A 71,773-nucleotide genomic window follows, 5' to 3' on the forward strand; every position below is an offset into this window, starting at 1 on the left:
TTTGTTTGTTGAATGGTTAAAAAATATTAAATGTTGGCACTGCTTTTAAGAGTCATTTGTGGTGAACGAATGTTATACGTTGTAACATTAGATATGTTATTATATTATGCGCTCAGAAGTTTGTTACATTTTCGACTGGGGTTTCCACATTATTGCTATGGGTTGAAAGGTCCCATGGCATGCTACTTTATGGATGCTTTAATATAGATATTAGTGTGCCCCTAACACAGTATTTGAAGACGTTCCCGAAATTCAGCCGTGGTGCGGAATTACAGCCAGTATGAGCCAGTCGCACATTGAGCTTTCCCCAAACGCGCCGTTTCGGTGTCTGTAGCTTTAATGCAAATGAGGAGGATAGAGGCGGGTCAAGGAGGAGGGTGGGGGTGTGGCCCTGAGCAGCTCGTGGCCACGGTACCATGCGCTCTGTTTACAGTGGCCGTGTTCTTTAAATATTCTAGAACACTCCAGGTGCTCCGGCGGGAGTCCTGGAGCTCTATATCTAAATAATATCATATTATACATAGATATCTATATCATATAATATATACTATCACGGCCAAAAACTGTGTACGCCTCCAAACGATATTATGAATCTCAAACGACTGCGTCGGGTTCTCCAACGTCTCTGGTTCTTTCACGTCCACATCAATCTGAAGTAGATTGAACCACGACATGGAGGAGAAAGGGATTGTTGCCTGCGATTGTTGACCACGGTTGTCTCCCGCCGGAGCCTCGCTGCAGAGCGACCACCGCCTCCTGCAGCAGGCAGCGCCGAGGCGGTGGTCCCTCGGCAGCGGGAAGCGGGGCTCAAGCGGGAGACAATCACGGGAAACAATCCGTTTCTGCTCCATGTCGTGGTTCATGCACTTCAGGGAGTCAAAGCCAAAGTTCATTTCCCCCAATTCCTTCTCAACCATGGCTGAGATAACCCCTACTACGATTCTCGTTGTGGATATACCAGAGACGAGTGTTCGTGTGTTGTGCCATAACACAACAGCAGAACGGTTATACAAATAACAAAGAAGTGAACACCACTAACGTTACAGTTAAGCACGATATCTAAATAACTTCATATAATACATAGATACCTATATCATATAATACATATTATCACAGACAAAAGCTATGTGCGCCTCCAGACAATATTATGAATCACAAACGACTGCGTTGGGTTCTCCGACGTCACTGGTTCTTCCACATCAATCGGAAGTAGACTGAACCGCACGCTGCTGGCTGCCTGCTGCTCGTTGCCCGCTGACCGCTGCCCGGAGGGAGACAATTGCGGGCATCAATCCCTTTCTCCTCCATGTCGCAGTTCATGTACTTCAGGGAGTTAAAGCCAAAGTTCCTTTCCCCCAATTCCTTCTCAACCATGGCTGAGATAACCCCAACTACAGTCTTGTTGTGGAAATACCAGAGACGTCAAAGAACCGACGTGTTATGCGCAATAACACCAACAGCAGAACAGTTATCCAAATTACAAAGGAGTGTACAACACTTGCGTTACTGTGTGTGTAATCACACACACACACTGCTGTGTTCTTTTTGAAAAAGTTTGCCGAGTCAGGATCGCTTGTAACTCACTTTATTTGGTAAAGGTTCGCTATGATATCTATGAAGCAAAAGGAGAGGAATTGTATTATGCACGCGTGGAGATACGCTTAGTAGGGCATCTGATTGATGCCTTACCTGGAGCGTCCTGGCCCCCTGGGCTATGTGTTGTGACTTTAATAATGGGCAGGCGTGGACTCAGTGATGTGCTTTGATTGGCTAAGCATGGTGCTGAACTCCCGCCTCCTGGATACCCGTATGTTTACTCTATGCTGATTCCTTGCGGCTATGTTTTGGCATTGCAACTCGGTTTGTGGCTTGGTGCTGACCTCTTGTGGCTATGTGCGGGAATTACACTTGTTTTTGTGGCCATGAGCGTCTGGGTTTCTCGAACACCTGGGCCGCTCATATCTCTAGAATTGATACATGATGGATGGCTTCCTGTATGAGCCGGACGCCTCCCTCGGCTCAGGATCCCTCCCTAGGATGAGAAAGAAGCCTCTCTAGTCGCCAAGGATGTGGCCTGTTGGTATGAATGTTTGAATTATGTAAAAATTCCCTCCTACAAGCAATATAAAAGTATAGAATGTATAAAAGTATAAAATATAAAGCGAAATATAAAAAACCTCATGGTTACATCACCATCACCATGCAACATCAACACCACCAACCAACCCACACAAATCAGGCAGGTCGGTGGGTCACATGGAATACACAGTGGGCTGCAAGCCTCACTCAACAACAAAGCAGTAGACATATAATCACCATGTCATACAATCAACACTAAATCAGTAGTCACACAATCATCACTAAATTAATAATCAAAAATACATCATGCAATCATTAGTAAATCAGTAATCAAAAATATGTCATGCAATCATCAACCATAGATCCAAAAAGGCACACATAAAGGTTTAACCATAAAAACACACCAAATACCTCTACGTATGTGTGACACAAAGTCCTACACTTTCAGCATACATTGAAAGTCAACACCACAAAAATAAGTGACGTAAGAATACATTTTAAATCCAAAAATACCCTCCAGATATCCATAGATATTGAACGAGTCAGGTGATCTTCATGTATCGGTACGCTGTATGTATGTGGGGGGCTTTGGACAATGGGGTAGTCGTTGCTCCTGTTCGCTGTCATCAGGCCCTGTATACCACGAGGCCGGCTCACATGGAGAGGCCTCCATGTGAGCCTCTCCACTTACGTTGCTTCGAGGAGGTCTGGTGGTCTCCGTATAACATAAATAAATATATAGAAATATGTATGTATGTAAATAGTTATATACATATCTATTTATTTATATATATTTATTTAATTATTATATACGGAGACCACCAGACCTCCTTGAAGCAACAAAATAAATGAATATATGTCTATGTATAAATATGTATGTGTATATATATGTATGTATATATATATATATATATAAATACACATACATATTTCTAGATATTTATTTATTTTGTCATATATAGATGTTTATTTATTTATTTATTATATACGGAGACCACCAGACCTCCTCGAAGCAACGAAAATGGTTGATTAAATTCAAGAAGGGTGCATGGGCGAGAACAGGGATATAGTGCCATACCGTCAATATGAATTTCATTCATATATAGGCTATGGTCATTTCACGGATCCCTGTGAGACCAGGTTGACTCGGTCGTTGAGACGGGGATCTGTGTGTGCGTGTGTGCCACGGAATATAACTTGCATTGGAGCAAATTCCGTTGGCATATCACAGACAATTTAAGCGATTCCGTGAGGCCACCACGGATTTTGAGTTAAGCGCCCGTGGCCGACTCGTCGTTGATAAGGGGTTGTTGCGCCAGATGCAAAATAGGGCCCATAGAGTTAGACTATTATATGTATAAGGTTATAGGCCGAATTTGGTTAAAATGCAGCCTCTGCTGGCCCACAACTAGATCGTCTCGTTGTCTCGTTATACGCTTTATAAGTTGATTATATTTAAATTATTATAACCATGTAGCCTTTATTTTCTTGGTGCTATCATTACATCCTTTCTCGTTACATCTATATAAATTATTGTTATAACGAGATCTGTATCTGACCATTGAACATCCTCTTGGAAATGAATGAAATTCATATTGATAGTATTGTAGCGTCACAGGGTTTGGGAGGAAGGGGCGGGCCTTCTGGGAGGGGGGTCCCGGGGGTTTCCGGTTGTTGAGTGTTCGGGTTGAGCTGCGCCTGTCTGACTTTTTGAGGAATATAATAAAGCTCCTATGGACTTTCTTCGCTCACTACCTCGCCTGTGGTCATTACATTGGTGTCAGAAGTGAACAAACGACGGGAGTGGGTGGAGAGTTGTGCGTCCAAGCGGAGGGCTGCTTTGGATTTACGTCGCGGTCGGGCTACAGCGTTAGTTTCAGTGTGTCGGTCAGTTCGCGTCGGTCATGTCTTTTCCGAAAGTGAAAGAGGAGGAGGTGGAGCAGGAGACTGGTGCGTTCGGATGGACAGAGGACGCATATGGGGAGTTTCGCAGAGCTTCCCGAGAGGCCAGAGAGGGGTTGAGAGAAGCTGCAAGGAAGCTGGCGGCCGACGCAGGGTTGTCTTCTCTTCCCGCGCGCCCGGAGCGGGAGCACGCGGCTCGGGAGGTAAACAGACATGGCGGCGCCCATGTTCCAGTTGCCGCCCCCCATGTCCCAGTTGCCGCCGTTTCGGTTAAGACGCCTAAGTACTCCGGTAGGTCTGACTGGGAGGCGTTTCATGCTCAATTTGAACTGCTGGCTGACGCTGGGGGATGGACAGTAGAGGCTAAAGCATTGCAGCTGGCTTTGTGCCTCACAGACGACGCGTTGTCGTGCCTGCTGCTGCTTTCACCGGGGGAGAGACGGGATTACGGAGCCTTAGTGGGGGCCTTGCAGAGGCGGTTTGGACAATGTGTGAAGCCGGAGCTCCTTCGTAATGAGCTTGGTAACCGCTGCAGGAAGCCGGGGGAGTCGCTGAGGGTGTTGGCTAATGACATTGAGAGCCTGACACGTAGGGCATATGCACACATGCCCCCCAGCGTGCAGAGCGAGTTGGCACGGGACCAGTTCATCAGAGCCCTCCTTCCTCTGGAACTGCGGGTTCAAGTGCAATTACAGCACCCAATTTCTCTTCAGTCGGCTTTGGAGATGGCCGTGGAGAGGGAAATCGTGTGGGGCGCGGTCACTGAGGGGGGCCCGAGAGGGAGTTATCCGGCAGGGGGAGCAGCCCGGGGCCCGGTGGCGGAGGAAAAGCCGGCGTGGGCGACAGAAATTACGGAACTGATAAGGGCCGTATCACTGCAGCCGTCACGCATTCGACAGCGTCCCGACCAAAGAGCCTGTTGGGGCTGTGGCCAACCCGGACATTTGGTCAGAGATTGCCCCACACGCGCGGGTCCGGGAAACGCCACAGGGCCCGCACAGGGGGGGATGTGCGGACCGTAAACAGTTCTTCCCCCGCTCCCCCCGCCCCAGCTGTTCCAGAAACGGAGGGGCCACGTCAGCAAAGGCGGGGGAGCCAAGACCCACTTCCCCCAGAAGCAGACGTCATCGAAGCTTCAAGGACGGCGATGGTGGTGGGTCGACTCGGTGACGGGGATTCATGCTATGTTCCTGTGGCCGTGGAGGGGGTGCCGTGTTCGGCCCTGGTGGATACCGGTTCATCAGTGACGGTGCTCAGACCAGACGTGTGCCCGGAGTGGATTCGGTTGGAGCCCACTGACGTGCAGCTGCGCACGGCCACAGGGGGGCTGGCCCCGATGAAAGGTACGGGGTTACTTACATTGACTGTGGGGGGAAAGGACGTACGTCACCCAGTGTGGGTAGCAGCGGTGCAGGACCCATGTATTCTGGGCTGTGACTTTTCGAAGGCCACAAGTTGCCAACTCGATCTGGACGGGGGCACGGTGAGCTTCCGAGGGGGGCCTGTGATCGCTTTGTTGCCCACTGGCTTAGGTTCGGGGCCGCCCGTGGGTTCCATCTCGGCGGCAGTGTGTGCAGTAGAGCCCGAAGTCAGCGATCCCCTACCCGTGGTGTCCGTAACCTTTCCCAGGACTTATGTGCCCCAAGCAGCCCAGGCCCAGTCACGACGACTGAAGGGGGGGGCGTCGCCGCCGACCGTGAGGGAGATATGGCTAAAGAACCGGGAGGGGCTGGACGACCAGCAGCAGAAGCGGTTGTGGCAGTTGCTGCTGGAGTTCCAGGACAGTTTTGCTATGGGGGAGGATGACGTGGGCCGGACTCCCTTGGTGCTACACGAGATCGACACTGGGGAGGCCAGGCCTATCAAGTGTCGGCCGCGTCGTCTCCCTTTGGCACGTCAGGAGGCGTGTGACCAAGCGGTGGAGGACATGCTGCAGGCAGGCGTAATTGAGCCTTGTGACAGTCCTTGGGCGTCCGCTGTCGTCATGGTCCCCAAAAAGAACGGCACCTGGCGGCTCTGCCCGGACTACAGGCCGGTGAATGGGGTGACCAAAAAAGATTCGTACCCGCTGCCGCGCATCGACGAGTCCCTGGACTTAGTCTCGGGATCGTCCTGGTTCTCTGCCTTGGACCTTCGCAGTGGGTACTACCAGGTGCCCCTCTCCCCAGAAGCAAGACCCAAGACAGCGTTCTGCACAGGCCGGGGTTTGTGGCAGTTCCAAGTCCTTAGTTTTGGACTGTGTAACGCTCCAGCCACCTTCGCCCGCCTGATGGACCGGGTTTTGTCAGGCATCCCCCGCCAACAGTGCCTGGTATACCTGGACGATATCTTGGTGCATGGCAGTGCCTTTGACTCCGCCCTCGAGTCCCTGCGCCGGGTGCTGGAACGGATCCGTGCAGCGGGCCTGAAGCTGCATCCAGATAAGTGTCACTTCATGCGCAGAGAGGTACAGTTCTTGGGGCACACAGTGGGGGGGGAGGGCATCCGCACAATGGAAGCGAGGCGGTTGCAGACTGGCCCACCCCGGCTAATCAGAGGCAGCTCAAGAGCTTCCTGGGCCTGGCTTCCTATTACCGGAAGTTTGTGCGGGGTTTTTCATGCTTGGCTGCTCCTCTTTACAGGCTGCTACAAAAGGACAGTGTTTTCCTGTGGACTGAGCAGTGCCAGGGGGCGTTCACCAGCCTTCAGCGTGCCCTGAGCGAGTCCCCCGTGCTGGCCCCAGCTGACCCCTCACTGCCGTTCATGCTGGACACCGATGCTAGTGGCGTCGGGGTGGGAGGGGTGCTCTCCCAAGTGGGGCCCGATGGAGAGAGAGTGGTGGCGTACTTTAGCCGGGCCTTTAACAAGGCGGAGCGGCGTTACTGCGTTACCCGCAGAAAGCTCTTGGCCGTAGTGCTCTCCATCCGTCACTTCAGGTACTACCTCTGCGGCCTGCCTTTTACAGTGAGGACTGACCACTCTGCTCTCCAGTGGCTCATGACCTTCAAAGAGCCGGAAGGGCAGGTGGCCAGGTGGTTGGAGGAACTCCAGGCCTACGTCTTCCGAGTGGAACACCGGGCTGGAGCCCGACACACCAACGCCGACGCACTCTCTCGGCGGCCCTGCGCTGCCGAGGGGTGTCGCTGCTGCGAGAGGAAGGAGGCCCGCGAGAGAGAGCTGCGGGCAGAGGAGGAGGGATGCGCCGCGGTGCAGCAGTTGAAGGTCATCTGCCGAGGGTTGGAGACCATAGATGGAGGCGATTGGAGAAAGCAGCAGGAGCAGGATACCGACCTTCAGCCGGTGTTGCAGTGGGTGGAGGTGCAGCGAAAACCACCGTGGGAGGAGGTGGCCGCCCTCTCCAGAGATGTCAAGGGACTGTGGACCAAGTTCGGGGCTCTGCGCCTCTGCCGGGGCGTGCCGGGGCGTGCTGCAGCAGGCCTGGAAGGAGCCGGCCAAGGGGCGAAGAAAGGTGGCAGGTTGTGGTTCCCAAGGGCCTACAGGGGGCTGTGCTCGAGGCCATGCATGGAGCCGCAGGGTCGGGGCACTTTGGGGTTGCTTAGACACTCCGACGCCTACGCCAGGGTTTTTACTGGGGCCGGTCCCGGAGGGATGTCGAGGACTTTTGCCGTCGGTGTGACCCCTGCACCGCACGGAAGGGCCCCACCGGGCGCTCACATGCTCCCCTTCAGCAGTTTCTGGTGGGCGCGCCTATGGAGAGGGTGGCGGTGGATGTGGTGGGGCCGCTGCCCCGCTCGGACCGTGGCAACCGCTTCGTTCTCACTGCCATCGACTACTTCTCCAAGTGGCCCGAAGCCTATGCCATCCCCGATCAAGAAGCTGAGACCGTGGCCGACGCCCTGTTGGAAGGCATGTTCAGCCGTTTTGGGGTGCCAGAGACATTGCATAGCGACCAGGGGAGAAATTTTGAGTCCCGGGTGTTCTCCGCTATGTGTGAGCGCCTGGGCATCCATAAGACCCGCACCACTCCCCAGAGGCCGCAGAGTGATGGACTGGTGGAGTGCTTCCACCGCACCATGGGCCAACAGCTGGCCATCCTCACCTCCCAGCACCAGAGGGACTGGGATAACCACCTTCCTCTGGTTCTCATGGCTTGCCGCACCGCCGTGCAGGAGTCTACGTCATGCACGCCTTCCCTTCTCATGCTGGGAAGGGAGCTTCGTACCCCGGCGGAGTTGGCATTCGGTCGTCCGCCGGATGCCCCAGACTGTTCCCCTGGCCCTGAGTATGCCAGGAGACTCCAAGATCGCCTGGAGTCGGCCCACCTATTTGCCCAGGAGCAACAGCAGAGGGCAGGGGTGAGGCAGAAAAGGAATTACGACATAAAAAGCAAAGGCCGGCATTTCCAGGCGGGAGAGCTAGTTTGGGTGTTCAATCCCCAAAGGAAGAAGGGGAGATGCTCTAAACTGGACAGTCCTTGGGTGGGCCCCTGTCGAGTTCTGGAGAGGCTGGGTGAAGTGGTGTACCGGTTGCACCTACCACCTAAAGGAAGAAGGGTGGCTCTACACAGAGACAGACTGGCCCCGTACCAAGGGGGTGCCTCCCCACTGGCCCAGGGGGGTCCCGTTGCCCCTCGCTGCCGCCCTGCCGCCTCAAAGCCCACCCCCCCGGCGACACCGGCGGGGCCTCGGTCGGACGCCTTTACCCCAGCTGGCGGGGATAACCGGCCCTCCCCTGTATCCGATACCCTTTGCCCCCCCCCCCCCCCCCCCCCGCCCCCTCCCAGGTGCTGAAAACCCCGTTCCCTTTGTACCCGAGGCCCAGGGAGAGGGTTCTGGACGGCCCAGGGGGCCACCAGGGCACTTAAAAGACTTTGTTTGCTATCTGTAGGATGAGTTTAGTAATTTTGTTCAGCGTTGTGCCTGTTGTTCTGTGGGGGGGGGGGGGGGGTGAAGCACGTCATGTTAAAGGGATGTTACGTTTATTCTGGGGGCTGTTTTGTCTGTGATTCCTCGGGGCGAGGAACTTTGTGAAGGGGGGGTAATGTAGCGTCACAGGGTTTGGGAGGAAGGGGCGGGCCTTCTGGGAGGGGGGTCCCGGGGGTTTCCGGTTGTTGAGTGTTCGGGTTGAGCTGCGCCTGTCTGACTTTTTGAGGAATATAATAAAGCTCCTATGGACTTTCTTCGCTCACTACCTCGCCTGTGGTCATTACAGTATGGCACTATATCCCTATTCTCGCCGGCCCTTCTTGAATTTAATAGACCACTTCCGTTGCTTCGAGGAGGTCTGGTCAGGGCCGGCGCTAGCCATTTGGGTGCCCTAAGCACAAATGCATTGTGGTGCCCCCCAAAAATGGACATAAATTCAGTACGTTTCTCGTTATTTCCAAAATAACTTCAACATGTAATGTTTGCAAATAAATAAGAGAAATTAAAATCTTGATAAAAGACTACACTAATTGTGCATTAACAATAGCACCAAACATTTAAATAAATAAAATAATACAGTGCCTACAGTGGGACACGTCTGCATTTCCTGGCTGCAAAATCAGCAATCAGGTCATCATATGACAGTTTCTGAGCCACGTCTCGATTGATGCTGATGACGGCCAGTCCACTTAAACGCTCGTGCCCCATCGATGAACGCAGGTATTTTTAATGAGCTTGAGTTTTGAAAGGCTTCGCTCAGCAGAGGCAACTGTGACGGGGAGAGTCAGTGCAATTCGCAAAGCAATCCACAGATTGGGATACACCTCTTGGAGCTGATTGTCATGAAGAAATGTCAGCATTTCCAATGCAGATGTCTTTGGTGGTAGCTGAGGAAGGTGTCCTCCTTGGACATTCCATTAACTTTGCTGAAATCAAGCAGCACTCCATATTTTTCTTTGACTTGATTCATGGTCTCAAACCTCTCCTGCAGTGACATTAAAGAAGAGTCCACAACACTATTGAAAAATGTGACCTCAAGCTTTTTAAGGGCATCATTGAAGGACTCTTCAACAGCTTCATATGCAAACTGCCTTTTTGTGCTCCTGAGTCTTTTCTGCTTAAGCTCTGGTTCTATATTCAGGGCCTCACAGAGTTCCTTAGCAGTTGACACAGCCTCGTCAAACCCAGACTGTCTGTATTTGGTGAGGTTACTTTTGGCACTGTCAATGAGCCTAACAGCAATATCAAGCTGCATGGAACTTGATTGAAGTAGCTTGTTCACCTGGTTTGTGATGGTAAGAAGTTCACACCACACAACAGAGCAAATCAAAAATCGAAATGAGGCTACTTCCTCAGCAAGAGCTTGAGCCTCCACTTTTTCCACTGGATCCTTTACAGCCTCCCTAGCCTCCAGGAGAGAATCTCTCACTACCTTTGTTTGATTCCGGACAGCTGTTACACTCTTAAGCCTGCTCTCCCATCTAACATCACTCCAAGATTTCAGTGTCAGTTGGACATGCTTTGTCAAAATGGCCCATCGCTGGGTGGCCCCTGAAAAGAAGTTGAATAACTTTTGCAAATAGCCAAAGTAGCCAGTGGCATCTTGGGAGGACTTGGCAGCATCAGCTATGACGAGATTCATGGTGTGAGCTCCACAAGGAACAAACAATGCTCTTGTGTTTAATTGTAGAAGTCTAGCCTGAACACCTTGCTTCTTCCCCTTCATGTTGGCTCCATTGTCATAGGCCTGTCCTCGACAATTTTCGAATGGAACGCCAAGCTCCTTCAACTTCTCTAGGATAACATTTGACAGGCTAAGGCCAGTAGTTTCCTCCACATCAATATATCCCAGGAAGTATTCTTTAATGTCTGGTTGTAGCTGGAGATGGACAATGCGCACTATGACTGACATCTGTTCCTTGTGACTCAAATCTGGGGTACAGTCAAGAATGATAGAAAAATATTTTGCTGACTGGATATGTCTCAATATAGTGCTTAATGTTTCTGAAGAGATTATCTGAATGAGTTCGTTCTGTGTCTCATGACTGTGTGTGCGGGAAATTTTAGCCAGGTGAATCTCCATTACAGGGTCATATGTTGCAATAAGCTCCACTTCCTTCAGAAAGTTGCCATTGTCTGGCTCATGAAGACGGTCAGAAGAGCCTCTAAAAGACAAATTTCTTGAAGCCAGTGAGAGAGTGATTGAGAGCAGGCGTTTCAGAACATCTCGCCACTTTTTCCTTTCTGCCTCCAGTAATGTCAACTCCTGTTGGTCTATTGCCATGCCCTTTTTAAGCCGTGTGTCCAGTTCTCTCCACTTAACCATGCACTGTGTATGGTTTGGGCTACACTCATGACCTCTCAAACTGGTGTTGATGTTCAACCAATCACTGTGGCCCTCTGCAGTCAGCTTTATGTCCTTCACACTAAAAAGTTTACATGCAAAGCAGATCATAGCATTGTTCTGTGGAGAGTACACTACCCAGCTTCTGTTAACCTTCTCTCGATTTGGTAAGGTTTTGAACTGGAGGCTGGAATGAAATGTTCTTCCATCGGGTCCCTTTGGAAAACTAAAATCAGGGCTGACTTTGAAAGGCCCTCTGTGCACAATTTCAACCCGATCAGCATCTAAAATGTGTGCTGGCCATAGAGCAGGATCAGTTGGAGGGGGCACATACGTCTCTACAATGTCACTTGCTGATGGCCTCTCAGTGACAGGACTCACTCTGCCGGTGGTTGTGGGCTGGGTTGTATCTGTACCTGAACTAGTAGTTGATGGTTGTTGGTCAGGGCTGGGTGCTATTGCAGAGTCTGCAGAGATTGGTGGTTGATGATGTGTGCTTGAACTGCTGGTAGATGGTTGATCATCTAAATCTTCCTCCTGGTCTTGAGGAACTCCTTGCACATATCTAAGCATTGACCCTGCATTCAGAAATACAAGAAGAAATAGTCAGGGATTGTACACAGAAATACAGTTTTGCACCTTGATTTAAAAACAATATTAAATATTAATTACAGGTTTATGTAAGCCTATGTGTAAAAAAATAAATTTAAAAAAGGCACCGTTACGAGGCACCAAAATGTGCGTTCTTATTCGATCTCGTTACAACCGTTTACGTCGGAACCCGTTCCCTACTGGAACCGAGTTTTGGTGCTCAACCCTAGTTACCAAGAGCCGTTCTCCATTCATCAACTCATTACTTTAAAGTATCATCTGTAGCATTACTTTTTCCACTACAGTACACAATTGTACTGTAGAACTCGTCGGTTCACAGTACACATGCTAGCATAACGTAGGCCACATAACAAACGCCAAATAAACGTCCTGAAATGCAGTAGGCCTATATAAGTAAACTTGGCTAGTACTTGGCTGACGACTTCTGATGGCTAAAAGAATATAGGAGCTAACGTTAGTTTGTTGACGTTAACGGTAACGTTAACCCTGGCATGAGCATAGACATTCATACAAGGACTAAATGTCACAGAATAAGCCATTTTTATTTAAAACATTGTCTTAGCTGCCATCGACGCGTGTGCATCATCTCGATGTCTCTTCTTCTTTCTCTTATCCGCCCCAGACTCTTGCTGCCTTTTCGAGGCCATGTCCAAACACAGGTGTCTGCCGAACTTGAGGATGATGTGGAACATACCACTGGGATGTGGGGGAGGGGGGCACCAAGGGGAGAGAGAGAGGGCCACACAGGAGACACATCTTTTTATCGAGCAAATGTTACTTTTGTATTGCTTATCTATTAACACGTTTTACACATGTTAATTTGAAATATATGGTGTTATTATGATTATTATTATGATGATTTGTTTTTTTTATATAACTTTTTTTTTTTTTTTGGTGCCCCCCCAGGCACTTGGTGCCCTACGCGCAGTGCGTGTTCTGCGTGTGCGGAGTGCCGGCACTGGGTCTGGTGGTCTCCATATATAATAAATAAATATATATAAATATGTATGTATGTAAATAGGTATATACATATCTATTTATTTATATATATTTATTTAATTATTATATACGGAGACCACCAGAGCTCCTAGGAGCAACAAAATAAATAAATATATAGGCCTATGTATATATATACATATATAATAAATCAAATAAATAAATATATAGGCCTATGTATAAATATGTATGTGCATATATATTTGTATATATAATCTATATAAATCTACATAATCTACAATCTATATAAATACACATAGATATTTATAGATATTTATTTATTTTGTTATATATAGTGTGGCAACCCGGTCCCGACACAGCGGCCATGGAAGCCTAGGGGACAGGTGGTGCAGGGGGTCTACCATCCTTCTCCCCCAGAGGGCGCCGGGGACCGCATCGTTGCGGCCCCACTCAAGGAAAAGGGGACACACCTGCGAGGCAGAGGGACCAGACGCAGGTGAGACAGATAAAGGGCAGTAGAGACGGGCTAATGGGGGAACGTGTGGGTCCAGTATAGGATCGCGGACCGGATCGAGATTCGCTTCCCGGACGGACCACTGCACGAGAGACCAGGACCCGAGGAGGCCGACGGGCCACACAGACGGATCGCCGCCTCCCACGATCGGGACAAGATCAAGGGAGAGTGATCGAGAGAGGACCGGAACGTCCACAGAGGCTCAGGGAGCCCAGACTTTGATTTCTAGTTCTGCCGGGACGGGAGATTCCCCCTTTGTATAATTTAACTTGAATAAATGCGCCGTTGCCGTTACCGTCAATATGAATTTCATTCATATATATATATAGGCTATGGTAATTTCACAGATCCCTGTGAGACCAGGTTGACTCGGTTGTTGAGACGGGTATCTGTGTGTGTGTGTGCTACGGAATATGAGTGTCATTAACTTGCATTGGAGCAAATTCCGTTAGCATATCACAGACAATTTAAGTGATTCCATGACGCCACCACTGATTTTGAGTTAAGCGCCCGTGGTCGACTCGTTCATTGAAACGGGATCTGTGTGTGTGCCACGGAATATGAGTGTCATCAACTTGCATTGGAGCAAAATCCGTGGCCATATCACGGAAATCGGCGTGTTTCCGTGAGGATTCCACAGATTTTGAGTTAAGCGTCTGTGGTCATTTCACGGATTCCTGTGAGACCAGGTTGGTCAGAGCCATACACCATTCCTTGGCGCAATCACATAGGTAACTAACTCAAATGATGCATGGACTTTAAAATTGCCAATTCAAGGGATACTGGTGAATTTCAAAATCGATACTAGGGTAGATACAAAAATTATTTTAGCTTAATGGAAAACAAGCCAAAGCTCAAGAAAGCTGACACTCCACTTGATAGCCCAGGGGGCAGACTGAACTGTCTAGGCTATTTCATAGCCAACACAATGCGAAAGAAGAAGCAGTTCAGGTTCAAGGTGCATGTGATAAGAGGGGATGGCAGTCACCTTCTAGGGAGAAATGTTGCGGTGGCGATGGGCCTAGTCAAACACATTGCTGAATTGAAAGAGCAAAATACCCCTTATCTGTCTTCTGATGTAGGACTTCTGAAGGTAAAGCCAGTAAAGATAACATTGAAAGAAGATGCAGTGCCTTACAGTGTTTCAACAGCAAGACGTGTGTCTGTGCCTATGCTCTCTAAAGTTAAGGAAGAACTAGATCACATGGTAGCCAGTGGTGTCATCACTGAAATTAAAGAACCAACAGAGTGATGCGCACCTATAGTAGCCGTGACAAAGAAAAACAAAGAACAGATCCGGATATGCGTGGATTTAAAGAACTTGAACAGAGCAGTGAAGAGGGAGAAATATATACTGCCCACAATTGAGCACATTTTGCCTAAGCTGGCTCATGCTAAAGTCTTCTCGCTGCTGGACGCTGCTAGTGGTTTCTGGCAGATACCACTGGATCCCAAGAGTGCCAAGTTAACTACATTTATCACCCCATTTGGAAGGTTTTTCTTTAATAGACTTCCTTTCGGAGTTACCAGCGCACCCGAGATCTATCAGTGAGAAATTACTGAGCTTTTAAAGGACCTAGAGGGTATGGCTACATACATAGACAACATCCTAATCTATGCAGAGACCACCGAGCTTCATGAGGAGAGGCTCCAGAACACCCTCGACACGTTGAAAAGAGCCAGATTAAAGCTGAACGACGACAAGTGCCTGCTACGTAAGCGACGGTGCGTTGAAGATGGAATCCGACCGGACGAAACCAAAGTCCAAGCCAACAACCAGCTGCAACCACCTAACAACGTGCCCAAGCTCAGGAGAATCCTGGCCATGATTCACTACCTTGGCAGGTACCTCCGAAACCTGTCAGAAGTCACCAAGCCACTGACAGACTTTTTAAAGAAGGAGGTAATGTGGGGTTGGGGTGCTGCAAAACAGGAGTCATTTGAGAGGGTGAAACAGTTAGTAACTGAGGCTCCTGTTTTAGCATTCTTTGATTTAAGTTAAAGTTAAAGTAAATTAAATTAAATTAAAGTTCTCTAGGAACTTGTATGGCCTGTACACATTTACTTTGCAGAGTGACCCCAAACCACTCATTCCACTCATTAACAATAAAGATCTAGACTCAGTGGCAATGAGATGCTGCTGCGCATGAATTGTGATACCCCAGAACATGAGAACTGAAATACTGGAACACATACCCGACGGCCACCAAGGGATTGTTAAGTGCCAAGGGCGAGCGAAGTGTAGTGTGTGGTGGCCTGGCATAAGCAAACATGTACAAGAGACTGTCAGTACTTGCAGCATATGCCAAGAGATCAAGGCTACTCAGAGGAGGGAACCTCTGATCTGTACACCACTCCCAGGCCGCCCATGGGAGAAAGTGGCAGCAGACATTTGCAAGTGGAAAAAGGATAACTTTCTAGTAGTGGTTGATTATTTTTCAAGGTATATTGAAATTGCCCACCTAACTAACATGTCAGCCACTACAACCATAGCCAGCCTGAAGAACATCTTTGCCAGGTGGAGCTGTCCAAAGGAACTCATAACTGATAATGGGCCCCAATTCTCAGGGACTGTTTTTGCCCAGTTTGCCAAAATGTTTGATTTCAGGCACAAAACTACAAGCCCTCACTATGCACAGGCTAATGGGGAGGCTTTGCAGACAAAGAGCTGTACAGACAGCCAAACAGATCCTCAGGCAAGCTGACCCTGCTTTAGCTTTGTTATCCTACAGAGCAACGCCACTGCAGGCAAAAGGAGCTAGCGCTGCACAGCTGATGCTGGGCAGACAGATCCGTTCCATGGATCAACATCCATTGCCTACCTTGGAGGAGAACCAGCAACCTGCATGGCCAGACCTACAGAAAGTGTGGCAGACTGACAGCCACGCCAACCTGCACTACAGTCAAACCTACAATGCCAGGTACAAGGCCAGACCATTACCTGAACTTCAGCCCGGAACCCGTGTTTCAGTAAAGCTGGACAATGAGAGGGGATGGACTAAATTTGCTACAGTGGTGAAGAAGTGCCACACTCCACGGTTGTACATTGTACAGACCGAGCAGGGAGAGCTGCGGAGAAACAGACACCACCTGAAATCCATCTGTTGGGGCCCACAGGCTCCTCAACAAGAACAGGTTCCATTGGGTCATAACACAAACACAAACAAGGACAGCGACACATTGGTGACTAACCCAAGACCTGACATACTTACCCAAGGCGATCAAGGTCCAGTCACACCCAGTCCCACGGTGCTTGTGTTTCCAGAGATTCTGAGAAGCAGTGAATATGTTTGGATTAACTTTCAAAATCGGTGTTCATGTTGAATTTACCTGTTGAAGTACTAGAGTACTAGAGGGTGAAAGAAAAAAAAAAAAGATAAAGAATAATAATGTTCTTTTGAAATGAATGCAGAATGCGTTATGGAATAAGTAATGTTAAAATGTAATGTTACAGTGGTGTAGGAATAAATAATGTTTAAAATGTAATGTTACAGTGGTGTAATAATATTGACCAACTTGACCTTCAACTGTTCAAGAATCATTAATGTTCTGCATGTCTTAACAGACTCAAAGAAAGGGAAATGTGTTGTAATGGCACTAGTTTATGTGCAGTGCGGAACGCGCATGGATACATTGAAGTTTAATGTATGAGGGGTTAGTTTAGAAAGTGACAGCGAGCAGAAGGTGCTCTCGCTTGATGCTCTCACATGTTAAGCAATAACGAGTTAATAAACCAGTCTTTGGAATTCTCATCTGATTCACGCTCTGTAATTCTACACAGTCAACACTACAACAGATCTAAAAAAGGCTCTGCTTACCTTATTCCCGGCTGTTGACTGGGAACACAAGGTTCGCCAGGTTGAGTCGTCCGGATCGCGGTCCTCCTGGCTTGCTCGCCAATTAATGAAAAACTATTTAGATCCTTTGTGGTATGGTCGTCTCGGACTAGGTATGACTCGGAGAACGGTAAACATTCAACACATGGTTTATTCTAACAGAGACACAAGGTAAAAAAGCTTGCGTTCTGGAGGTGGTTCATGAAGCATCTCTCGAACACAGGTAAACAAGTAAGGGATAATTACCGAGAGGCAGGGCAATAAACAGTTTGATATGCCCGGCTCGTGGACGGCTTACCACGGTAACCTTCCATGAGCCGGTCATATCAAACTGTTTATTGCACTGCTTTGAGGTCATTATCCCGTTTATTCTACTTCTTGCTTGCCAACATAAAAAAACAATTCAAATACTTTAATGATTATGCTTTTTCTTATTCGAATTGGATGCTTGTTAAATGTATACTCTGTTTGAGTTCATCTCCCTCAAAAAGTAGTCTCCTTTAATTACGATCGATCAAACATGTTTTTGAGACATCGAAAGGCATTATCCCGCTTATACCATCGTCACTCGCCAAAGAAAAGAAATAAGACCATTAATTCATATTTTCATGCGTTTTCCAATCTAAATATATTGTTTTTCACAAGCCATAATTTAGTTTCCCTGGTAACGCCTGAGGTTTTGTGTAATACCTGGAACAATAATTACCCTCCCGTAAGGTTCTTATGCAATGGAAACGTTGTTCACTCCTCCAGTAAATAGGATGGACCTTAGATACGACTTGGCAACAGGAGGTATACTAGTCCGCTCAGCTATGAGCCAGAGAGCTAACATTATGGATTGTACATATTTATAATTTGAAATTCGTCCCAGCCTTTATACCACAGATACTCTATGGTCTATAGCATATAACCGCGTTGTTCATTTTTCACAATTTACCAGCTCTCGTTTTGAAGACTAATCACCGTGCCATTCGTTTCAATGGGAATCGCGACGGTCTATACTTTCAACATAAAGTGTACATATTTATAATTTGAAATTTGGCCATGTTCTCTGTCGGGCACTGCTTGAACTTCAAAGCTGCGGTCTTTAGCCGTTCCCTGGAGGAAAATTAGAATTGATCCACACTTGTCATTATACTCTCATAGCATTTGCGATCTGTCTTATAACATCATAACAATATGATTAGCTAGTGAGTGGGCGGAATGGTAAATAAGCCACGCCTACATGTTCGAATTTACCCAGGTAAACCTTTGGTCGGTCTTGGCCTAAAGTGTAATTCCGGAGAAAATTGAACCCAGGGTCTTTGTTTTGGCATGAAAACCCATCAAATAAGCCCTCCAGATACCTTTTTCATTGAAAATCGAAATAGAGTTTGCCCGGCGCAATGTTTGGCGTCCATGTTATTGGGTTTTGGAATAGAGTTTAGCTTCCAAATCAGCATTTTTGAACCACTAATATTGCTAAAAATGGCACCAAACCTCTGCAGTAGCATGAATAGGGTCCCTACACATAAAACGAAGCACCAACAATTTAGTTTGCAAACCCGGAATTTATTTAAAAAGACAGTTTAACAAACATTACCGGTACGTCCGTGTTTACAGGAAGTCCACGCAAGTTGGTTACCGAATGCGATGGAGTTCAGTTCAAGGAGGAAAGTTTAGGAATTATAATTTATAATTTATATAATTTATATTTATAAATAATATCTATAGCAAGTGTTACCACGTAAATCTAAAGACTTGCATGTGTAAGTTACAGTTACAAAATATTTGTTTGCTACAATCAAGCATGGCACGTTGTTGCCAGAAGACGAACTGCACACGCGATTGATGTATAGAGTGAAGGACAGCTCAAGCACCGGAGAAGACGACCCCTCTACAGCTTAAAGTCAAGACAGAGAGATGTTTCGTGTTTGTGTTTAGCCCGGCTGCGGGAAAAAATGGAAAGTTGCAAAAATATATATATAAAGATAAAAAGAGTTATAAAAAGTAATCCGAACGTTTAACAATTGTGGTCATATATTTCTGTGAAGTCCAATGCATTGGCTAAAGCCAGGAGTTCTTATTGCCATTCTAGGGCAGCATTGCCCCCCAATACTACTAAAGCATTTGGTTAACCAAATGGTAACATATCGATTGAAGCTCCTCAAGTTGTCAAAGAAAGGGGAGTCGTACACAAATGTATGACAACAATTGTTAAACGTTTGGATGACTCTTTATTCTACACGGTTAACACAGAAAACGATTGACGTGGTCCGAAAATTCCCACCACAACTCCTTATACACAATAAATCCAGGTTAGCCCACCTGGACAACTCACAAGATCATCTTTCATTTTCTCAAATGAAGTTAGGGCTTCTAGGACTTGTGAACAATCATATATAATACAACAAATAAGCAAACAACTTTACCTCAAGTCTATCCGTAGCCACTTGCCTCCTGCACTCGTGGAATAGCGTTCTTGTTCAATGTCACTTTCTTTGGGTTCTTTGGGTCAGCAGCTCTTTTAGGAATGATGAAGTCGTCCCGAAACGTGCACTGCAGACACGGTAATCCTTCTGCATCAGCATCCCGATTGACGTCTCAATGTCCATATTCAAAACAATAAGCCGCAGGTCTACCAGAGATCAGTCATCTTACCGCGATGGCAGTCTATCGAAAGTCTCTGGGGTGTAACTTTCCATTTTTTTCCCGCAGCCGGGCAAAACACAAACACGAAACATCTCTCTGTCTTGACTTCAAACTGTAGATGCGCTTCTTCTCTGGTGCTTGAGCTGTCCTTCACTCTATGCGTCAATCACGTGTGCAGTGTGTCTTCTGTCAACAATGTGCCATGCTTGATTGTAGCGAACAAATATTTTGTAACTGTAACTTACATATGCAAGTCCTTTAATTTACGTGTCAACACTTGCTATATATTATTTATAAATATCAATTATATAAATTATAAATTCCAAAACTTTCCTCCTTGAACTGAACTCCGGCGCATTCGGTAATCAACTTGTGTGGACTTCCTGTAAACACGGACATACCGGTAATGCTTGCTAAACTTTTTAAATAAACTCCGGGTTTGCAAACTGAGTTGTTGGTGCTTCGTTTTATGTGTAGGGACCCTATTCATGATACTGCAGAGGTTTGGTGCTATTTTTAGCAATATTAGTGGTTCAAAAATGCCGATTTGGAAGCGAAACTCTATGCCCCAAGCCAATAACATGGACGCCAAACATTGCGCCGGGCAAATTCTAATCCTCTATTTTCAATTAAAAAAGGTATCTGGAGGGCTTATTTGATAAAGCGTTGCGAGATACCACACAAACGCTGTTTAGAGTACTATCGCACATAGATTTGTGTGACCGCTAGCTTGACCGCGGATGAACGAATGACTGCTGACTTGGTCGCCGTGAGGCCCAGGCCCACGTTCATTCCCAACCCGGGTTCAATTGTGCACAAATAGTAGGGGTGGAAGATATGCCATTACATTTTGAGCATAAAACACTGCATTTTTTACATTCTGGTGAATTTTTATGCACTCATTTGTGCCTTTTCTGCATCAATTTATGGTGGAAAACATAAATGCCAATTGGTCCGTACCCATCTTGTAGCCAATTTCAAAACCAATCATTGTGTTCATACACTCACACAGAAACTGAGATCTTCTTCATTTTAGAATATATAGAATAAATATAATATTAAATATAGTTGCAAGCAACCATGACGGTGTCCTCCCGCATGACAAGTAAGGTGGCCTAATGAATACATATGAATACAATAGCTGTGTCCTTGTACTACGTGGGAAATATGATTTTGGGTTCTTGTCTTGTTAGTGGTTTATTTTTTGTTGTTTTTTTGTTTTTATGTTGTTGTGGTTAACGGTCATGTGTATGTGTCTATTCACTGAGAACAATTTTCCCAAGGGGACAATAAATTAATTAAATAAATCTATCCATGGTCAACAGGCCGACAGAATACCACTACACTACATGGACATTTAGATTGTATAGGGCAGATTAGACTAGTGTCAGACAAAAATGTATAATACCAACGAAAACAATAAGGTTCCTACGTTTTTCGTAGGACCCCTTATAAGTGCTATTAGTTGGCATCAATGGGCACATGCTCTCGCAGAATGACAACACAGAAAACAGTGGAATATTTCAATACCTTCTCACCTACGGGCTGTTCAGAGGCTTCTGCCATACATGGTTGACTATTACTCGTCCTAAAGTGTTCACTCACTATTACCTTCACAGCTTTTGTGTGTTTGAATTTCAAGTCCAGGTAACAAAGGTGACATATTCGTGATGTGAATCAAACTAAGTAGGTAAGTCGATATGGTATTTAGAATTCATGTTGAAAACATTAAATATTTATTGATCACTCTTATCGATACAAATATATTCATCTCATTATCAGGAAGCAAATATCAAGTAACATTTCAACCTTCATTTGATTACAAATATTGTACAATTTTGCAGGATTTGTGTGTCAGACGAAAGGCAAAGATAGAAAGTGGTTTGATTGATATGGTTTATTGGACATGTAAATATACAAGGGAATACTTCAGTGGAACACAATTTAATTTCTTTGAATTGTTACCAACAATATTGAGGATAACATCAACTCCAGTAAATCTATACAAATCTATTTCCATGGCATTTTCAAATAGCAGGCAAAGCGAAATCTCAGTTCAATGCCAAATGTTATCGTTTACTGTGCCTGTATAAAACTGAATTTGTTACTAAAACACATTGATGTTTTGGATCTCAACACTCGTTTTAAGAAAAATGGTGGCTTCTGTTGTGTGAAATGGTATCACCCCAGTATGGAGTCATCTCATATCTGACAGATTGAACTTGTCAGATATAGCATTGAGCAATTCACTTTCATACTGCTCAATCTAATAAAGAAAACAAAAACTGACCCAAAGCAACTGCGGTACTGGAACTAACCTACCCACCAGAGAAAGCAACTGATGTGTTGGAAGATGCACAAGTACCAGCACACAAACACATGCACCTTCCCATAAAACTGAATATGGCTGCAGTTTATGATTAGGTCATTCTCCAGGAGAATCCATTTGGTCTATCCAAAGTCCCAATTGAAGGAATCAGTCTGCACTCCGGGGTCAGGCTGTGGTGGGGGCTGGGAGAGGAGGGTGAGGGCATATAGTAGGGTGTAGTCTCAACATTGCCAACTCTTTTAACGTCTTCCAAAGCACTTCGTTGTTCAGTCGTCGGTGCCCTCCAGCACACTCTGGCTCAGGGCCAGGTCCCAGTAGTGTTCTGTGCTGTGCTTTTTGAAGTGTTCTCTGGCCATGTTCTCTGTCGGGCACTGCTTGAACTTCATGTCTCCAAAGCTGCGCTCTTTAGCCGTTCCCTGGAGGAAAAGGAGAATTGATCCGCACTTGTCATTATACTCTCATAGCATTTGCGATCTGTCTTATAAAATCATAACAATATGATTAGCTACTGAGTGACATAATGGTCTTTGACAAGATGAAGGTTAAAATACATTATAGTCTGTACAAGCCAGCCTATTAAGAGCAAAAGTGCATTGTGGAAAATGCCTCCTTTTTTGGTATGAAGCTAATGGCAATGTCATTATAAGGGGTCTTTGAAGGCCATCGAGAGATGCACAGCAGTGAAGAATGATGTTGATACTAACCTCCCATATTAAATAGCACTTGTTGTTCCTCTTGGTTTCATCGTCAAAGTCGGGGTCTGATGAGGACAACAGCATAGTCAAGCTTGGTAAAAGGCTTTATCATCGACAATGGATTTGGAGGAATTCAAAAATACCTTCTCTTTTGGTGTTGCGCTCCTGCCATTTAATTCTGTTCATCATCAGCCTCTTGAACTTCTTCTGGGATTTTGGGCCTTTTATGAAAATCAAGATACAATGACAGAGCATATGAAGAATCCCTGTGGACCAGCTGTATTATAACCTCTATGAGTACAAGCAGGCATGTTATCCATCCTAGACCGCTCACCTCCCTCCACCACCACCGTGTTGACGTCTCTGTGCAGCACCACGGTGCCCGTCAGGTACAGCTGGTTGGCATTGGCCTCCACTTTGAACTTCTTGGAGGGATTGTGCAGGTTACGGATTCTATTGGGCCAAACGCATCGTTACAAGCTTTGGATAATAGTTAGGTTTTCTGACCAAACATTCAGAGGCCGCACAGACAAATGAGCATAATTTAGATTTTGTATTTTTCTCTTATTCTAATAAAGCAAACAGCAAAATTACAATTTCATTTAAGATTGCTGCAGGGATATCAGCGGCTTTCCACTCCTCACTTAGGCTGTGTTCAAATCAGTAAAAAAAAAAAAATGATATAACAAAAACTCCTACACTTAACCCGATGACTTATTGAAATGTTGCTCTGCATTGAATTATCACACTTCCATAAAGCAGCCCTCTTCGTTACCAAGAGTTAAAACCATCCGCCTCAGTCTGATTCTGTGAGCATGCCCAGTGGCGTCTTAACAGCATCTAATCTTGTGGATTAATACATTTGTAGGTATTATTGAATGGCCAAACCGTATGGCTATGCACCTGGACCAGAGCTTACATGGACCGCTCGCCGCTGATGATCAACACACCTGTAAACTGCGATATGAACCCCATGCGTGAGGTCTTCCTTTATCTTCTTGATCTTCTTCTCTTTCCTCTGTTCCGCTGTCAGTTTGCGAGCAGCATTGGCGTCTTCGTGAGCCCTGAAGGGTTTAAAAAGGCCTTTAGCTCTCAAAGCACACATAGCGTGAACTTCGCTTCATATTTGTAGCGCAACCCAAAAAAGTAATAAAGTCATCGTCTTAAGTCTGTAAAACTATAGGTTGGGCCGGTCACGATAATTATGTCATCGAATCATCGTGGGCTATATGGAGAGCACCTCGATCCTTTTTGCTGACCTTGATACTTGTTTGTTTACATAAAATACCTTTTACATTGGACTAGTTTGTTAACATAAATTACCTTTTATATTGAACACGATTGATGGTTACACTTTTTTTCCAATGTTTCCATTTTGTAAAAAAGCTACACATATTAATCTTCTATGGTGGATTTCGGACAGCTTCAACTTCTGATTAGATCATTTTATCCCTTTTGTCACAGTCCCCATGGTCTGTGTCCATGTAGAATATGGCGAAGCTAACAGCCTCACAGTTTCGCAACACAGTTCTCTTATTGCATCCATTGCAGTAAATTGCATTCATAAACATAATTATGGCGTTTGTTTGGATTTTAATAGCAGTTGGCTCTAAAAGCCATGTTTCCTCCCACTGACTATAGGTTGCTTTTGATAACATGGCATTGTGCAGTTTGTATGCAGTTTGGTCATGGATCAAACTTTGGGAAATTGATCGCCTACGTCAAGTTATTGAACAGGTAAACAACCGTAACAAGTCTCTAAAACATGGATTTATTAAGGAATGCACACTCCCTCATAATATTTTAGAATAATTGAATTCAAGCAAGTACCATGATCCTCTAAAAAAATGTAAAAAAATGACTGATCATCTTTGATATGAATGGGATAATACACAAATGCAAATAATGGTGGCCTAAAAGGGACATATAGGGGAACTCACTTCTGCCTCTTGGCCATCTGTGCTCGTACGTGGGCCTCCACCTTGGTGGGGTCCTGCACCGCCTCCGTTCCCAGCACCCTCATCAGGTTGGAGATTCTCACTGAGGAGGGAGGAGACTGAAGCTGTTCGACTCTGAGTTACTCCATCACATGTGGCGTGGCGTCAGTCGTGCGTGTGTCAGTGTTCTTACCTTTGGGCTCTGGGGGAGGCATTAGTCCCAGACGAACCCGCTCTTGCAGTTCCTTCTGGGCCTCCCTACGGGTCTGTCTTCTAAGCTTCTTCTGCTCTTTCTTCGTCAGGTAAACGCCCAGCGTTACTGTCTTATCCGTGTCCACTGGGGAGAATAGGCACATGTTGGGAACATTCTAGAAGATAGTTACATTAACTGTACATGCTAGATTTTCCAAGTAGATCTGAAGAAAATGGCTACAATTGAGGCCATTAAAAGGAGAACGTTTGGATTTGAACAGGGGCAGAAACATGCACTTTTAGGATTACGGTTGCATATTCACTCAATACTGGACGAATTTAATCTGAAAGAAGGGTCCAGGTTGAAATATCCCAGAGTCAATCTTTACGAGCGGTCTCTCAATCAAAACAATAACAAAAGACCTAGTTTGATGATGTCCTTAAGTAGCGTGGGAACAGGGGAGTTCTTGTCTTCACCACCATTGCCAGTGTACATTGACCTGGTGTGACTCAGAAATCTTGTTCAAGGACGAGTGAATCTGTAAAGGTTGTATTAAGGTTACGTTGAATTATTTCATGTCATTTAATTATAGTGAAATTGCTGCAACTGGCCGAAATTGCTGTTTTTGGTACTTTGATTTTTTTTTGGCAGGCACCAAAAGGATTTCATGGTGTGCCACAGAGAGTTAATTGAGGAGTGTCAAACACAATCAACTGCATCAATTGACTTTGGTTGCACTGAGGCTATTTGGCCAGCTGATGGCAGTAGGTTACCTGCTAGTAGCCAACCAAGCACAGATTAAAGTCAGTCCCATGAAAAATAACCAGTTATGTTGTTTCCTAGTGGTGCAACGGTTCACAGGTTACCCGTGATCCGTACGGATCAACCCTCACGGTTCGGGACGCACCGTGATAAGCGCATGTTTAAAGGACAATTCCGGTATTTAGCACATTGAAACCCCTTTCTGGTTAGTCTAGGATGAAATATAGTGGTTGACATACCGAAGTGTTGACTATTGGTCCTGTCTCAGGTATTTGGCTCATTTCGATTCGCCCCTGCCCGCTTCAGAATGGCTCGCTTTGGGCATTCACAAACCAGTCCTTAACCCTAAACATTCGTTTTCAGAAACGTGCAACTCACCAAATGGTTAGTGGCGTTCGTTGATGTTCCTAATCAAGTATCGTAGCGAAATACAGTTTCTGTCGTCTTTTATTTGGCGTTTCGTAAATCCCATTGAAACGGAAACCAGACCGGAACCGGAAGTGGAGATGGGCTGTTTAGGTTTGGTTGTAGTCTTTTCGCTCAGTTCTCCGTATCAACACTAGGGCTAGAACCGAGCGAAAAGACTACAACCAGCCCCCCTTTCTATTTCCGGTCAATGAGCAATGAGTCTTCCAACAGAAATCAATGGATTTACAAAATGCCAAATAAAACACGACAGAAACTGTATTTCGCTACCATACTTGATGAAAAAAAAAAGAAGATGAGGATGTCTGCATTGCTTTGGGAGAGTGTAGACTTTATACACTCCCAAGGCAATGCAGACATCCTGAATTTGAAGTTGTAAATCCAGGTCTGCTGTGCTTATTTTGGACAGTTTTTATTTTATTTTATTTACTATCCATGTTAAAAAGAAGGAATAATGCCCCAGATTGCACTTTATTTTGTTTAAATTATTTTTTATATTTTTTTATTTTATGTGGCTACAAGCATTTTTTAAAAATATTTACTATGCTTAAAAGGAAGCAGGTCTATACATAATTTTTCACTTTCCTTTATTTTTACACATTTGAAGATTTTATTTAAAGTCACATTTGTCTTGTTATCTTTTTTGTTGTTGATCCAAAATTTGATCCGACCCGTGACTCAAAAACCGTGACACGATCCGAACTGTGAGTTTTGTGATCCGTTGCACCCCTATTGTTTCCACACAGGACTGGATGGACCATATACATTCAACGGACAGTTGATCCCGTACTGCGGAAGTGGCAGAGAGGAAAAGGATCTAGAATTACTTCAGACAGAAAAACTGTATAGACTCACAAAATATAAAACCTCCAAACAACTTCAATTAAACGATTACATGCAATTAGGCTTGTCTTTTGTCATCCATGGTTTGTCCTTCAATCAGCAAATAAATGCCCACACTTCCATTCCTATTGTCTAATGAAAAAATAGGCAATACTGAAGGTACACAGTTTTGACAAAGTACAAAATGCTAAAGTACTCCATGTCACATATGGTCAAACTAAAAGTAATTATCAGGGTCGCCACGTATACAAGACCCGTTTGGTTTATGGAGAGAAAACCAGGGCGTTTGATTTTTAAACACCAAAGACACCCCAGAGGAGGCATCACAAATGCTTATTGGCTTGTATAAATAGGTTGATGATACAAATGGTTTGGGACATGGACAAGGCTGGAAGTTCCAATGTTTTCTTAAAGCGGTTTCATTTAATAAACAGGAAAATGCAGACTCAAATTAAGAAATAGACTTGTTGTCTGACTAAGCAGAACCATCATGCCAACTGCTGTGCGTAGTCGCCTCCTTAAGGCCCATTCTTAGCTAGGACCAACCCTGAAACTCATAATTTACAATTAGACAAGTCCACTTCCCAAACAGCTGTGGATAATGCTATATGCTGTGGAGCCACCCAGCGCTGTTATCCGTGTTCAAAACAATCTTCCTAAAAAATAACTGAGCATGTTGAAGAATGCTGTAACTTCATGACATTTCCGTAACACAGGAGTGTTTCACACAGATTGGATTATACTTGTGGTGGTAGCTGACAGAGGGTTGAAAGGGTTTCTTTTATTTTTGCAAAGCTGCAAAGTGGGAAAACTCCCAGCCTTCTAGCAACATTTCACCGAAGCACGTCCCCTTTTAAACTGTCCCACTCGTACCCCTGAGAGTCCACCGAGTTCAGCTAGGTTAACCGTACGACTGGACAAACAAAGTTGGCTGTGCCCATAATGAGATGTATTTTCTTTGTATTTGTGCCACAACGTTTTAATGTTGATTTTAAATATTCTTACAGACTTGATTACATTGCTGCTTTAATCCGGTCACCAATTTATGCATTGCACGGTCTTGCTGTGCGTGCAATACAATGTAAAGTTTTGTTTATTTTCGAGCTGGATTGCTCAAGAGGCTAATGTAGCTAAAAGTCATGTAGCGATGCTCACAGAGACAAACGGGAACGCTGTGCTACAAGCCAGGAAATTACAACACAAGAGCAGCTTGTGCGGGTGGTGTACGATGTACATATTTATGGTATTTCTGTTATCTCCAATACATATTTGTGAACTCGGGATTGTTTCTACAAATGAATTCGTCCAGCGGTCTTTCTTGAGGAGAACGTCCAACAACAATCCTTCCTCCCACGCATGATTATGAGTTTATTCAGAGGGAGCATTGAGGGGAGGGGCAAGTCATAGAAAGTACATTGTCAGCGTGTGTGACTATACAAATAAAAGATTTTACCCGTTTCATATAGAAAAAAATTGTCAGTGTATGTTGTCGACTGACGGATAAATAATTGTTTGTAAATAAGTTTCCACTCCAAGTAGGGTCTGTGCTGGAAACACTTGACGCATGCATGAGCCACTTGCAAAGTAGCACAACCTAGTAAGCCAGCACGATATTAAAATATATCAACACACTCTACTTGATTACTGTACTGAGCTCATTGACATGCGACCAAATGCAGTTGACGGTTACCTTGATTAAAACTATGGACTTCTGAGTTTAAACATTGTCTAGAACTAATTGGTTTAATATTAGTACACAATCAACAAAATATATAATAAATCTACTTGGAAAGTCTACCCAATACAATTGATGAGAAAGGGTTCTGAAACTCCAGGTAACATATGCGGATGTGTTTGGGGAAGTACCTGGAGCGCAGATCTGGGCCGGGTGCTCAACTAGGTTGGTTACTCCGAAAAACTCCATGACCTCAAACTTTGTTTCTGGGATACTGTAGAAGATTAGAGGGAAAATAAATCAATATGAATTAAATACAATAAGAAAAACGAACAACCCAAGGCAACAAAAGTGCAGTAAACGTGATCGCAGGTGACTGAACAATGTTTGTGTTACAGCCCCGAAAAAGGTGAATATGCACTAATTAATGGAGTACAAAGCATTTCATCTGTATAGTTGAGACAAGAAAATATAAATATTAGTATCCATTACTAATTACTTATATGGAATAAGAACATTTACTAAAAGGATTGACAGCGAAAACCACTTCATCTTAATTTCCTATCACTTTTAGTAAGTGTACTTGGAGAACATCTTGCCATATGGACTGAAAATTTGGAAAAGGAGTGGGAAATCTATGCACGAATAAGTAATATCTAACACCAATATGTCTAAAACCCTTACAACATTCCCCCATTGATTAACAGTCTCATCATGCACATTTTGTTTAGAGAACAGGTCTTACAGCTCTGCATTTGTGGGCACAATGTACGAGTCCCACCACTCAACGTGGGGCACCTCTCCATCCCCAAGCTCCTTTTTTGGGGTAATAAGAGCCAGCTTAGTGGACGCCTGTATGCCTGTCTTCTTTGCAGCCTGGGCAATCTCGGTCTGCAACTTCTCCAGCTGGGCCTGAAACCCAAAGGGGTAGGAGGGAAATTAGTCATTCAGAACTGCACACACACACACACACACACACACACACACACACACACACACACACACACACACACACACACACACACACACACACACACACACACACACACACACACACACACACACACCTACCTTAGTTCGTATTCTCTGAGCAATCTTCTCAAAGCGCCCCTGCTCGTGGAACTTAAATCCCTTGCGAGCGCGCTGGGCGGGCGTGATGTTGACTCGGTGGTCAAAGTAGGATGTGGACTCCAAGTCCTCACCGGGCTTCTCCTTCAGCTGCTGGCGAAACTGCTCCCTTTTCACGGCACGAATGTTGGCTGGAATAATAACAATCAGAAAAATACGTCATTGGTTGATTGTCAGAGGAATAGGTTCTAGAGCAGATTATTAATGCACATGGCAGTGTTTCCCCTAGGATGGAGTTGCAGCAGCGGAGGTGAAATGTTATTTTTTTTCGCGTGCAAATCTTTTTGTGTGTTCGCAAAGCGCACCCTGCCGGGAGGTTTCTATGTGTCTGCCGGCAACATACATACAGTACATTTGTGCACAGTAATAAGCAGGAGAAATAAGGAGAAATTGAACATATTACAAGTATAATCTTTAAAACCATTATTTAGATTTATTTAACAAAAAATATTTTATATCAACAACCACCCTATACAGTAAAATCACATAACCCAAATACTACAACAATCGAAAAGGTCTGTGCCTCAAACCAATGCATCTTCCCACTCCCTCCCCATCACAAAGGGTGTAGTAGGACCATAAATAGGCCATGCATCTATTGAACAAGTTTTGGGGCTCTAGAGTCAATAATGGCGACGCTACTGAAATTGTTGCTAAAAAAAAAAAGTATATTGACATTTTTGCTAAAAAGAAATTCCTTAAAAATAAGTAGAGATATATTTTTCAAAACTTAAGGTTGCAGTAAGACCATAAAGAGCCCATGCATATGGAAAACGTTTTAGGGATCCAGAGTCAATAATGGCAACGCTATTGAAATTGTTCCTAAATAAAAAAAATCCTCAAAAATAAGAAGAGATATATTTTTCAAAACTAAAGGTTGTAGTAGGACCATAAAGAGGCCATGCCTCTATGGAAAGCTTTTCTGGGCTCTAGAGTCAATAATGGCGACGCTATTGAAATTGTTGTCAAATAAAACATCCTCAAAAATAAGGAGAGATATATTTTTCAAAAATAAAGGTTGAAGTAGTACCATAAAGAGGCCATACTTCTATGGAACAATGCTTGGGGCTCTAGAGTCAATAATGGCGATGCTATTGAAATTGTTGCTCAAAAAAAAAATCCTCAAAAATAAGAAGAGATATATTTTTCAAAACAAAAGGTTGTAGTAGAACCATGAAGAGGCAATACCTCTATGGAACAAGTTTTGGGGCTCTAGAGTCAATAATGGCGACGCTACTGAAATTTTACCATTTTGGTCGTTTTCAGTTTTGCACTTTGCAGACGGCCCCTAAGCTCGCGCGTAGAAGCCAATGCAATTCACCGTTCGCTAAAGATGGCTCGTTTGGATGAAAACAATGTTGTAGCTGGTTCTCTGGGTTACTACACTCAATTGTATCGCCAAGATGTTTCCCTGATGATCTATTGAACCGCAAATTCTGAATTTGCGGAAGTTCCTCTCCGTTTATGCTTTGCTCACAGCCTGAATTGACCTGGATATGAAGCGTCCATAGCGCAAAATAAAATTTGTCTCTAAAGAGAAGACGGCGCTCTCCTCTCTGTTTATATTCTTTACTCAGGTGTGTAATGAAGCGTCCGTAATGCAAAATAATATAACATTCGTTTTTTAAAGAGATAAGGAGCTCGCCTCTCCGTTTATATGCTTTACTCAGTTTATATGCTTTGTTATTTTGCGTAGTGCAAAATAATATAACATTCGTAATTTAAAGAGATAAGCTGAAGCTCTCCTCTCGTTAAAAAAAAGAAATTCAGCAGTGGCGGTCATATTTCATCAGCGGCGTACCGCCGCTGCTAGGTGCATATAGGGGAAACACTGCATGGCATAAGAGTAAAGCACGTGATTATGGCTATACAGACCTTTGAGGGTGGGCATCCGGTGTGTGAGCTCCACCTCTTTGCCGGTTGCATCCACTGTTCTTCCCAGCTCATCCAGGATCAGTGGGGTTGGCTTATTCACCTCTCTGATCTCCACTTTTCTACAGTCACACAGAGAAATTTGCTTTCACAACCCTTTTTGTATACGTTTGTCCATCTGTTTGAAAACCTTGAATACTGCATTTGAAGTGGCTGCACCAATTGGGAACTTACGGAGGAGCTATGCCCATGGCGTGCAGGTTGGCCAGGGCAACAAGGTTGTGCGGCCCAGTGTTTCCAAGAGCCCCAAGTATACCAGGCTTCATGGCCAGCTGGGACGAGATTCGGGCCTGCAGCTCAGCTGCCTTGCGGGCCTTCTCTATTGCATCGTTCATAAAGGTGGCAGCCTGCGATGGGTGTATGGACAGCGATCCGACTGCTGGAGGGCAAGAGGAATTGGAGAGAAGCCTGGACACTGGGTTAGGCTCAAGATGTGTCTGTGGGGTGGGCAGCGGCAGTATCTAAAAAGGCAGAGGAAGATTAAAAGAGCATTTTAAACATGTTTTAATCTCAGAGTGGGAAGAGGATTTAGAGAATAGAACGATGAGGAGCCTCTTGTGGCATTACCGATGCTGTGGGGCCTGAGGAAGAGAAGCTTAGTTGTTTCTTCCTCTCCTCTATCTGTCTCGTGGCTGTTTCCATCATCTGCTTGATCTGATGGTCAAAGTGCAATAATTAAAATGTGGAAACTCAATTACATACCCTGTGATGCCTGAGCACTAGATCGGGCTACGGTGGTGATGAATCCTGAAAGCTGCCCTGTGTTACCTGCATCTTGGTCAGCATCCCAGGGCTCTCGGGTGGAGGCCCCGGTATGACTTCAGGCTCCTCCACCTCCTCAAAACGGGGGGTACGTTTCCTCTTGGGTGCTGTCGCATCTTGCGGCAATTCCTTTATTCCGCCCATGTCTGCATCATCCCCAAACACATCCTGGGGACAAGGCCACACCAAATGACAAGCATGTAGAGAGAGACTGTAGGTCTTGCCATCATTAGCCTTGAGAGTTCACAAGATGAAACTGATAATAGAAGTCAAAATCGGATAGCACCAGTCCTATAAATGTCAAAGGAATACAATCTTCGTTGTTTGCTTTACCTTGAGGTCTCTCTTGCGGTTCTTTTCTCCTGCTCCTTTGCTGCTACGGATGTGGCGGCTCTCTTCCAAGGATTCGAAAAGGCGCTCCACAAAACTTCCAGCAGAGTCGTCTAGAATAGGCCGGAGTTGATCTGATACAAAACAACAGTTGGGGAGCTAAGAACAACTCCTGGATGGGTTCAAGTATTTTATGAGGATCGCAAAGTTCCATTAACTGCAGACAACCATAGCAAATTATTAAGTCAATTAGGAGGCTTTGTTATATGTTAAGGCCATTTTTAGGGGAACATAGATAGTTAATCAAGGGACGGACGACTTTAGGCATCTTGCACAAGGATGCTTAGAGGTGGGTGGATTAGATGCAGAACCGAAACCGGAAATACCGAGCAAAAACAGACTTGGATATTGAATACGATCACGTTGATTCAGGACTTAAAAACAAACCTATGGTCTTCCTCTTGTCCATGCCTTTGCCAAGGCAGTGTAAGGCAGCAGTAATGACGGTGGGCTCCGAGAAGCCCAATACCTTCTTCACGGTCCGCTCCACCCACGGTCGCAGCTCCTCCATCTCTCGCTTTGGTAGAGACATCTTGCTATGGACCTGGCATTAATATACAAGAGCACTTAGGCGAAAAAATTACCAAGTAACAGTTATCCCACTAAGCATCCTGTTTTAACATATTCAATGGTATCACTTAATCGCACGTTGAGAGCAATGGACCGGACTCTCTCTGTGTGTGTGTGTGTGTGTGTGTGTGTGTGTGTGTGTGTACGAACGTAGTACGTTACAATTTCGTGCAAAAGCAATGCGTTTGATGGTTTGTCCTTTCACTAGAACAGCCGGGATTGAACCTTGGCTAGTTATCCAGTGCATGACGTTCACTCTGGGACGCGTGCAGGCTGTATTTCCGCCAAAACTCACGCAGAGCCTGCTAACTAATGTTAGCATGTCGCTCACATAAAGCTGCCAACATGAACCAAAACAGCGACAGTTATCTTACACAGCAAGCCGGTTGTCTCAGTCCTTCACCGCTCAACAAAGATCACAAGACACGGGGATGATATATGTATAATTAAAATGACATGAAGCTCTCTTACGGTCGACTTTCTTCTAAGTAAAGTTTCTCTTTTTGGAGCGCCGTTCACACGACGTTTTCATGAGACGACACGGAACCGGAAGTGCCCGTTGTTTGACCATAACACGTGTGAATGTGAGTGGCTCCCCCTCGGGGAGGACACAGTCATAACCCTGTTAGACAGGAATCGATGCTGGAGCCACATGATGGCTGTTCATCAAGAAGACACAGCTGTATATCATGTTGCCGTTTCTTTCCTTCTCCAATTTTAATTTTTCATGTTAACCCCTGCTAGTCAGTTGAAATTTAAATTGCATTAAACTGATACAAAAGTATAACAACAATATTGAGAGTTATAGGACTATGTAATACTGCTTAATGTCTGTAATGACAAAATACGATAATGTATATATTATAAAGGCAGTCCATTAAACCCAATCAGTGAGAACAACCTCCCATTAGACGTATATTCTCCTTGGAGTGTGTACTGATGCCTTGCAGACATGTTAGCCCAAAGTGGACAAGATGCATCCGCTTGATCAGATTACAGCAGGCGGCCATTGGGTTAGTGGAGGGGGTTTGTTTATGAAGACCACGCTGAAGTTTAGCTTGAATATGGGTAGATATTGACCCTTTACTGACGATGATGATAAAGCTGATGTTGATGAGGATTGATTAGTAAAATGCAGATAAGCGAACATGTAATCTGCCAATCATGACTTCAGTGCTCTTCCTGAAAGACAACACAATGCTCGATTTTGCATATAAACAAAACATATAAAATCATAAATGGAAAAGAAATCAATGAAAATGATCAGCCTGATTCCACTATATTCTGCTGTCTATATTCAGCTTTATTCAAAGTAACGCCATTCTAATCAAACTTCTGATTGAATAACATGATAAAAATAAAGCAATATCCTAATTATATATTGAGTCATGCTTTCTCTGATCATCAGCAATAAACACTAGGTCTAGAAGGACTGAGTCATCTTATCATTTCTTTCATCAAGGCCCAAAGCATTTATTCTTGTCCATAATTGCTTTGTTGTTTAGAAATCATCAATGTTATAACCTTGAAAATCACAGGCCATCATTTTGGCCAGTGCAGAAATCAAAGCATTAGAAAACAAACAGTTGCATTAAGCCATGTGTTGTTTTCGACTGTAGGCCGTCTGTTTCCCTAGCGTGATGTGGTACATCTTACTGCAGTTGTAGTAGTTTACATCACAGTTATTAACCCTCCTGAGGCTACTTAACTCTGTCTGGTCATCCCGCTTTCCTTCCTTTCCCTTCGGTCTCCATTCCTCCCTCCTTTCTTTCAGAAGCCACCTGCACACACATGCATTTAGACTTTTCTCTCACGCTGGATAGCAACTGGTGAATATTTTGTGTAAAGGGTATTTTTCCTCATTCCAATGATCATGCTGTTGCAGGTTGATGTTGGCATTATCTGCTTCCCTGCTTGCTCACTGGGTGACTCACTCTCAGTCACTCTGTCACATGTTCACCGCTGCACTGAGTTTCTAGCGGGCACCTCACATGTTCGCTGCCAGCGCCCCCCCCCCCCCTTTTTTTTTTCATGGTCCAACTGTGTTACGTAACACTGCCTCAGCAAAATGCAACAACAGATGCTGGTATAACGCACCAAAAGCAACATACCTCCACATAAAACCACATACCTTGTTCAGAGTCTACACACGTGCAAACATGCACACACAAGTGCACACACAGACAGTTTGATAAACACTGTGAATTGGGCTTTTAACCCTAGCCCTACAATTATTTGATAGGGATGGAAAATTCTAAGTCAACAAATGCACAACCCCCCCTACAAAAAAGATCTCAACAGGCAGACTGATATTGTAATTCTCCTCGCTACAGAGTATTACATAACGCCATGGTCTCAGGGTAACAGGTCTTGATACATCAGTTGTATGTTCATGGTATAATTTGATTATGCTGACCCAGTTGTGGTCCTGTGTGTCTGACAGGGGCGGTAAATCAACTAAGAAGATGTCGCTTCCGCTGGGACTCTGCTCTCTATATCTTCCTCCGGTAAACATATCAAAAAACTTCAACACCTCCTTTTCATGTATTAATCAATTTATTATTTATTATCACCTTACTTTTATAATCTCACTGCACATTTCTTGTCAGATGGATCTTGGCAGATTTCTCTTTCTATAGTTCTCTTTGCTTCAATGTTCCAAGTCGCCTTTACTTCGCGCTTTTCTTCAATAATTGAGTGCTCGTACGGGAGTGTTTGGTGTGGTTAATAGCGGGTCTCCGAGAACACATTCAGGCCAGACAAAGTGATGAGGATGTTTGTCGCCTTCAGCCCGGGCCCTGCTCCAAATACCAACCCCAATGTCACCAGACACACACATGCGTCCTTGAGGCTGTAGTCCCCGTACCTTTCTTTACTGCGCCCCCTCTGTCAATGACATCACAGAGATGAGCGTAAGGGGGGGCTGGCCGACATGCTGTCCGCTAACTGAGCTTCCTCCCATCACACACTGAGCTTAGCATAAATAGCTCAAATTTAGCCTTGATGTTTTACTGCAGCACCAGCGGCTGTGCATGAATAATGTGGAGCAGGGCTGAGTAGGGAGCAGTCCCCTCCTCACGCCCAGACGACTACTCGTGAGTAACAGAATGTGCGCATGTGTATTTCCCTCCATGCGGTGGTGCACGTGTTTCTCTCGGTATTCCTGTGTGTGTTTGTTTGTAGGTGTGGGTGTGTGTTTGTGAAAGGGAGGGTTCCGGCATGTGTGCATGATGGACACGTGTGCCGGAGAAAGATGACTTATGTGTGAGTGTGTGTATATGAATGTGGGATGGTAAAGTTACAGCATGACTTCTGTGCATGTCAGCCTTACTGTAGTGCAGTGAATGAATGATGGGGGAGGGTAGTTTAGAATAAATGACTAAGCACATCATTCCCTTAGTCTCTCTCTCTCTCTCTCTCTCTCTCTCTCTCTCTCTCTCTCTCTCTCTCTCTCTCTCTTTATCTCATGCTCTTTCTCACTCTCTCCTTTTATCTCTCCTCTTCTATCCCCTTTCTCTTTTCTCTTTTATTCATCTTTCTTTTTTTTTTTTACCAATGCAGCTAAATTGAACCAATGCCCTGGATGATTAACTGGTAAAACAAGAGGTATTGTGAACACAATTAAAAGCAACGTAAAAATGGGTAAGGATGACCTTGAGTCCATGATGGGTAATCCTATTGATGGGCCGCACTCATGCTACACTTTGCCTCAACAGGCCTTGAGGATTTAGCCTCAGTCTAAATAACAAAGTGTAATAACAAACAAGCAAACATCCGAGGGATTGTTGTTTATTACAACCTATACAGTCCTTTGAATATGGAACACAACCCTTGGCTGACAATATTTCATTATATATTAGTGAATACTATCTTGATTATTCTGTAACATATTTATATATTGTCCATATGTAATCATATTTACCGCTAATATATCAATGCAAATACAATAAAGAAAAGAATAACAATGCCACTATATCACTTGATACATTAATTCAATGACTATTAATACAAATGTATCCATAAAAAAATAGCCAAAGTTGCGAGCATCTCCACCATGTTCCCAATATCCATGACGAGGAAGTCAGGTTATCCCCCAACAGCCTCTCCCCCTACAGGAGGGAGGAGGAGGAGGGGGTAGGCCACAAGCTTCTCTGCTAAAAACTGCATGGATACAGTGGGGGCTGGGAGCGAAGGGGGAGGCAAAGGGTTGGAGGAGGAGGGGGAGGAGGAGAGCACTGCCTATGTTGTTGTCAATGTGAGTGCAGACAGCCTCATCACTAAATCAGTCAGTGTGTCAAAGTATAAAGTATGTGTATATAGTTTGTGTGTGTGTGTGTGTGTTTGTGTGTGTTTGTGTGATGAGAGGGATTGGCGCACATGTCTCTCTCTTTGCTCATGAGTGCGCACGTGCTTAGCTGTTTCTGTGTGTCTCCTTTGTGTATGGGTGTGTGTTTGTATGTGCTTGCGTGTGTGTGTGGGTGTGGGTGTTTCTATGTGTGTGTGTGTGTGTGTGTGTGTGTGTGTGTGTATGTGTGTATGTGTGTGTGTGTGTGTGTGTGTGTGTGTGTGTGTGTGTGTGTGTAAGAGTGTATCTGTGTGTGTGTGAGCAGCACACTTTTAATTTGCATGTGCAGACCGCATGGCAGATTTTCAGTTTGAGCAGACTGAACTCAAACCACACCCTGCCGAAATGTCTGCTGCCCCACCAAAGCAACGCACACAGACATGATGACACGCGGAGGGAGAGAATGGTGGTCTCCATTGTTTTCACACAATAGGATTCAAAGGACATCAACCTGTGAAACCATAACTGAATATTTCTCTATGAGATAAAAAATAAATAAAGATTTAACAGTATATTACATATATCAATTCTTCAGTCGTTACAACATATTTCCCAACTCGTTACCTTCAGTTTCCATTCAGACATAAATAAAAAAAAAGAAACAGGCATCAATACAAAATTCTCCAGCACACACATTTGATATTTAACCAAACCCCTATATACCAATAGGGCATGAATTCTCCTGACATTCTCCCCTCTGATCTCTTTCAGGGGGACTAAAATCAACACGACAGGGTCCACAGATTAGGCTTAACCACTGCCAGGCTTACAGCTTCTTTTACTATACCGACTGTGGCATGGCTGCGGACACAGACCCCCATGGTGAAACGAGGTCCAAGCGCTGTTGTTTTTGGGACAAAAGGATGTATTTACTTTAGTAGTTACGACTCAAAGTTCACACATACCCCCTCACTCCCATCCTCCAAACAGGCACACACACACATATACACACACACATGCACATTTAAAACACAATAACAGCTTATCTAGTTCATAATGTCAGCTGGTTGGTGGATCAGGCCACCCCCACCGTGCAAAACCAAGATTACTGAGGCTCAGTCACAGACACAGACACACGCGCACACACACACACACACACACACACACACACACACACACACACACACTAACAGCCACACAAGCTGTCTCAAGGTAATAGTGAGAAAACATTTATCTAATCAACTATGCATTAGTCTTTAGCCTCTAAGCAGACATGTAGCTCACACGCACACACCCCTCCTTTCTGCCCCATCCGCCCCCCGGTCTTTCAAATTGTCCCCAAATCCGCACCCCATGGAGCTGCCCAGCTGTTAGGGCTATGCCCCTGCCACAATACTAGACTTCTGACAAAGTCATATGATCAACTGGCCGTCTGATTATGACAGCAAAACTCAGGCCACATACATGAAGGCACACCGAGAATAAAAGTCACTAGTTATTTTTCAAAATGTGTCATTTATTAAAAGTTTTTTTTTCCTGTTGCATCATATTCAAAAAGAGATATCCAGAAGAGAGATAGCATGTAAAATGGAAAAATAGCAAAGATAGTTAGGTGCACGGGAGGGGGGAGCATGAGGAGAGCGGGGTGGAGGAGTTCAGTGGAAGGGAGGAGGGATGAGAGGAGGGAAGGGGTGGGGGGGGGTTCAGAAAGTGGATGTTCCCTCCTCTTCAATACCGGAAAAGGCAAGTTAGAAACAAAGATATCATATGCGACCCATCAGCAGTGGTCACTGGAGTAGAAAAAATAATAACATGGAAAAAGAAATTGACAAAATAGTGCAATTGGTTTCTCAGTTTTCCGTCGAGCGGCTGCCAGTGGCTCTGTGTTCACACATGGTGCTGTGACTTGTGGTGGGAATCTGGTACATAGGTTTCCTGTTTACTTTTTTTCCCCCCAGTCTAGTTAATAACTTTTTTCTAAACACTCAAACCAATTTTGTATATGTACAGTACATTTTAAAAGTAGTAATATATCTGATTGTTATTCATTTCTTAAACCGACTCATACATTAATGAATATTCCTTGCAGATTTCCAAATACAGAGTCAGCCTGTGATTCCTCATCAGACATCTCGATGATAATTAGCCAACAGTAGCAGCAGATAATGTTGGTGTGGCAAAAAAAATAGTTATTCTTACAATTTTCTCCTGTGATTTTCAAGTTTTTCCAAGAGCACCAAAGATGTGCAGATGTGTTACTCCTTCTTTGTTCAGTAAGTTCAAAGGAAGGGTACGCTTTCATCCTAAACTACATACATTTGTTGGTTATAGGCAGTTATAAAGATAAGGACATCAGAACACTGTGGTTGGCAGCTGGCTCAGAAGCTGAAAATAGTAAATGTTGCTGTTGCAATAGCTGCAACTTTACCCAACATACAACTGGAAGCGAGATTAATACGATGACATGATGTAGGCTTCTATGAGGGACTGTGTACTAGTTTGTATAAAACACAAGCAGACAATCAAAATGTTCAATGAATGCATGAAAGCCTCAAATGCTCACCCTAATGCATCCTTCTGTTTTTGGTAAAGGCACAGTATGCCAATCGTTAGACCTCTGTTTTTTTCTTAACCTTGTGATATCGATTAAAAAATCACCAATGAGGACACAGCATTTTTTCGTTCACCTTTTGCGTTAAAATGTAAGGCCAAGCTGTGCTTAATCATACAGCAGGCGTTATTCAGCTGCCAAATAAATATATACAGACAATAAATATATGCAGTGTTAGATCATCACATGAATAAATTAACTGACTTTCAGTGGTTTTGTTTTCTGTTTCTGTTCTCCCTAAGATCAGACTGGACCACACATTCCTCTGGATCCCAGCACGGCTAAATACCAATCCGCACGTCCCAACACAATTAGGAGTTCCAACAAAACCAACCACTTGACACTAAAGGTCTGAGCCTTGTGATTGCTGTGATGGAACATTTTTGCTCTCTCTCCGTCAAAGGAGACTACTTGGATAACATTCGGGAGATGACAATATATTCAACTACTTTACTAGATGTTCTTCTTCAAGGCAGTCACCTAATTTCTGTCTTAAAGTTAAGATCTTATTATATTTATACTGCTCAAAGAAGAAGAAAAGTAACTCCATGTAGAAACCATTTCTAGATGAAATCTTCCCTGGAAGTAGGACGAATACATTGTGGTAAACAATTTAAAATGTTTGAAATTTTCCATTGACCCACAAGTTTGTTAGGTCTTCACAGGATGTGAATACCATGATTCCATTGGCCCCAATAGTATATTCTTCTAAATTCAAATATCCTATCTTCTTTGACTTCTTAACCTCCTTTTGTACACATTATTACTATTAAGCCTTTCACCTCGAAACTAATTTCAAAGTAATTTCACCAATTTATCATTGCAAGATCCGTAGTTTGTTAATAACCTTTGGGTTTCAGTCTCCTTTCCCTCTCAAAATCCAACTATTTGTGCAAATAATTTTGATTGTTAGTCAAATGCAAACATCAGGCCGATATCGCACAAGTGATTGATAGATTTGAAGTACATAGAAATGCTTTAGAGTTCAGATTCTGGTCTGGACAGGAACAAATGTCTGTCATTTCAAACATCGTTTTCAACCACTGCCCAATCACACAGCGGCTTTAGGCTCTGCGTTTGTGAAGCAATGCCTGAGTGTGTGGGTTCTCCGTGAAATCTGGGGGCATCAGGTCTCTAAGGGGGCAGGGCAAAGCCGCGATGGGGGGGGGGGGCGGAGGCGGGGTTTCCCTTTGACAGGTCTCCAAGGCTGTGCCCTTAGTCTGCTGACCGGCGGCAGGTGGGCTTTGGCAGCTTGTTGGCATCTTTAGATCAGTTTGGTGGTGCTTGTGGGGCGTGGTGGAGGTCACTGAGCTATCCTGCATTGCAGTACTGCCCGGGCTAATGGGAGCGGGGAAAAGAGCTGCCAGCTCGTTTGTAATATCGCTTGCTGCCGTCCCAACTGCTGCTGCTGCTGTGGAAAGTGCTTGGCTCTTATGCGTTGATGGGGACAGGATCGGGGCAACGTGGACCCATGTCAGGCTTGGCTCTGAGGATTGGCCCGTACTGCAGTTGGATGGCTTGCCTTTATTCCCGCTGCTCTTTCCCTTCGACTTTTCCACCTGGCCTCTGTCTGCCTCCTCCGGGGTCGGGGTCGGGTCTGACAGCGGCAGCGAGGGCAGGCTGTCCACTTGGTGTTTTTTTCTCTCTGTGTTGTCGTTGGTGGTGATGCAAGGGCGTTTGACAGCCACCGGGGAGGGAGAGGGTGACTCGGTGTCGGTCCAACTGAGCCTGCGCTTCTGGAAATCAAGTCAAAGAGTAGAGCATGAGTTCCGGATACCTGACCTCTCAGGGACACATTCTGAAGAGTGCAGGACAACCCAATTTCTCTTGCTTGCACTCACCTTGACAGGGATATGCGACTGATCCTTGTGTTTGTGAGGCGGGATGGAGCGTGTTAAGGTGAGGGTGGGGGGAGGGATGGAGGAGGCCGGGCTGCTGCTGGGGGTGACGTGGGGGAACCACAGCTTCAGCATCATCTCCACCTGGAGCAGGGTGCTCAGGTACTTCTCCCTGAAGGAACACATTAGGCAGGAGAAGGTGAAGGATGGATAGAGTGAGATTTGTTTGGAGCACAAGAGGAACACACAAGTAATCAGCCTCATGATTCTGGCGCAGGCCCTAGGGGCTGCTTGTTAATCTGATGGAGGTGGTAACATTACCTAGCCTGGCCGACGCTTAATAAAACATGAAACAAGCAGTGCGTTTACATGACACTCAAGAAAATCAAATTATAGGCTTAGTCCGACTATGATTGGATTATTATGATGCATGTATACACCTCAGTCGGACTAAAATCGAATCGAATCGGGTTACTCATAGTCGGATTAAGACCACTAGATTATTCGATTGATAGTCGCATTAAGCGTGCATGTATACTGTCAATTCGATTGGAATCGGATTTTGCGTTCTGCGCATGCTTGAGATCTTTTCCTGGGGCCGTGAGCCGGAAGTACAAGACGATAGTCGCGTTGTTGTCGCCGTCGGGAAACGAGAAACAGCGATTTATTTAAAAAGGTGTCGGAAGCCGGTGTCGTGCCAATGTAGTTAGCCAATATAAGAACATATGTGTGGGCGCGAGAATGGCAGTGTGTGTGTGTGAGTGACTTCAGCGACTGGGTGGTTGCGCGCGTCAGTTTAGTGAATGAACAAGTCTGGTTGTGTCTGTGCAAACGTGAAGTGTTAAGTTAGTTGAACTACAAACAAAGTACCCAGCCTGTCAATAATCGGTGGCCACTTCATTCCGACCTGTAAGCAGATCCACTGCCGGTCAAAGTGAAGGTTGTTACCCCCGAGAGAACATAGGCCCTGGAGGGAACGTCTCTCCTGTGCTTCTCGACTACGGTCTGGGAGCCGACAGCAGGAAAGGTGTAACACAACAATTAAAATAAGTCTTTCTAAATGTTGGTCATCAACGAGGTTGTGAAGTAGTAACTTCGGCCACATCTGTCAAAATAATTGTTTTTTTACGATCTTTATTCATTCATTGCGCCGCAGCCGAACTGACGGGGATATTCTCTGATATTATGAATCTCAAAGACTGCGTCAGGTTCTCCGACTCCCTGGTACTTCAGCAACAAGTAGGCCTAAAGACTCGTGGTGGGGGTTATCTTGGCCATGGTTGAGAAGGAATTGGGGGAAAGGACCTTTGTCTTTGACTCTCTGAAGTCCAGATTGAAACGCAACATGGAGGAGAAAGGGATTGTTGCCGTATGCAGACTCCCGGAGGAGCTGCTCCGACTGCCGCCGGAGGAGTCCACATACAACCGAGTGGTCGGAACAATGGAGCGTCGGAGAAATGACATGGACCCGAAGTGAACTGACAGCTGTCTACTGAAAACATCTTTCTCGAATGCCGCCTGAGTTTGTTGTTGCTAGTGACGTAAACAGGTCCACCAGTGGCTCTATTACCACTGGTTGAAATGGGTACAGCGCCACCTATCGTACCGGGGTATGAAATGCTTCGGCCAATGAATCGATTTTCTCACCGCCATGTATACTCTGACAATTACAATTGTCCGATTGAGGAGCATAGTCGAACTATGGCTTTAATCTGAGTAAGTTGTGCATGTAAACGTACTGAAGGTTTTGAAATTGTAGAGGGCCGCTCCATGCTGGGTTTGATTGGAGCCGTGGTTCAATACGATTGAAACCATCACGGCGTCTCCTGCCCTGCTCCCGTACTCATCCAGGGGGTCTGTCTTTTTTTTTGTTTCACGAGAGGGATTCTTACCCGCAACTGGGTCTCTGCAACACCCCCACAATCCGCTGGATCCTGTCCACGGCAACGCTCTGCTGGAAGCCAGTCAGGCCTGTCAATCAAAAACACAACCTCCAGTCAGAGGATGGAACCTGGAAGATACGTGTCCCTCTAACACACACACACTGAGAAGGCGTGATGCAAACAGGGGCCGCAGTTGTGTTTTGTACACACACACACAAAAACAGATGAGCATTTCACACTGTATGCAACTTCCATATCAGTTGGCCCTGTGGGAATGTTCATGAAGCAGCCACGGCCCTGCTGCGTTCCTCCACATGGCTCACACACTGCACTGCGGAGCGCGTCGATATGCCGGGTCAATACGGCAGATTGCTGCTGGTGTAGTATCAAGACTCACTGATGTTGTGGTGTCCAACATGCCACACACACACGCATGTTAGAAACGACATGCAACTTTCCCCTACAAACAATCCTGGGGTGAGATGATAATCACGATGACGGCCGTGTGTGTGTGTGTGTGTGTGTGTGTGTGTGTGTGTGTGTGTGTGTGTGTGTGTGTGTGTGTGTGTGTGTGTGTGTATGTGATTCATTAGCTACATTACCCATAATCAGTGGCGACTGGTGATCAAAAAACTGGTGGGGCGCAGTAATAGACGGGAGGTCTATGGGGTCCCCCCCCATAAAAATTTGAATTTGGTAGATTTGATTTCCTGTATTCTGGTGCATTTTGGCGATGGCCACTACCTATTACCTATTACCTACTATTCATTCAGATTCCTAGCCTACATCCTGACTTGCAGGGCCTGGACAAGCTTACACTACACATACATACCTACTTTATGGCCATTCCACCAGCCATTGCTATTTGACCCATTGTTGTTATTCTGATATTGAGACAAATCGTGATCACTGGCCTATAGCGTCCATTTTTTGTGAGTCTCAATGTGTACTTCTAAAGCTATATAGAATATATATAGCTATGTGAGACAGTTGCTTCACTTTGTTTATATGCTACAGGCCGAAAGACTAAATTAATATGTAACTTACTTGATCCTTTTAAGTATAACATTACTTGGGGAGTCCAATTCCTCCACTGAAATGGGTGGAAAGTGCTTACAACTCTCTGCTAGTTAGCAATCTATTTCTTCTCTGCATGTAGTCATGTTGCACGAATACTGCTGAGGGAGGTATCCTATTTGATTGATTCGCTGAATTGTCCAATCATGATGTGATAGCAAAAAAGAAAAGCGATACCATTGGCCTGGGTCGCACACTGGTGCGACCCGAGGGCGAAAGTTACATTGAAGTCAAACTTACATTGACTTCAACGTGGCCGGTGCCCTTGACTTGGAGGAGGACTTTATTTTGGAAGACCAATAACTAGCCTAGCCCAAATCATTGACGTTCAGACACATTGAAATGGTTGCTGGCATTGGCAAGTACAGTCTATCACACAATTGAACGAGGATAAACACTATGTATTTTTGTTGATTTATTTTGTATTTATAATAGTTGATTCATAGTTAGCAGATATATTCAAGTGAATATTTCACTGAGGGGCGGCGCCCTAGCGCCCTCTATTGACCCACCGCCACTGCCCATAATGCAAACAAGAGTAAAGTCAGGTTGAGGGGCTGTGCTTACCGCGCTCAAAGCGTCCCCTCTTCAGTCCGGTCAGCAGCTCCAACAAGGGGTTGACGAATCCCTGCAGCTCAGCACACTGGGGGGGGGGGGGGGGGACAGAGAGGGAGTCAAAGAGAGAGGAAGATGGATTACCACTGAGTTCAGAGAGCTCCTCTTACTCTGAATGAACTACAGATCACCCCCTCCACCACCCACACCCACACCCACACCCACACCCACACACACACACAATCTCTCCATCCCTATTTAACAAACTCCCATCAACATCTGCAATGTCATTCTCTCCATCCGAGTGCTCCACCACGTGTGCAGAAGAGCTCAGCCTCCACTTGCCCTCACCTTCTTGGCGAAGAGCAGGTCTCCCTGGGACTTGGGCCTCTGGGCGACTCCGTCCGTGGCACTGGGCCTCCCACCGGCCGACCCCCTGTCCTCTTCCTCGTCCTCCTCCTCCTTGTCTGTCCACCGGGACCCGGGGCTGTCTGACCCACCGGCCCGCACCGAGCCTCCATCGCCGCTGCCAGGGCCCGTGCCATCCATGATGATGGAGGGGGAGCCGCCCGCCAGGAACACGCTCTCGTCGTCCTCCGCCTGCTCCGAGTCGCTCTGCAGGAGGCTGTCGCTGGAGCTCAGGGAGTCGAAGGAGGGCTGGGAGGAGGTGCTGCCCTGGGACTGCATGGCTGGCCGAGGGAAGGAGCAGGGAGGTCTTCAGGGAGGAGAGGGACACACATCAGGGAATTAATTGTTGTTTTTGGTTCTGAGCATTGATTGAGTGCCAACATATCATGAGCCGAGATTAGAGCAGGGAGGCGCGTGATTGGACAAAACAGGAAGAGCAGAACGCCAGAGGAAGATAAGAGTAAGTGGAGGGTCTAGAAAAACAATAACATAAGAGGGGCAGCCTTGTGTTCCTACCACCCTATGTATGTGTATCAAACCGTCCTCCAAAAGGAGATAACAATAACCCCATTTCAAAATGGTGGGAGCATCAGTGTCCTAGTTAGCATGGTGTGGTAGAGTGGGGCTAGTAGTGCCAGGGGTGGGTTAGTACATGCACACACAATGCTAGGGCATGTCTCCTTGAGGAGTGGAGATGAGGGAGTGAGTCAAATGGGAGGTGGGAGGGAGGGCTGCTTGTGCAAGCAGAGACGGTCTCTCTAGCCTCTGCCTCCAGCAGTCTGTGGCTCCTCCCCCCTGTCTAGCTCTCTCTATCCATCCCACTTGAATCGACACACAGTTACCTCCCTCTCTGCGCTCTGGCAGTTGCTCCTTCTCACTTTCTTACTACTTTTGCTCTTCTTGGTATTCGGGAGGACATCCTTGTAAGGGAAATCGTACATTTTCTTATCATAAAGGTTTTCTAGGGGGAATGTTTCCTTTCTAATGTCTCTCTCTCTCTCTCTCTCTCTCTCTCTCTCTCTCTCTCTCTCAAGGAATGAGTTAAGTGTCTACAGTTCCAGGGTCAACTTGGCTAAGGCGGTGTCTTAGCTAAAGCATCATCTATAACATACATTGAACGCATACATGCAAAAAATAATTAAGGCATCGGATATTGCATTTTGTACATCGAAATGTTATTATTTTTACACAGTGAACCCCACTCTGCTCTAATATGTACTATTTCATGCATGATATAATAGTTATCACTTTATAGCCAATATTTTATTACGCTTACCATTATCAGAAACGGAAATCTGCGCTATTTCATTTTTTAAATCAGAGTCGGTTGCCAGAGTCGGTGCAACATTGTGAAAAACCCTGAGTGGCTAATGGTCCGACTCTCCTCCTCTCGTCACGTGGGCACAGCCCAAATTAGGGGGAGGCAGTGTCTGGTTTACACAGCGGAATGAGTGGAAGTCTGCGGCTCGTATTTTGGTAATGCCTGTCTCCCAGATATATGAAAACTAAAAAATATGGCTTATCGGCATGCATTTTCTCAAATAGCCTATTAACCAGTATATATTTTAGTTTAGTTTTTTTCAACAAATATATATATATAAGGACAAACCTGTTATAACGAATATTGTAATAGCTGTGCATTAACTTCACAATGCTATCGTAAAACAATAATAGCATTACATAAAAACCAATACAAACGAACGAACGAACGAACGTATATCTTACCAATACAACACATAATGCTACTGGAGCGGACACACAGAATACAGGGACGGAAATGACTATGCTCTCAACCTAGACCCTCAATACAACAATCATAAACCAGAATGGAAACAAAATGTACAACTCTCACCTGCTATAAGGCGAAATAAGTCGGTGCCGAAGCCCCGGCAGCCAGGTAAAATGTAAATGGAGGGTTAGTGTGTTGCTATTTCAAAAGATTCCACTCCGCTGCGGCCGGAGCGCTCACTATCCTGTCTCCGCTCGCCGACGCACACTGCTCTCTCATTGGTCCAGCCTATGCTCATGCTTTCTCTGCACGGTTTTACGAGTGTCAACATGTGCACGGATCCACGTGCCCACAATCTGTGCGCGTGAGTCGTGTCATTTCATTGGCTGTACGTTTCTCCTTTGCGAATGCCATTGGTTAAATCCTCCCGAAAAGTGATTGCTGTACCGACCAGTGATTTGAGGGTTTCCCAGACACTCAAGGCCCGGCCCACTCATGTCTCGCCGGGGTTGGCAGAGTAGAGTCGGTGTAAACATACGCACGCGCTACAACTCGGAGCCGAGCAGAAATATATAAACATGTTCCCCCCTCCCCCCCCAGAAAAACATTACGTTGTTTGATTCTGTGTCAGTGTGTGTATATATATATATATATATATATATATATATATATATATATATATATATATATATATATATATATATACATTAACTATACGTAGCCTATATTGAAGTTCCAATTTAATATTGTTTCAAATGATATACATCATTTAGGCCTACATATTGGTCCAATGTCTAGTAGGCTAAAATATTTTTTAGGCCAAATAAGGCTTTTACCAAAACAGAACCAGACTTGACAAAATGTCGACCCTGTTTTTGTTCAAATACTCTTTGTCGTCGTCCAAAAGACTCCACCATTCTTAACATTCAAGGGCAGTGACCTGCAGTGTAAACCCACTGACCTCCCAAGACCGACTAGGCCATAGGTTAACCTCCTGATTGAAACTCCGCAAAACGTATAGCCATGTGAGGCAAGGGCAGGTTGCTTTTTATCATCGCATTGATACCTTAATTGCAAAACATGACGTGTTTCGTTATACTGGTATGTCTAATATTAAGGGTAAGCTCTTCTCTCTCCTGCATGCAGTCAGTCAGGCGAGTGGTCCCTTCCCCCATGCAACATGAACTCAACGCCCTGCCCCCGCAACATACACACAACATGCAGTGTCCTAGTCTGACCTACAGCGCATTTCTGCCATCGACCAAGGTAGTAGTTATATTATAGTAGCCTATAGCCTAGATATGAACTCAGTCAACGTTTTGTCCATGTGTGTTTTGCTGCAAAACATAAACATCATGGCTAACCATTGGTAATAGTAAACCACCTCCACCAGTTTGTGTTTGTTAAGGCTGTAGGTAAGGTGAACTAAGTCAAGAGGATAGGCACTTCCCTCCAGGCATTCCACGGCAACACACAAACTCGTTGAACCTCCTCTGGGTTCACGGGTGCACCGACGACCACTCCCACCTCCTCCTGCGCCACCCATCCCCCCATACACTAATTCCCCCAGCCCGGACCTATGGTGTGTTTTTCTCCATCCAGCTATCTTTTCCATCCTGCAATGTATTGACAGTGCTGAAAATACCCCTGCTCTAAGCCTATGGGATACCAGGCATGCCCCAAATGAGCATAGGTCTATAAGCATATATCTGTTGAAGAAGGGGAATAACTTAGAAACATGTTTAACGCGATTGTTGTTGAGAATGTCACTTGAGTTCCTATTTTAACAGCAAAATAATCCAAATCAAATGCTCATTAAAATGTGGCTTTGGGTGAAGTTATACCCCCAAGACATTTCTATTGGGTTGTGTTTTTCAACTGGTGCGTGTACAACTGGTGGTAGGACTACGAGTCAATGGGATTTCTTTCTTAAATAAAACAAGATTAGACTACGGTCTATCAACGTTAAGGTTGTGTAGGACCACATCTCTAAATGGTGAACTAAAAACTAGAGTATGGAGTATTTCCAACCAAAACCACATGATTCTTTCTGTTCTACATGACATGTTTAGTTGAGAGATGTATCAATTGTGTATTATTTATAAAATGATGGGTAATATTGTCCAAGATGTTAGTGTAGCATAGCCTGTATACCGTACAGGCTTACCAACCTATACGGTTGGTAAGCCTGGAAGGACGACAGCCTACACCTGAGGTGAGGTCCTCTTTTAAACCGAGTTCTCCTCATTCTCTTATTGGGTTCAGGGATCATCTCAGGTTTCAAACGCTTTCATCCAGCCAAGCCTTTTAGTTGAGTGGAAACACACACACACACACACACACACACACACACACACACACACACACACACACACACACACACACACACACACACACACACACACACACACACACACACACACACACACACACACACACATAGCGTACTCGGGGACACAGTAGGTTTGTAGTCTGCTACATGCCAACGGGAGAATGAGGTTCCATGTTGGAAATGACTATAAAACAATAAACAATAAATCACCTACTAGAAAACAGCTATACCCCACTGCATTATCAGTGCAGGTATGAGGTCACGAGGTCCAGAACTTGGTCAGTCTTTGTAGATGACCCGAAACAACACCAATCAGAAACAGAGCTTTTCTTGTCTTTGTAGGTACATCATTAAATGGAGATGAGTTAATCAGGACGCATGACTTTCTCTTATTTTTCTAATAAAAATGTGTGTGGACGTAGAAGTCGCCTCTCCTACTGAACTCGAATCAGCCTTCACTGCGGAGGGAATATTGGAATGGATCACTGTGTCTCATTAGTTTGACATTAATAAATCCTTATTCAGGGAGGATTTGCAGATTCTCAATTAGAGGCGTTAGACTCGTGCTTCTCCAACATCGTAAGAATGGTCCACCGGCCAGCAGGTCCTCCTCAGGGTCAGTCTGGGACAGTAGATTCAGAACCCGGTCTCGCTGTGGGACAGGAGACCCATTCAGCCGCTGTGGGAAACCTTTCATTAAAGCAAGCGCTGCACCACAGGTTGATTGTTCTGAACCAACCAGACCGCAGATTATGTTTTTTATTATATTTCTTCGTTTGATTTCTACAAACAGAGAAACTAAATAATTAATTAAACTAACAGATTTACAAAGAAACTGAATAGTGTAAGCATTTTTACACAATGTTGTTGAACACACACGCAAGTCCCTGCGCTTAACGTTCAACTTACTACCGCTTAGCAAACAATTGATTTTCTTTTATCATATAGTGTTTCTTCTTTTCATTTAATTAATTTGAATTGCGTGTGCAGAAGGCGTTGTCCTATCATCTGAATGAGAGAAATACCCCTATGCGAACCAGTGCATACGACTGATCCTATAGAGCGGAGGTCTTCAACAGGGGGTCCGCGACCCCTAGGGGGTCCGCGGAGGTACTGCAGGGGGGTTGCGAAAGTTTTGGTTGATTAGAATCTTTTTTTTTTTTTTCGCAGCAATTTTTTCCACAAATTTAAATGTCTATAAATACACATTAACATGAATCCAACACACTAGCCGCGTTTACATGGACACTTCTGATCCGATTTGTAATCGAAATAGATCTATTCCTATCATTCGATCCGAATGTACTGTATATATGGCATTTACAAAAGTGGTAAGCGTACATTTTTATGTATTTGATTTTAATGAAAGCCCAGCAGAAGAGAGCTTTTCTCTGCCTGCTCCTTCAATTAAGAAGGACAGCACAGCGACGTCAGCTTCTCATCCGGCCTTTATATCTATAGTCTAGTCGTAATCCCCATAGGCCCAATAGTAAACCCAGAAATGTTGAGACCTAAAGTTGCACTTTGGGCAATTAGCATAATTAGCATAAATAGACAATTAAGGCGAGACACTACAGGTGAATAGGGTAAAAAAAAAAAAAATGGATATCACCATGAAACTTTCTGAGTTGATTACCTATATTAAGATGAGAAAGAAATGTATTGCATGTTTTTTGTATTTTAATGTTTACATATGCAAATGAGGCCCTATCTCGTTAAATACGCTGTAATTTGCATACACACAAAATCCGATCGCTTGATAAAGCCAGGCTCAAAATTATTTTTCCAAGGGGGACTGAGTTGGTGAAAACCTTTAAGGAACCTTGTAAGGATTTACAGTATTGACACATTAGACCATTGCTAGATTCGGTGGTCCAGTCTCTAATCGATACGATTTTACGATATGAGTTATTGTTTTATTAATCAGGCTATGGTATTAGATAAGAAGCTTTTAATTTTCATTCATCTATTTAGTCCAGACACTGAATTTCACGGTCACTTGCTATTGTACTCTCCACTTGATCAGTACTCTCCCACTGTGAATGACAATATTTCTAACATCGAAATTTCCATCTGGAGTTGAACTACAAACTACATGCGGATAAAGAGAGCAGGATAAAGGTATGTAACTGTTAAGAATCTGTATCTATAGTATGTTGGTAAAATGAACTGCCATTAGCTTAAATGAGCTATCTGACAAATGAGTATGACTGCTAGCATCCTTCAATGTACTTGGTTGCTCTGTTTGCTTGCTTGTTAGCTAGCTATCCCCATAACCATTTTTCTTGCAACATTAACACAGCCATTAGACACAGGAACACAGAAAAGTTATCTATAAATTAATGAATGCATTACTAAATGTAGTGGATACTTTAAGTGTTTCATTAGAGCAAGCTAATGTTTCTTATCATTTGCTTGTATAGTAGGGCTGCTCGATTTTGGAAAAAGTGAGAATCACGATTTTTTTGGTCAAGATTGAAATAACGATTCTTCAAACGATTATTTTTGAGTTTGAAAATAAAATCCATTTATTCAGCATTTAAAAAAAACACTTTTTTTTTTTTTTTTCTCACAAAACCTGATTGACAACGGAACATTCCAAAAGAATCGTTCTAACTCGATTTTATTAATTTGGAGACCCAAGAATTTAAATCGTGATCAAAATTTGATTAATTGCATAGCCCTATTGTATAGCATGCATATGAATAGCTTCATATTCATGCAACATCTTTAAACTCCTTGATGCTTGGTCATCTTTTGCTTGTATAACCTAGAAGCACACTGACACAATATTAACAACTCCTTTTTGCTTCTTTTTCTCATTCAGGGTCCGTATGGACGGCAAAACGGGAAACTGCTTCTTCGCACCATGTAATGGTAAAGGTCAATGTCAAGTTTTCAAAATCTCAGGCATCAACACAATTATCTCTCGAAGCAAAGAGAAGGAGATGACCTACACACAATCTTAGCATCTCGTGTTGCTTCTGAGGGAGACAGTGTTTCCATTCATGCACATAAAAACTGTTATTGCAATTATACGTCCACATCAAGGAACAGTGGTGTGAAGAAGAGGAAGGTGTCTGAGTCAAATAATCCTGGTCATAGGCCACTCAAGTCACAGACTCAACAATTTGAGTTTAAAAGAGACTGTCTATTATGTGGAGATGAATGCATTCCTAAGGATCCAAAGCACCCTGAGCATTGGAAGCAAGTGAACCAGTGCCGAACAGTTGATAGGGAGAAAGGAAACAGAACATTCAATGAGGTGTTGAAAAATGTATGTGATGAGCGGCAAGATGCCTGGTCAACTGCAGTGACTCTAAGATTAGCCGGTGTACAAGGAGATTTGCATGCCAGCGATGCTCAGTATCACAAATGCTGCTATGACAATTTCTGCAAAACTCAGTCAATTCTGAGTCATGTAGGCCAGCAATCGAAGAATCTCTAAGATTTGTAGTAGAGGAAATGAAGGGAAACATGCAGGAGATGTGGACCATGTGTGAGTTGTATGAAATATACAGTACAAACTTAGGTGCATTGACTCAGAAGCAAATGTTTGCAAATTTATGTGAATATTTTGGTAAAGAAATTGTAGTTCTGAATGTGGAAGGCTGTGAAACTGTAGTTGGTTTTAAGAATTACATAGCTAAAACACTGAAAATGGTCAAGAGGTCAAAGATGGGTGATGAAGATGAAGTTGACAAGCTCATTAGGAGGATCAAGTCAGAAGTGGCCAGCATACCTAAGCCAAAAGATTATGATCTGAGCGATTTCTGCTTCACAAAGATCATAAAGGACACAAGTGCTACCTTACTCTGCTTTGTGTCAAAACTTGTGTCTGGGGGAGCAACGACTAAGGCTTCACTCACCCTGACAAAATCCATCCAGCAGCACATCAGTGGCACACACAATCAGAGAACACTAGGACTCGCCGTGAAGCTCCACCATAAGTACGGTAGCCGTACATTGATCGAGGCCCTCAATGACCATGGCCGTAACCAAATATGATGAAGTTCTATGCTTCCGCAAATCTGCAGCTCAGTTTGTTTCAAAGAACCCTGCTGATTATCACAAAAATCTTGGTCTGACTACTGAGTTGGGCCCCATATTCAGCTGGGCAGACAACTATGACCTCTACATCGCAAGTCCGAATGGAACCAAGAGCACACATGCCATGGTTTCTGAGTTTACACAACATCCAGCACCCGGCACCATCATGACCGGAAACATTGGAGTGATGCAGCTGAAGATCCCAAGGCTAAAGTGGTCTGAGCATAGGTTTTTACGACTCACTCACCAGTCTCTACAACTGGAGCACTACACTGGTCCCCCTAAGTTGAAACCACCAGCACTTACCGGGAAGATTCTTTCTCCAGAAGAAGCGCACCAGGTTGCCGCCAGCTTGACACAAGCAAAGAAATGAGATGCTGCTTGGCTATCACAGCTCTTCTTCCACTCAAATCCAGTGGACTGGGCTGGCTATAACGCATACGAAGACAGAAAATCACAAACTACCAACAAGCCTAAAACTATTGTAGTGTTTGGGCCCCTTATCGATTCTCCACATCCACACCCAAATACTGTGCTCACAACCCTAGTCTACCTTGAGAGATCACTGAAGAGCCTTGGCATGAAGTATGCACACATCACAGTGGACCTGCAGCTCTACAGTGTGGCGTGTCTAATCCAATGGAGTGACCCAATGCGATGGAAGTCTGTCACCATCCATCCTGGAATGATGCACACTCTGATGTCATTTCTTGGCTGTTTGGATTCTTGATGAAGGGTTCTAGCATGGAACAACTGCTTGCCGTGGCATTTGGTGGCATCGCCAACATTCTCAATGGAAAATCTTGGACAAATGCACTGCGTGCATATCGGATGCTTATGGCTGTACTCCTGCAAGATCTTCTGCAAGATGGACCACAGACTGATGCTGCTATCACAGAATATCTGGACAAGGCACGTGAACACCCTACAGGCAGGCTTTGGGTGGACTGCCTGATTCGTCCCACCTCCATCGCACTTAATTTCCTTCGTGCAGAGAGACAAAGAGACTTCCTCCTACAGCAGCACTGTCTCGGGCAGATGATCCCATACTGCTTTGCTGCTGGGCACCATAATTATGGGTGGTATATCACTTGGTACCTAAGGATGGCGCAGAACCTTCGACATGATGCCAAGGAGGACCTCTTAGCAGGGGCTCACGTCTGTCGGCATTTTGATGGTGGAACTGCTGTACCTGCTGACCAGTTTGGTGAGCAGACCTACATTAAACAAGGGAAAGGACAAGGTGGACTGAAAGGCATCTCAACCAATGAAGTGCAAGTTGCAGTGTGGATCAATTCCCATCCGATTTGCTCCCACCTTTCCCAGACAGTGGAAGAAACGTATGTAAATCAGGACATTCCAGAAAATTCAGAGGAGGAGGAAAATGTTCATGTGAATGGAAATGTGAAGCAGAGTAGATGGAAACATAAGGAGGAAGGTGAGAGAAGACAAGAAATTGATCGAGGAGATCGCAATAAAATCATGGAGGAGTTCCAGCAACATTCTCATCCGTTAAAAGAGAACCAGCAAATTCTTTACAATATCGTGAATGGACAAGTGGCACCAGACTCGGTGAACGTGCAGAATGCTCTTCACATTGATGAACAGCAGAGCAAAGATTTTGCAGATTCTCTTCCTGAAGGCTTCCATAGCCCCATTGGTAAGAGAATCACAACCATGGAGGTGATGAAGAAAGCTTTGACTGTGAAAGCCTATCTACGACATGGAGGCCCTCTTTGCTCGACTCTTAGTCATGGGGCAGCAGCGTGGCATAGAGTTGAAAGATGTTTTTGATCATGAGCTCAGTCCAGTTCCACCATCACTCATTGATGAATTTGGTTGCCTGAGGAAGGGTGACAAGTCTGTCCTCGTCAAAAGATTGGGAGTACCTGATGAAAATGCTCCACTTCCCAATGTTGTTCTAGTTGATGGAGGTCAGTTGCTCTATCACATTGTCTGGCCAGTGGCAGGTACGATTAAGGACATTGCCTCAAGCATCAATACACGCCTCTCCAATGCCTATACTGCAGCTGGAGTTAATGAGACCCTAGTCATCTTTGACCGGTACAATGATGAACCCACTGCTAAGGATCATGAGAGGAGAAGGCGAGGAGGAATTGGTGCAATTGATTATAAGCTGACAGTCAACACACCCCTTCCTTGTCGAGAAGCTGTGATGAAGAGCATCAACTAAGACCCAGTAATCTAATAACATAATAACATCTTATTTGTGAACCACACAGACTGCATTGTGAAGCATGAGGAGGCTGACATCACCCTCATTAGCTACATGCTGCAAGCAGCTGAAGCAGGGGGTCCGACAATGCGTATCCTAAGTGATGACACTGACGTATTTGTTCTGTTGGTGTACTGGGCATGGAAGGCCAATGTTCAATCAACAGTGCAGATGGAGAAGTGGAATGGCACCATCCTGGATATAAATGCCACCATCAGAGGATTGGACGACAGATGTCAAGGTCTCCTGGGGATGCATGCGCTGTCGGGATGTGACACTGTTTCCTATCCCTGTGGGAAGGGCAAGACATCTGCGCTGAAAGTACTCCTAGGAAAAAACATTCCTGGTCTCAATACAGTGCTTGGGGAACCTGATGCCACTCATAGTGACCTAAAAGATACTGGGGCCGAGTTCTTTATCGCACTGTATGGGCAGAAGAAGGCCAAGTCGATGAATAACACTCGCTACCAGATCTACAGTCGCAGCAAAAAGCCTCCCAAACTTAAGAAGCTTCCTCCAACTGATGCCAACCTGATGCTGCACATACTGCGTGCTCATCTTCAGGTCATGTTGTGGAAGCCTGCAGAGGCCAGAGACATCAGTAAGTTTGGGTGGGAGGTTGCTAAAGAAGGTGCTGTCATGCCCGCTCTTGCCATCCAGGCAGTGGCTCCAATAAATCTGCTTGATGTCACCAGCTGTAGCTGCAGCACATTGAAGGCCTGCAGCAAAGGAAACTGCAGCTACCATGCTGCAAGTATCAGTTGCACTGACTACTGCAAGTGTGAAGGGGGTGAGGTCTGCTGCTGCAACCCATTCACAATACATGTACATACCCAAAAAGACCAAGAAGATGAGACTGAAGGGAATGAGGAAACAAATGATGAAGATGGTGAAGGCTATTGAGTGGGATTGTGTGGTTCTTGTTGTAAATATGTGTTTGTGTGTGTGTGTGTGTGTGTGTGTGTGTGTGTGTGTGTGTGTGTGTGTGTACTACATATAGTTATTTTACAGCGTTTGTGTTTGTGTGTGTGTGCATGCTGTTTGCAGTTCTTGTATAAAGTTATTGTGTGTTTGTCTGTGTGTATGCTGTATAAAGTTCTGTCTTTTGCTGTATATAATTATTTTTGGTTTGTGTGTATGTGCATGATGTATAGTTATTTTGCATCTTTGTATGAGATTTGATGAGATATGGCCTCATTTGCATATTTAAACATTAAAATACCAAAAACATGCAATACATTTTTTTCTCATCTTAAAATAAGTAATCAACTTATTTCATGGTGATATCTATTATTTAATTTTTTTACCCTATTCACCTGTGGTGTCTCGCCTTAATTAGCTTATTATGCTAATTATGCAAATCAAATAAAACTTTAGGGTACTCAACATTTCTGGGTTCAAGAAATTACGACTAGACTACTACCCCCTCCTCTGCCGCAAACAATACGTATTTGGATGAGAGTGCGCAGCCAGGACTGTTGGGAGAGAGAGAGCGCTGTTATGCAAGGGATAATGTACAGAACGCAAGCGATCAGCATAGAAATAGTCCGCCAAAGACGTTGACGCCGCTTAGCAACCAGACACGCTGGGGTTGATAAATTACCGGAATACTTGCCAGAAAGAAAGACGTGAATCAGGCAAAAAATGACACTAACAAGCATCACTAATTTTCGTTTCCACATTTATTTTTTAAAAATGTCAATTTGAATAGCTTTCATGCATGAATACATGCAATTGACAGACATTGTTGACCTTGCAGGCATCAGTTTATTATGTTATGTTATGTATGAATGGCAGTGGCATGGCCACCCTACTCACTGTACCTTGCACATGTTTAAAAGAAAAACATGAATATATGAACCTGTGCGTAGCGCCCTTCTAATTTGATTAAATTGGGTTTTCCTACATGTACAATTTATGCTAAATTGTCACTAATGTGGGCCTGAAGTTGTACTGATACTGTTGACATGTATCTGGTTAATTTGGGGAAGTTTGTATTAAATATGAAATACGACCTATGTTTTAAAGTGCCCTTGAACCCCTCAGTTTATTTTCATGGGTTTGGATTTATTTAGGCAGGTGTCAATCATTTTATCTGTCATTGGGGATTAACCTGTCGGATTGTCGGAGGGGCGGGGTATAACAAAAAAAAGTCGGGGAATGAGAGAAAAAGAAGTTGTGAGGAGAAGCTGAAGAGACTATGTTATGTCGGGGAAAGCTTAAAATTAACTTGAACAGTTATACTATTTACCGTTTGCAACCGGGTGTTTGCGTGAGTGTTTGTTTATTTTGTTAAAAGTGTAAACGAGCGTGCTTTAGAAGTGCGGCTTTTTGCTAAGGGGCTGACGCAGGACGGGAATGTTTTGCTAGCGGTTAGCATAACCAACTGCGTGTACGGGAGAGGCCAGGACAAGGACGGACTTTGCCACGTGCTGCTGCCGAGGAGTTGGTGTTGGCCCGAGCATCGAGACGGGTTCCTGATCGTGTTGCTGCCTCTTGGAAGAGGTTGTTTTACAAGGAGTTTACCGTGTCTTTTTGTCCTGATTCGGGTGTGAGTATAGACTTTTCTTTTGAAGAGGATTTCTGTATGAGCTCCAAAAAGTACGCCAACATTGGTACCAGTAACTGAAACTTTCAAAAACCCCGGGGCAGGGGCGTAGGAATGAGTTTAACATTGGGGGGGACACATATCGAAAACCTGACAGATCCGTTAATGGTTTGAACAGAAATATGTCATAAATTAACTACACTGAAAAAATTCACAAATATATTTTATTCTACTAAAAATATACATTTGTAAATGTAAAGGAAAACACATTTTGAATGGCGGTAATGAACTGATAAATATCAAATCAATTCTTTAATTGCACGCTCAATCATCCAGTTTTTTAGAATAAGAAGCGGTGACAAGACGCTGTGTTGCGCTTTCAAAATAAAATATTTTTCTCCCCCGGTATCATTTTTAGGTGGGACAAATGCGCCTGTCTCCAATATTGGGGGGGACACGTCCCCTCCGTCCCCCCCGGTTCATACGCTCATGCCCCGGGGTATTAGTATTTAGGGTTATAAGTTGTGTTTTTCATGTGTTCATGAGTCAATCTAAAAGAACGGGAAAAAGAGAGCTGAGCTTTATTGTTTAGAAATAAAACGGTCTAATATTGCTCTCAAATCTTGTCTTTCCAATGTTTTCATGTTGATTGCATTGTTTCATCTTGAATAAGGGCTATAGTTACAGTTGAAATACACTGCATGGGAAATTAATGCTCATGACCAGTATAGTTACATTAATAAAGTCAGCAGGCCTCTTGGCATCTTAGCCAGAGTCATCCTTAAATTGTGTTTAGTGTACACCATCCAGAAAATATATTTCGTAGCTATCACCATTTCACAACCAATGCAGTAACTTTTATATGTTAAAGGGACATTCTATAAAAGTATTTTAGTCAAAACAGAATTGAGTGAGAGGGCTACATGTGTATTATTTAAATATCTTAATATTGAATGCAAAATAACAAGGTACATTTATACATGGCACTATAGGACCAGTTTAATATAAAAGACAATTTTATACAAGATATAAGTAGGGGGTCCCCGCTCCATTACTCCATCAGTTTGGGGGTCCTTGGCCTGGAAAACATTGAGGACCCCTGCTATAGAGTCTATAGGATACGAAAAACTGTAGTCTAAGTATAGACTATAGTATTTCGCATTGCTCGATGCCACAGGAAACACATAGGGGTGCGTGTTTTGTGAAGTGGCCAACGATTCAGATGTCAATCCAATGATCCATTCATCTCAATATTAATAACCAATAAACGGGTTTTGGTTTGGATTTGCTATGGCATTATCGACCACCAGCCGTCGCTCAGCATCTAAGTGATCTGCCCCTGCAGCCTAGAACCTCTTGCAGACAGATTAGCTATGTTGTTTGACTGTATTGCTGTGGTCTGGGCCAGGAGCTCCTCGAAAAAGATTTTGTGATCGAAATGTGCTCACCTTGTTGAATATAGGCTTATTAAGAATACGAAACATATCATGTAAGTGTGTTCTTGCAGTCTGGTATGCACATGGTATTTCCTTGTCACATTGGTTCTCAATATGTCGGCATGTGTTATTCAGAGTAGTAGTAGTAGAAGCATTTGTTCTGCACGAAGCGGTGTTCCATTGGATATTTGTGAATGAAACCAAATGACTACACCCCCTGCAATGATTAGACCAATAGCCAAGAGGGAATTGTGTTATGCCACGCCCCCGACGATAGCTGGCGACCAATTTAAATTTGCCATTCGGCAGACTTTTGCATAATGTTGCACTTGACATACAAAAAAAATGGGTTAATTGAAAGGAAGTTCATTGACATTGTAAATGTATTGCAAAAGCTTCAACTCGTCTAACATGAAATCATAATATCGAATACAGACATTATACATTGGCCTACACACGATCTAGGAATTATTGACCCAAAGATGACCGCAGTTTATTGTAATACAATGTGGGCCTATTTACTAATTTAGGCTACTGTACTTTAAACTTTCAATAAAACGTTGAATCATATGTTAATCACTGTTATTCTGCCATATACAGGAAACACCATAACGGGCATATTATGATTATGATCATTATACAGTGGGGCAAAAAAGTATTTAGTCAGCCACCAATTGTGCAAGTTTTCCCACTTAAAAAGATGAGAGAGGCCTGTAATTTTCATCATAGGTATACCTCAGCTATGAGAGACAAAATGAAAAAAAAAAAATTCTAGAAAATCACTGTCTGATTTTTAAAGAATTTATTTGCAAATTATGGTGGAAAATAAGTATTTGGTCAATAACAAAAGGTCATCTCAATACTTTGTTACATGCCCTTCGTTGGCAATGACAGAGGTCAAACGTTTTCTGTAAGTCTTTGCAAGGTTTTCACACACTGCTGCTGGTGTTTTGGCCCATTCCTCCATGCAGATCTCCTCTAGAGCAGTGATGGTTTTGGGCCTTCGCTGGGCAACACGGAATTTCAACTCCCTCCAAAGATTTTCTATGGGGTTGAGATCTGGAGACTGGCTAGGCCACTCCAGGACCTTGAAATGCTTCTTACGAAGCCACTCCTTCGTTGCCCGGGCGGTGTGTTTGGGGTCATTGTCATGCTGAAAGACCCAGCCACGTTTCATCTTCAGTGCCCTTGCTGATGGAAGGAGGTTTTCACTCAAAATCTCATGATACATGGCCCCATTCATTCTTTCCGTCAGACGGATCAGACGTCCTGATCCCTTGGCAGAAAAACAGCCCCAAAGCATGATGTTTCCACCCCCATGCTTCACTGTAGGTATGGTGTTCTTTGGATGCAACTCAGCATTCTTTCTCCTCCAAACACGACAAGTTGATTTTACCAAAAAGTTCTATTTTGGTTTCATCTGACCATATGACATTCTCCCAATCCTGTTCTGGATCATCCAAATGCTCTCGAGCAAACTTCAAACGGGCCCGGACGTGCACTGGCTTTAGCAGGGGGACACGTCTGGCACTGCAGGATTTGAGTCCCTGGCGGCATAGTGTGTTAGTGATGGTAGCCTTTGTTACTTTGGTCCCAGCTCTCTGGAGGTCATTCACTAGGTCCCCCCGTGTGGTTCTGGGATTTTTGTTCACCGTTCTTGTGATCATTTTGACCCCACAGGGTGAGATCTTGCGTGGAGCCCCAGATCGAGGGAGATTATCAGTGGTCTTGTATGTATTCCATTTCCTAATAATTGCTCCCACAGTTGATTTCTTCACACCAAGCTGCTTACCTATTGCAGATTCTGACTTCCCAGCCTGGTGCAGGCCTACAATTGTGTTTCTGGTGTCCTTTGACAGCTCTTTGGTCTTGGCCATAGTGGAGTTTGGAGTGTGACTGTTTGGGGTTGTGGACAGGTGTCTTTTATACTGATAAGGAGTTCAAACAGGTGCCATTAATACAGGTAACGAGTGGAGGACAGAGGAGCCTCTTAAAGAAGAAGTTACAGGTCTGTGACAGCCAGAAATCTTGCTGGTTTGTAGGTGACCAAATACTTATTTTCCACCATAATTTGCAAATAAATTCTTAAAAAATCAGAAGTTGTGATTTTCTGGATTTTTTTTTTCATTTTGTCTCTCATAGCTGAGGTTTACCTATGATGAAAATTACAGGCCTCTCTCGTCTTTTTAAGTGGGAGAACTTGCACAATTGGTGGCTGACTAAATACTTTTTTGCCCCACTGTATGATAGATGCCGTGATGTATCTGTCCAGGCAATGGCGGTGGGGTGGTTGGTATCAGTAATATCTCATGGGATCACTGCTCCTTCTTGTGGTCAACACTAGAACAACAACAACATACAGGTTACTTCGCAAATATATTACACAGAAAGTGGGAGATGCTGTGAGTTAAAATATTCACCTGATTTATGTGAAATAAAACTATGCGTACACTAGCATTATGTAATTCCCTCTGACTGTTAGAAAACCAAACCCTTATACACTCGCAATTTTACATTTGCAATGAACAAAAGTAACACAGTTTGGAATAATAAGAGGTAAATTATTGAATGAAGAGTCTCTTTCTCCCTCATTAGGCTATTCCTCTGGCTGTCCCCTCCTTCCGAGCCCCGTTTTGAGCCCCTAAGCTTCCCCCTCTGTTTTGTTAACACCGCCATCAGGAAATAACATGGGAACCATTCCCATGCACTCCTTTAACTTTAACCTTTCATTACATAGCTCTCTCTTTCCCCGCTCTCCATTTATTCATTTCTCTTTTCCCTGGGAACTGGTTGTGTCCTTCCACCCTCAAACCAAAGTGGAGCAGGTGGATTCCGAATGTATTCCAGTCTCTCTCTCTCTCTCTCTCTCTCTCTCTCTCTCTCTCTCTCTCTCTCTCTCTCTCTCTCTCTCTCTCTCTCTCTCTCTCTCTCTCTCTCTCTCTCACACGCTCTAACTAACGGGGATTTGGACCTTGTGTTCACCACTTTCCTTTATCACTGTGTATGGGTGAGGAGGGCTAACATGGACTGGGTGGCTCTGTTTTTCCCTCTAACGGTGATCCTCAGCCGATGGATTGTAGTGCCAGCGGCCGGTAAGATCTTTAAACTAATACAACAGCAATTTGCCTTCTTTATTTTAGGCTTTGGAGGTCATTGTAGCATCATGGGTTTTATTAAAACACTTCAAGATGTATTAGATACAACTTCAGTGGTTTTAAAAGTATGAATGTAATACAAATAGGATTGTATCACAAATCAGAAAATCTGATGCATCGTCTCTTAAAAACTCAAAGGACTGTACTTGTCTTAATTTGACTCTTTTAAATTTTCTTTCAGAGGAAACGTACTGGACCTACACCGGTAAGTGCATCTTATCAATGTACTGTGTTAGCATCCACAACACAAACAGTGACTTGCTTGGCTTTTGATATTTTACATGCAAGGTTTATTTAAGAACCAATCGGACGTGGTAAGCGCTTGCTAACAGTCCGAAGTGTGTTTCCCCGGTCTCCAGCAGCTTCCCACCACCCAGTTCCTCTGCTCCGCTCTTGTTCTCCCTCTATCTGAATTAGTTACAGCTGGTGGAGCTGGCATCACAGAGGAACAGTCACAGCAGAGATGATGAAGAGAGGCATGTGTGTGCATGGTTGTGTGTTTTGTGTACGTGTGTGTGTTTGTGTGAGTGAGTGTGTCTCTGTGTGTGTGTGTGTGTGTGTGTGTCTCTGTCTGTGTGTGTGTGTGTATGTTGGTGAATGCGTGTGTGAGTGAGTGTGTGTGCATGTATTTGTGTGCGTGTGTGTGAGTATGTAAATGAGCCAGGTGTAACTGGAAGAAAATGTGAGGATGAGAGATGGTGTGGTTGAGTGATGAAGCAGCATTGTGACAGCGCACAATAACCAGTGTGTTTATTGTGTCACGGATGTACACTAGCCACCTATTGTGCGAATGGTGGCATTGTGGAAACGGACGGGCACGCACACTATCCGTCTCAGTTCAGTACAATGACATCACTTGGCTCACGGGACACACAGTGCCAGGAGCCTGTGTTTCTTTAGGGGCCTTCTCTGCTAAATGTGCGTTGAAAATCATCACCCAGCCGGGGTCAACAGCAGCAGAAAACCGTCCCATAATGCTAAAACATTTAGACCAAGACTTATAAGCATCTGAAGTCTTGTAGACGTTAACTAGTGGAACACTGACACTGTTGACACAGGAGGGAGGCTGGGAGCTGCATGTGAACAAATGGGCATCCATTCGTTCAGAGACACATACACACAAAAACACAAATACACACACACACTCAGTCAGTCAGTCAGTCAGTCATGGGGGCTGAGGCGTGCAAATGTTATTATGTGGTATAATGCGAGGTTGAAATGAACATAAGCACAAGTTATGGGCATGAGTGGGTGTGTGGGTGAGTGTTTGTGTAGCTTTGTTCATAAATCCCTTCAGTAGAAATACTGCATTCTAAGAGAGTGAAATAGCCACACTGGTCAGAATATGCGGCCTGTGGTTTCCATGGGGACATCCATGACAACCCGCAGCGGGAAGGCAGGAAAACACTTTTGAAGGTCGATTATGCTTGGGGTTGGTGGGGTCTGGGGTGGTGGGGTATCATAGGGGGTATAAGCTGCTGTGGATGTGTGTATCACGACTAATTTTTGGCAGTTTGAAAGATTCCAAGTGAACCAGATGTGTGTCAGTGATTCTGTAAGGGTATGTAGGGATATTCATGTGACACGAGAGAGGCTGGATTGACTGGAGCTCAGAGTATGTTATCAGAGAGTAACGTGTTAAGAGGAATTGTTTCTTAACTACTGCCATAGGACAGAAGAACCCAGAGGTGAAGAGAGCTCAGTTTGTTGGGTTATTCTGAGGCAGGCTCCTGCAAAGAATGGAAATATAGAAAATATGGTTTACCCCTATTCACAGGAATGATCATAATCCTCTATGCACACATAAGCCTGTTGTGAGAGTGGTCAGTAAGTAGAGCCTATAGGTCTGAAGTGTGTGTGTTCTTGCTAAATACTTGGTATGTAAGCACCGGTGTGCAGAAGTTCTTCTTGCAATGCACACTCTAGCATCTCCTTTTCATTCTTGCATACGTTTGGCATTCCCCTTCAGGCTCTCTTCCGACCTTGTCTTTCTTGGGTTGTTTTTTGTCTCTTTTTCTTCCTGGTGCCTGGGCAACATTCTCCCTACCCTTTTCTCTCACTTACACACTTGACATTTATTTCGTGGTTAAGTCCGTCCCGCGTTATGTCTTTATGTTTACCTGTTTGCATCACATATCCTAAAGATCCTATGAATACACTTTAAAAGGACAAGTTTCGAACACCATGCACATACACACCTATCATACACACACACACACACACACACACACACACATTTAATTTGTTTGAATAATAATAACCGGTGTAGTGATAATTATAACAAATAGGTATGCATTTGAACAGTAACGAAGCAACAGTTTGAGTTTAATTTCGTAATCAATACAATTTTATGAATGGATGACTAGAGGCGTAACGGCAGTGTGTGATTGGTCAGCTTAAATGTCTGTCAATCTCCCTCCATGGTTTCCTTAAGGCTTGGTGGGCCAATCACAGTGGTCAACGTACTTCCCGGAGTGTAGTGGCTACTCTCAGTCTCCTATTGACGTGGTGACGTCTCAGACCAAACACGACCCTACACTGAGCCCGCTGACCCCCCTGGGCTACAGCCAGCATGGCAACCAGCCCTACTCTCTCTACAACAACGGACATACAGGTATATCAATCAGGAGGCCATTCTGATCCCCTGCTCCTACTGGGATGGTTTCCAAGCAACCAATTAGTTTGTTTGATCTTTGGACTTCCCCATCACAGGTAACCTGGCACCTAAACACCAGACGCCTTGATCATTTTTTAGCAGGCATTGGATTCCTACGAAAGAAAAAGGGTCATATTCATATACATGATATAATATACAAAATACTCAATTGCTAAATGTTTTTTTACAACCAGATTCCACCAGCTTTCCCCTCTGATCCACTCTGCAGCTAAGAACCATGAGCATGTTTACTGATTCTCCTAATGCTCCTCCCGCACAGTGGTGATCGAGCTGCCGGACTGGATGGGCCTACGGGGGCTACCCTGGCTATACACGGCTGCCCAGATGCACCTCCACTGGGGCAGCGGGGGCCCAGGCCATGGGGGCAGTGAACACACCATCGACGGAGATAGCACAGACGCAGAGGTAGCACAGGGACGGGGGTTCCTCCAGAGGAGTATGGAATCATGTGGAACACTTTCTAAGGATTTATATGGTGCCGTTAAGGATTTAGTAGCATGTAGGATACTGTGGTTCAATTAAAAAATGTGAAACATTGATGTGATTTAAATCAATCAAATCTGTAGAAAACTAAACAATAAGAAGGATTGATTTCATCAATGACTAAACTTAAATCTTAAATTGTTAATTGTTGTTAACAGTGTTGGTTGGTCTTGATTACTCCAAAATATATACAGTACATTGCTTATTACCTTTGCAGGAGCAACACTGCACAGTTTTAACCCAGTTAGAGGTTCTTATAAGTTTTATGGTATTAGACCTTTTATGGTTCGCAAGTAACTCTGTAATCTGCTGTTTACTAACCAGGTGAAAATAAGGCCATACTGCAAGGTCTTGTGATTTAGCATGTTAAACTTATTCTGTGTCAAACCAAGCATGCTTCCAAAAACAGCGGCCTGTCCTCCATCTCTCTCTCCCCCCCTCCGTCTCTCTGTCTCTCCCCCTCCATCTCTCTGTCTCTCTGTCTCCCCCCCCTCCCTCTCTCTCTCTCTCTCTCCCCCTCCCTCTCTCTATCTCCTCTTCTCCCCTTTTTTCCGCTCTCTTCCCAGTGTTCTTTTCCTAGTCTTGTAGATTATCAACAGATAGCTAGATGACGATACTTCGCCTCTTCCATGTTCATGCTTCTTCACTCTCTCTTTTGACTATTGCCCTCTTAAACCCCATCCCTCTGACCTCCAGCTCCACCTGGTCCACTACAATTCAGACCTCTACCCCAACATCTCCACGGCGATGACCAAGGAGAACGGCTTAGCTGTGCTGGGGATCCTCATAGAGGTGACTGTGACACCTATCCATGGCATCAGTTATTATCATCCACATTGCTCTGGTTTCGATATTGCCAATGCTCCTGCTGGATGGGTAAGAGATGTAATGAGTGTTTATTAATATCTCAGTTTTCTAGACAGGTCCGGAGAACAACCAAGCGTTTGATAACATCCTCAACTATCTGGGACGCGTTAGACACGCAGGTGAGAACATTCATTGGATCTCACTCATCTGATTAACAGATGTTGCCGGTTTTTTACTTTTTAACATAGATATAAATCTATTTATATCATATATTTCTTTATATTAAAGTCATTCTTATTATGTTACAAAGTTCAAACAGGAGATCACAGAATGCCTAAATTGCCAAAATTCCAACTTTGTAGTTTACATTTCAATAACCTACATTAACCTTGATTATTCTACTTCGTTTAAGAATGCTTGATTCTGATTGGCTGGGAGGAGGTCATTAACCCGTCGTGTTGCCCACTAGCTTGTCGGTTGTACTTGCTGCTGACTGAGCACAGCGTCATCAAATAGTAGATCAATATGCCGCTTGTATTTTTTTGAATACTCGATTCTGATTGGCTGCAGGGTGTCCATTAATCCCTGATATATGGACACCTGCTAAGTAGTCACAGTCAAATTGTCTGTTCAGCCTTCAGAACGAGAGCTGGTAAATTGTGAAATATGCATCAAACTGTAATCTGAAAACGTGGTTATATGCTATAGACCCTATAGTATCTGTGGTATAAAGGCTGGGACGAATTTCGAATTATAAATATGTACGATCCATAACGTTAGCTCTCTGGCTCATAGCTGAACTGGACTAGATACGTCCCGTTGCTAAGTCGTATCTAAGGTCCGTCCTATTTACTGGAGGAGTGAACAACGTTTCCGTTGCATAAGAACCATACGGGAGGGTAATGATTGTTCCAGGTATTAGTCAAACCCTCTGACTTTACCAGGGAAACTAAGTTATGGCTTGTGAAAAACTTTACATTTGGATTGTAAAACGCATGAAAATACAAATTAACGGTCTTCATTTATTTTTCTTTGGTAAGTGACCATGGTATAAGCGGGATTATGCCCTTCAAGGTGTCCAAAACATGTTTGATCGATCCTAATTAAAGGGGACTACTTTTTGAGGGAGATGAACTCAAACAGAGTATACATTTAATAAGCATGCAATACAAATAAAAAAAAGCATAATTATTAAATTATTTAAATTGCCTGGTTCGTGGAAGGTTACCAACTTCATCTCGGGTGGTAAGCCGTCCACGAGCCGGGCAAATCAAACTGTTTATTGCCCTGCCTCTCGATGAATATCCCTTACTTATATCATAATTCTTTTTCCATTAAAGTCATTTTTATTATGTTACAAAGTTCAAACAGGAGATCACAGAATGCCTTCCAAAATTCCAACTTTGTAGTTTACATTTCAATAACCTGCATTAACCCTGATTATATCATACATGAATGAAGACCTCCCTTACCCTGGACCCTGGTTTGGATCAGTTCATCAGTTCACTTTTACTAATAATTGTATTTGTGGAAAATAAAGCTTAGAGTCCAGCCAAGCAGCCCACGACCCGTCCAGAGAAGTCAGGAAGTAGCCCTCTGCCTGAGCCTAGAGGCAGACCCAATGAATGAATGAATGACTTGGCTTTTACTTGCTTCCTGATCACTGGCAGACCAGAAAGTCTTCATCCCGGCCTTTAACATCGAGGCTCTGCTTCCCGGGAACATGTGGCGGTACTATCGCTACAAGGGCTCCCTGACCACCCCGCCCTGCCACCAGACCGTCCTCTGGACACTGTTCCACGAGAGGATCAGAATCTCACAGGCCCAGGTCAGGACACAGATCAGACAGAAGACACGAGATCATGTCTCCGAATAGTACTTACCTAATACGTTTGACATGGTCGAGACTGCAAATGTGTAGAAAGGGTTGCCGTGAAAAGGACTGGACTTTAATATAATTCTACTTATAAAACTGACAAATAGTTTTCTTAAACTCTTCTTTATGAATACATTCTTCTTGTGTGTGTTTTTATTGTTAAAGATCTTCTTGTATTATCATTGGTCCTCTTCACTTTTCATCCCCCCTCCCCCCCCGCTCAGCTGCTGAAGCTGGAGACATCTCTGTACTCCAGCAGAGAAGAGGAACCAGATAGGATGCTCCTCCAAGACAACTACCGCTCCACCCAGCCTCCCAACAACAGGGTGGTCCTCACCTCCTTCTCAGAAGGTGAGAGAGAGAGAGAGAGAGAGAGAGAGAGAGAGAGAGAGAGAGAGAGAGAGAGAGAGAGAGAGAGAGAGAGAGAGAGAGAGAGAGAGAGAGAGAGAGAGAGAGAGAGAGAGAGAGAGAGAGAGAGAGAGAGAGAGAGAGAGAGAGAAAAAGAGAGAGAGGTGAGGTCTAACAAGATATAGCTGAACAATGATTACAAATGTCAATTAAAATGGCTTAAAGAAATTCAGAATGAAAATGTACAAATGCACAAGGAATGAATCTCTACAAATGTAGAGCACGGAGGTGTCGCTGCAGGCTGCAGAGTTAAATGGCCGAGGGAACATGAAGTGTTACAACCAGTGACTATGGGACTCCGAGAGAGGGAGGAAGAGCGAGTGAGAGAGGCACAGTGAGGGAGAGAAGGAAAGGGGGGATGGGGTAGAGGATGGGATGAATAAGTGATGGGGGGGGGGTCAGTGTTTGTTTGCAAGCTGATTAGCAAAAGGATTAGCAAAAACTAAACACTGACTCCATTGTTGCAAGTTTGTTTAACAGAGAAAAAAGTGTGGGGGGGGGAGAGAAATAAGAGCGACAAGGGGAGAGAGAGAGGGGGAGACAGTGGGACAGAGAACGACAAAAGGCGAAAGAATGCGGGTTTTTTTTAACGAGCGGCTGTACTGACAGTGCTGTCACAACGTCGACCATTCATGAGCTTCAAAGAAAACAATGCATCAAAATCTGATCCGACCAAACCAATTCTTATGAACTGTATGAGACAATGTCTCCTAACGGCCCCCTTGTGTATCTGTTACAGGATCACTCAAGGATTTGTCCTCTGGTAAGACTTGTGTAGGAACCATGTTTTTGTATATCATTTAATCCTATGACACAGTATGCCGAAGTCCTTCGGAGTAAAATGTATTCCCATTAACAGTGTGTGTGTAACAGTGTGTGTATGTGTGTGTGTGTGTGTGTGTGTGTGTGCATGCGTGTGCGTGCGTCGGTATGTATGTGTTCGTCAGTATAGCTGATGTGAACATGTCTCATTTCCATTTCCCATGTGTCTCTCCCAAGGTGAGGTCACCGCCATAGTTGTGGGGGTCATGTGTGGCTGCGTGGGTCTGGCCGTCATCATCCGCTTCATCGTGAAGACGATACGGTACAACGCACACATTGGCCTCTTGCCACACACACACACACACACACAAGTTCACAGCATACACTGGTGGTGGTGGGTATTGTCGTGTTTTGGTGTTGTGAGGGCTGGTGGGGCCTGACTGTAAGAGCAAGCGCTTTGGAAACTGTGGACTCCATGAGATCCAACATAGCTGCCTGTGTCCATTCATTCATTCACTGTTTTATCTTTTGACAGATTTCTCAAACATTTCCGCAATGAGCGAGCAGTGAACAGGTGGCCTGATCTATAATTACCTGTTCTACTATCAACCCATTAGAAGCATCTCAGATGTGACTGATTTAACATGAATGTAACTTATGCATGGCTGCAAGTGAAGATCTCCAATGATGATGGCAAAGGGATATATGGAATCATTTTACATACATTTTTATGTAATCACAAAAACCTTAAATGCACAAAGCTAAATAATCCTTAGCCTAGACAATTAAATCCATTTAATTAAATTTAACCTTTGGAAAACTGCAGCGCCATTTGTACACCTTTTCTGATCCATGTACCAAAAAGAACTCAGTGGAGATCAAAACCTGTGTGCCGAAACATTGAAAACATCTGAATTAATATGGCTATGCATGTATAATAACTATCCTTAATTATGAACATTCCCTGACTGAAGGAACTGAAAGAGAGCCTAGAAAAGTGGATGTCTCAACGATGTCTTCATGTTTCTCCATTCTTTATGTGATTTTACTGTCCTACCAAAACTATTACGATTTCTCTAAATAGTTAAACCTAATTTTGAATTACTTATCTTGGAACCAAATCGGAAGGTTTCTTTTAGAAATTTGGTAGGGGAAAGAGGGGATAATATGAATATTACTTTCACAAATCCTATTTTCAGATTTAACAACATATTTATTTCTAGTTCCGCCTCCTC

General features: G+C 44.2%; 3 protein-coding genes across 5 annotated transcripts in view; 1 reads left to right on the plus strand and 2 right to left on the minus strand.

Moving 5' to 3' along the window:
* Nucleotides 1-21,628: 21,628 nt before the first annotated feature.
* On the minus strand, nt 21,629-35,216 carry prpf3 (PRP3 pre-mRNA processing factor 3 homolog (yeast)). 3 transcript variants are annotated; one of them, XM_079743905.1, is made up of 17 exons: nt 33,854-35,216; nt 33,200-33,356; nt 32,756-32,886; nt 32,429-32,590; nt 32,228-32,314; nt 31,835-32,121; nt 31,604-31,722; nt 29,672-29,859; nt 29,346-29,512; nt 28,792-28,874; nt 24,895-25,038; nt 24,705-24,804; nt 23,715-23,828; nt 23,099-23,217; nt 22,908-22,985; nt 22,774-22,829; nt 21,629-22,485 (listed from the first exon to the last, which is right to left on the minus strand). In XM_079743905.1, exons 2-17 carry the CDS (start codon nt 33,342-33,344, stop codon nt 22,336-22,338), a joined length of 2,130 nt encoding a protein of 709 aa, XP_079600031.1. In that variant the 5' UTR covers nt 33,345-33,356; nt 33,854-35,216; the 3' UTR covers nt 21,629-22,335. The 3 variants fall into 3 exon arrangements, with proteins under 3 accessions (XP_079600031.1, XP_079600033.1, XP_079600032.1); XM_079743907.1 differs by having other exon boundaries at nt 33,757-35,216; XM_079743906.1 differs by having other exon boundaries at nt 33,200-35,216.
* A 6,116-nt stretch (nt 35,217-41,332) lies between these two features.
* Nucleotides 41,333-48,021, minus strand: LOC307090430 (uncharacterized protein). The gene is made up of 6 exons (XM_079757075.1): nt 47,892-48,021; nt 45,983-46,346; nt 45,644-45,719; nt 44,009-44,087; nt 42,120-42,288; nt 41,333-42,014 (listed from the first exon to the last, which is right to left on the minus strand). The coding sequence occupies exons 2-6, from the start codon at nt 46,316-46,318 to the stop codon at nt 41,343-41,345; spliced, it is 1,332 nt and encodes a 443-aa protein (XP_079613201.1). The 5' UTR covers nt 46,319-46,346; nt 47,892-48,021; the 3' UTR covers nt 41,333-41,342.
* Nucleotides 48,022-63,392: 15,371 nt separating this feature from the next.
* ca14 (carbonic anhydrase XIV) overlaps nt 63,393-71,773 on the plus strand; it is a gene marked incomplete at both ends in the record, with an annotated part of 9,928 nt that continues 1,547 nt past the window's right edge. The window contains 11 exons of the mRNA XM_079749902.1: nt 63,393-63,462; nt 63,707-63,730; nt 65,960-66,139; nt 66,462-66,607; nt 67,382-67,477; nt 67,605-67,671; nt 69,163-69,320; nt 69,593-69,719; nt 70,516-70,539; nt 70,776-70,860; nt 71,074-71,112. Of these exons, the coding sequence (XP_079606028.1) occupies nt 63,393-63,462; nt 63,707-63,730; nt 65,960-66,139; nt 66,462-66,607; nt 67,382-67,477; nt 67,605-67,671; nt 69,163-69,320; nt 69,593-69,719; nt 70,516-70,539; nt 70,776-70,860; nt 71,074-71,112 (1,016 nt within the window). The remainder of the gene's footprint in view (nt 63,463-63,706; nt 63,731-65,959; nt 66,140-66,461; nt 66,608-67,381; nt 67,478-67,604; nt 67,672-69,162; nt 69,321-69,592; nt 69,720-70,515; nt 70,540-70,775; nt 70,861-71,073; nt 71,113-71,773) is intronic.

This window comes from Pollachius pollachius, assembly GCF_949987615.1.
Source record: "Pollachius pollachius genome assembly, chromosome: 1".
Classification (NCBI taxonomy): domain Eukaryota; kingdom Metazoa; phylum Chordata; class Actinopteri; order Gadiformes; family Gadidae; genus Pollachius; species Pollachius pollachius.

Bases quoted from the DNA above. Each gene is read 5' to 3' on its own strand.
- prpf3 (XM_079743905.1), bottom strand. From the start codon at position 33,344: ATGTCTCTACCAAAGCGAGAGATGGAGGAGCTGCGACCGTGGGTGGAG. The intron at 24,805-24,894 runs GTAAGAACACTG...CTCCCTCCTCAG, and splicing joins GCCTCCCCCAGAGCCCAAAG to TGAGAATCTCCAACCTGATG. The intron at 23,829-24,704 runs GTGAGTTCCCCT...TAAACCCTTCAG, and splicing joins CAGATGGCCAAGAGGCAGAA to GGCTCACGAAGACGCCAATG.
- LOC307090430 (XM_079757075.1), bottom strand. From the start codon at position 46,318: ATGCAGTCCCAGGGCAGCACCTCCTCCCAGCCCTCCTTCGACTCCCTG. The intron at 45,720-45,982 runs GTGAGGGCAAGT...CCCCCCCCCCAG, and splicing joins ACCTGCTCTTCGCCAAGAAG to TGTGCTGAGCTGCAGGGATT. The intron at 42,289-44,008 runs GTAAGAATCCCT...GTGTTCCTTCAG, and splicing joins TTGCAGAGACCCAGTTGCGG to GGAGAAGTACCTGAGCACCC.